The 70,047-nt window shown below is 41.6% G+C and overlaps 6 protein-coding genes and 2 long non-coding RNA genes across 29 annotated transcripts in view; 5 read left to right on the top strand and 3 right to left on the bottom strand.

The window, feature by feature from the left end:
- The window catches only part of LOC111263793 (protein Wnt-16), an 80,426-nt gene extending 66,146 nt beyond the window's left edge, over positions 1–14,280 (top strand). The window contains exons 5-7 of one of the 2 annotated variants that reach the window (XR_002682454.2): positions 2,687–2,899; positions 3,987–4,236; positions 13,467–14,280. Coding sequence is in view for 1 of the 2 variants with exons in the window: in XM_022839185.2 (XP_022694920.1) it covers positions 2,687–2,899; positions 3,987–4,088 (315 nt within the window). In the remaining variant the exon portion in view is untranslated. Of the gene's footprint in view, positions 1–2,686; positions 2,900–3,986; positions 6,404–13,466 lie in introns of those variants that run through there. The other variant, XM_022839185.2, reaches the window with a different exon arrangement.
- A 2,677-nt stretch (positions 14,281–16,957) lies between these two features.
- On the bottom strand, positions 16,958–19,102 carry LOC111263796 (uncharacterized). The gene is made up of 2 exons (XR_015312454.1): positions 18,375–19,102; positions 16,958–17,961 (listed from the first exon to the last, which is right to left on the bottom strand). It is a non-coding gene; the product is annotated as an uncharacterized LOC111263796 (long non-coding RNA).
- A 10,918-nt stretch (positions 19,103–30,020) lies between these two features.
- Positions 30,021–33,524, top strand: LOC111263791 (uncharacterized). Of its 5 annotated transcripts, none has more exons than XM_086969793.1 (3): positions 30,021–30,254; positions 31,227–32,864; positions 33,007–33,524. In XM_086969793.1, exons 2-3 carry the CDS (start codon positions 32,420–32,422, stop codon positions 33,429–33,431), a joined length of 870 nt encoding a protein of 289 aa, XP_086825919.1. In that variant the 5' UTR covers positions 30,021–30,254; positions 31,227–32,419; the 3' UTR covers positions 33,432–33,524. The 5 variants fall into 5 exon arrangements, with proteins under 5 accessions (XP_086825919.1, XP_022694915.1, XP_022694917.1 ...); XM_022839180.2 differs by having other exon boundaries at positions 30,021–30,652; XM_022839182.2 differs by having other exon boundaries at positions 30,021–30,652; positions 31,227–31,567; positions 32,973–33,150.
- A 1,655-nt stretch (positions 33,525–35,179) lies between these two features.
- On the top strand, positions 35,180–43,514 carry LOC111263785 (uncharacterized). 3 transcript variants are annotated; one of them, XM_022839171.2, is made up of 17 exons: positions 35,180–35,395; positions 35,691–35,821; positions 36,247–36,353; positions 36,633–36,794; positions 37,160–37,257; positions 37,500–37,629; positions 38,090–38,207; positions 38,905–38,980; positions 39,189–39,356; positions 40,383–40,531; positions 40,882–40,948; positions 41,193–41,433; positions 41,802–41,953; positions 42,132–42,351; positions 42,593–42,731; positions 42,910–42,985; positions 43,386–43,514. In XM_022839171.2, the coding sequence occupies exons 2-17, from the start codon at positions 35,715–35,717 to the stop codon at positions 43,512–43,514; spliced, it is 2,139 nt and encodes a 712-aa protein (XP_022694906.2). In that variant the 5' UTR covers positions 35,180–35,395; positions 35,691–35,714. The 3 variants fall into 3 exon arrangements, with proteins under 3 accessions (XP_022694906.2, XP_086825915.1, XP_086825914.1); XM_086969789.1 differs by having other exon boundaries at positions 35,180–35,821; positions 41,196–41,433; XM_086969788.1 differs by having other exon boundaries at positions 35,180–35,821.
- On the bottom strand, positions 37,639–46,855 carry LOC111263787 (uncharacterized). Of its 5 annotated transcripts, none has more exons than XR_002682437.2 (4): positions 46,393–46,855; positions 45,878–46,223; positions 41,719–41,863; positions 37,639–38,156 (listed from the first exon to the last, which is right to left on the bottom strand). XR_002682437.2 is itself a non-coding variant. In XM_022839175.2 (4 exons), exons 1-4 carry the CDS (start codon positions 46,853–46,855, stop codon positions 42,809–42,811), a joined length of 873 nt encoding a protein of 290 aa, XP_022694910.1. In that variant the 3' UTR covers positions 42,706–42,808. The 5 variants fall into 5 exon arrangements, 3 of the variants coding, with proteins under 3 accessions (XP_086825917.1, XP_022694910.1, XP_086825916.1); XM_022839175.2 differs by lacking the exons at positions 37,639–38,156; positions 41,719–41,863 and adding exons at positions 42,706–42,831; positions 43,508–43,548; XR_015312453.1 differs by lacking the exons at positions 37,639–38,156; positions 41,719–41,863 and adding exons at positions 42,753–42,831; positions 43,508–43,548 and having other exon boundaries at positions 45,575–46,223.
- Positions 46,594–50,402, top strand: LOC111263789 (uncharacterized). Of its 9 annotated transcripts, none has more exons than XR_002682445.2 (3): positions 46,594–46,669; positions 47,284–47,688; positions 49,523–50,402. It is a non-coding gene; the product is annotated as an uncharacterized LOC111263789 (long non-coding RNA). The 9 variants fall into 9 exon arrangements; XR_002682442.2 differs by having other exon boundaries at positions 46,609–46,698; XR_002682451.2 differs by having other exon boundaries at positions 46,656–46,698; positions 47,268–47,688.
- Positions 50,403–50,724: 322 nt separating this feature from the next.
- Positions 50,725–61,514, bottom strand: LOC111263788 (tumor protein D52). Of its 3 annotated transcripts, none has more exons than XM_022839179.2 (4): positions 61,395–61,514; positions 53,666–53,894; positions 52,869–53,018; positions 50,725–51,933 (listed from the first exon to the last, which is right to left on the bottom strand). In XM_022839179.2, the coding sequence occupies exons 1-4, from the start codon at positions 61,396–61,398 to the stop codon at positions 51,813–51,815; spliced, it is 504 nt and encodes a 167-aa protein (XP_022694914.1). In that variant the 5' UTR covers positions 61,399–61,514; the 3' UTR covers positions 50,725–51,812. The 3 variants fall into 3 exon arrangements, with proteins under 3 accessions (XP_022694914.1, XP_022694912.1, XP_022694913.1); XM_022839177.2 differs by lacking the exon at positions 61,395–61,514 and adding an exon at positions 61,114–61,336; XM_022839178.2 differs by lacking the exon at positions 61,395–61,514 and adding an exon at positions 54,793–55,387.
- Positions 61,515–61,808: 294 nt separating this feature from the next.
- Miro (mitochondrial Rho GTPase) lies at positions 61,809–67,298 on the top strand. Its single transcript, XM_022839173.2, has one exon. The coding sequence runs from the start codon at positions 62,573–62,575 to the stop codon at positions 64,616–64,618; it is 2,046 nt and encodes a 681-aa protein (XP_022694908.1). The 5' UTR covers positions 61,809–62,572; the 3' UTR covers positions 64,619–67,298.
- Positions 67,299–70,047: the final 2,749 nt, after the last annotated feature.

Below are 70,047 nucleotides of genomic sequence, written 5' to 3'. Positions count from 1 at the left end.
AATATATCGCAGTGAAAATAAAATTAAGTATTGTGTATAACAGCTTGAAAGAGTAACACTCAGGCCCCATAAAAGAACTTTAGTTGGAAAGTCAATTATAATATATAGGGCAGCGTGATATGCCATTGTTTAGAGCCACCTTTTTATCGAAACGCATAATGTCACAAAAAATCTGACAAACTACTGCTTTGAGAACAAGTGGGCACAGATAGCATTTAGCAGATAGTGTTAAGCACGAAGAGAGGAAACATTTGCTCGTGCTGGCAATTGAATACGACAAATTCAACCAATTGATGGAAACAGAATTTGTCTTGCTTCGCCACTGTTTTAAGCAGTACAGGCAACGTGACCAGATACGTAACAAAAGTAATAGTGTTTTCAAATCGTCTACGAGTTGTGACAGTTGGTCACTCCTTCCTCGGAAACAAAGTGGCAACACAGGCGCTTTTCCTCTTTCCCTATTCGCCTTTTGTCGATTTGAACTATTACACGACGACTTCTTTCAGTTTCCGACTGACCCCTCCGCAAGTTGAACTTCTAATTTTCTTTTTCATCCGATTCGTCACAAGCTCTTATGGTCGCCGACTTTCTTGGCCATCTTCTTTGCACATTGGGCTGGTTCGTTTCCATGCCTGTTCTAGTGAACGATGAAGCGTACGAGACGCGCGTCTAAGTAGCAGACGCCGTATGTCGCTTGTGCACCACTTTTCAATAAAATAGATCGAATTTCACAAAAATTCGCGACTGCTGACAGCCTGTCTAAAAAAGCTAGCTCTTCAGAGACGATGACGACGTTCAAAAGAAGAGGCAACGTAGATAGCTGGCGTGAACGACGACCGCTAGGAGGTTCATTCGATGAAAGGAGGCCAACGCGAGTTGCGCAGCCCGAATCCTAGACCCCTTATTTTTCCTTCATCTGTCGAACTCTCAAGTTACTCGTAACTCTGACCATTATGCGTGCTCGCTGCTTCTATTGCTTCCAACAAGAACACGAAGCGTTGGCATTCAGCATTGTAGAAACGCGACGTTTCGCTGACTGCTTTACAACATTACGGTACCGTGGCTCGCTAGACTCCGCCCTCGTGCTAAGCCCTTATTCATTTGTCTGACTCTTAAACAATGAGTACGTTATTGAGTTCGTCAAACCGTAAAAAAGCTTTTTGAAATACTTGAATATGCCAGAATAATCTGGGCTGCTTGTTTTGTTCTGCACTACGTTATGCAGTAAGACGAAGTCTGCAAGGCTACTGATCTAAGCTATTGTTTCCTCAAATTTAGAAACAATAGATGGGGTATTGAGGAGGCGAGATTGGCCGAAAGCAGGACGCGAGACAAAACAAAAACGCAGTGTCTTTCCTATGGTGATTTAAGTGACGCTTTACACGATCAAACGGTGTCCCATCCCGTCTTCATACTATCAAAACTGACACGCCGGTAGCTGTCAACGATGACTAGGGTGCAGGCGTGCACACGTCTTAGTAGAAGATATGTACGCAGCTATGTCACGCTATCGATGTAGAAGATAAAGTAACTGGTATTAGAGAAGCCGGCGAATGGCGCCAGTCAACGATAGAAAAGCTCTATTTAGCCATATATTGTCCTCAAGTGATCTGTGGGTATCGTGATAACAACACGTCGGTCCTATCGTTGCTTATTCCGTATAGTCCAGCATCTCCATCCTCGTTTTTAGCCTTGTGACGACCTTCATTATGCGGCTTCATTGATACATTGAATGCTTACTGTTACCATCTCAATAGCTATTTGGTTGAATCTGTCAGAAAGGCATTTGCTAGATAACATAGCTAGGGGCTTCTTTGCCTGTTGGATTTTTTATAGTGTTTATCTAGACGTTTCTGATTGAAGAATAGGTGTATTGCGTGACTAGCGTGAAGTAAATGACCATGTTAAAAAATTAGGAAAAATAAAATCATTCCTCTTTCATAAGATGGGTCCCTAAATCAGGCGCGGTACGGTGTCGCATCGTCATCTGGCGCAATAGGTGAAACTATGCATTTTCTTTAAAGCCCAGTACTATCAATAGTGTTGATAAAAATCTGTCAAAAGGGTCTCGTACCAACCAGACCCTATGTTTGGCTGGTGTGAGAGCTAGAAAAGGGGTTTTATGTGCATACAACAGTTGAATGATTTGCATTAGTAATTTAATTTTAGCAAATTGGACCAAAATACATTACTCCTATTAATTGCATTTGTTGAGCTTTTTACACTATGCCATATAAAGAGAGCATTTACTTTTTCAGGGTGTGTGCTAGCCTTTATAACTACAAATTTTTTCCTACTGTCAGTTGGGACCACTCAGGTCGGAGAAATCGTCCAACACGTCATCATTCCCCTATTAGAATTTCAACAATTCGAATCAACGTTAAAAAAACTACTTCAGCCAATCACGTACCGAACATTGATTTAATATACCAGGGTTAAGGCGGCCCTCTAGCAGGGGGCTACATAGTAGAGTTAGAAATATGTACTGAGAGGTGCTGACGGCCCGATGGCATGAAAGCCTTTGATGAACTTATTTAAAAATAGTAACCTTCATATTATATATAACAGTTAATAGCAATAAATGTTCCGAATGTGATATAAAGCCACTTATTAATTACCGCTTACAAATAAACACAGCCAAGTGGCAAATACTTCTACATTATCGTTATTATTAAATTTATTACAGATAACTGCTGAAGCTTTGAAGCGTCGTAAGCGTGGTAAGCGACGGGTTCCAGTCTCCCGCGACTCCCTCGTTCACATTCATGATTCGCCCGATTTTTGCGAACGAAACGCACGCAAGAAGATCCTGGGAACATCGGGTAGAGTCTGTAACAAATACTCAAATGGACCAGACAGCTGCGAGCATCTCTGCTGTGGGCGAGGCGCTAGAAAGATTGTAAGCTCCGCTCATAGTTCTTGTACCATATACGGAATCCTTGTTAGCGCTTTTTAAACATCGTCATAATTGCAAAATTAATGTTTTTCTTTTTTTTTTCTATCACAGCTTGTGAGGCAAATTAGGGAAAGCCTCATCACCTATGCGTATCAAATGTGATCTACACACCGTGTCTGTATTCTTTCTTTGACACTTGTTTAGACCTATATAATTTATTATATTCTTTTTAACCGAATCGAAGTATATGGTGGGCAGTGGAGCACCGACAGTTTATCCAAAAAAAAAAAAGGTTATATAAAGTTAAGAGTGAGTTGATTTAGCGAAAAAACTAAATTAACACTTTATTGGTTCCGATCACGACTCTAAGCGTGAAAATTCTGCCAGTCAAAGGGTTTCAAGGAGCTTCGTCAAATCTTCGCTCCCTCGATCGTCGACATTGTTACGGCTGACCAATCCGCTTATTAATATTATTCCATTCCCTATTCGACGTACAATTAGGACTGTAAACTACTAAGATATATAATAAATTAATTCTATAGAATAGTATGTAACTGTTCAAAAATATCTATTTGTATATAACCATAGCACTCCGTTTGGAAGCCTTAAAGAGCGCTGGTACTAGTTTTGCTCCGTGCGATCGAAACACGACAATGTGAAGCCGATATTTTTAAAATTTTCCTAATAGCGAGGTTTTTATAAGCTGTGCTACGGCCTAAACATATAAACCTATATGTAAAATCTGGGATAAATACATTTCCATGTTGAAAACTCTTTACTCAAGGACAAGATTAGCATTTGGCATTGGCGTCACATTAATTTCGAATCCTCGCATAACAATCTTACATTCTACGATGTTTCTGTACGCTTCTCCACAGTCTCCCGCTGAAAAGCATAATTTTATGTTATACATGGTCGACCAATTGCGCTATTCCACGCGAAATTAAGCGGTCTAGCTGTCGTATTCCTGTGTATATCCTGTGAAGCCTGTATTCCAACTATAACTGGTTCTTAAAAGCTTTGCCTCTTCTGACTCATTGTCTCCTATCGGATAGCTATCTCAGACGAACTTGTCGTGCGTTGATTTCAGGTAAAGCGAATAACGGAGCGGTGCGATTGTCAGTTTCACTGGTGTTGCTATGTAACCTGTAAACTCTGTGAGACCCGTACAGAAACGTACATTTGCAAATGAATCGTATGAACGAGTATCTGCTTTGATGCACGTCTTCCATCAGCAGCGGCGGCGGCGGCGGCGGCGGCGGCGGCGGCAGCACTGGCCAAAATGATTGTTTCAGAACAAGGAAAAACCATACGACGCTACTCAGAGGATCACCACGAAGGTGATGCATCTCTAGGTAGACTATCGTACTTTGGCTAGCTTATTGGCCAGTGTATTCTCTCAAAGGAAAACGATAAAACTTAACATCATATTCATTCATCAACAATATCTCTAATTTGCGGCAAAATCACAGAGGTTATCATAGACTGATTCCTGATAATTAGCTGGGCGCGAGGGCAGAACGCCCTTGAAACATGTTGATGCGGTGGCGAATACTTAGCCTTAAATACTTCGGGAACTATCCGTAAAAGCAAGTTTTGTATTTACGATTGACAAAATATAATCGACCGAATTTAACTGGAAGTCATCAGTTTATACGTATCAGCATAAATGCGCTCTGGAAACAGTTACACTAAATACGTACATTCACCTATAGTTGCTACCAGCTGTCAGAGACCCACTAACAAAACCCTATGTCCGAGAAAAGTCCCTACAGTAAAATGGAAGCGTGTTCTACGAAGAGACGATGGATAGAAGAATGCGAAAAGAAAACAAGCAGAACGTAAAATTGAATGATCATTATGGAAATTTATCGGGCACCATCAGGCACAGATAAAAGTAAACACATACACATAAAGCCTGTGATACGATGTTGGCCGGAGATTAACAACCAAGTTTCCGCTGTGTATAAAAGCCGGACCCATCATCTCGCATGCACTTGAGCACAACCATCATCTTCCAGAAAGCTTTTCGTCCTCTTCCTCTTAAGAAGTCTTCTAACGTAGTAGTGGCTTCAGCACCCAATAAGCCCCGTCCCGCATCTACCCGCCAAGGAAAGCCACAGTAGCACACGGAACAAATACTGGCACAAATGCTATTATTGTTATTATCTAGGTATACAAGTATATTTCAAACCTAGAAAATTTCTATCTACCTATACAAAGATGTATGTAGGTGTCTAATGGTAAAGTGGCGCTATACTCATCATGCCAAACCATGTGTGCTGTAATATACAATTGTCCCGGAAGCCGCTCGGTTGCATGTCCTTTTTTCCCGGTTCTCCTTTTGGCCACTGCCCTATTCCGTCCTTGCACCAAATGTGTCGCGCTATGAGCCATCTCCATAATTATATGCTCACCTATGGGTACGCATTATAGCTAAGAAGATTACATTATATCGCTGCTAATGGTATATACGTATTTCATGTCAGTCGTTTATGGGCCTTCATGATGGAGTGCGTCCGAATCAGACTGATTCGGATAGAGTACGTCTCAAACGATACAATGAACAGCAGCTTGTCAAGCAGATCAATATAAAACATACAAGACTTTTGACGACTGTTAATAGACGATTATTTGCCTGTTGACAATGGTAAAATTGCTTGTTTGTGTCGAAAGCCACGGCACCTTTGTGGGGTGTTCTCTGCTGTTTGACGTACTAGTATGTAGTTTCATCTATATGTAAGTGTGTCCATCTTTAGTCATCGGAGCGCCCTCATTTTGACAAAACAGGACAAATATATAATAATACTTATTTGGTGTTCTTTACTGTGTATAGGTACACAGGTAGACGGAAGATAAGAACATGATACGTCAGTACCACGAAATCACAATAGCATTATTCAAAGTGCATTCGTTCGTTTGGAAAAAACAGAACCTGCCACAAGCTATTTGAACACCTCCAGTCCAGTCTGTCAGGTAAACCTACCAAAAAACAGAATCCAGTTTACCTCTTGCAAGCTCACTTCTTGTAAATACACCACCAAAAATATAGGTTAAAAATGAAAAACATCATATGGGAGGCTTGATATGATATAACTGCATCGAAAAATAAGCCTGGCCTATAAGCAGCTGAGCAGCATCGAGCAGTATAAATTTCTAAAGAAAAAGGTAAATTATTTAGACGGCTATGTCGTATGGCTTAAAAACATCGAAAATAGAAGCCTTAGACAACGAAAACAGGCGAAGACGCCGTTAAAGCGCACGGGTCTCGGTGCGCGGTTGTGCCAAGCCAGCTGCAATTCAATGAGTAATCGTATCAACAAGTATCGAAAACGAATCTGTATCGTTCACAACTTCTTACATAGAAATACATTAACCTCATATGGCTAATCGAATGGGAGGACAAAAAAATACGGTAGTGGACTTCGGACAGTTCCTACGAGAGACAGAAGACACGGGATTAACTGCGGATATGTGCTAATTTAATAAAACATATAACGAAATCCATCTGTTTCATGAGTCTTTATTTGTGCTAACACAGTAGGCAGGTCGAGAGGACAACGATGCTCGCGAGGCTTAAAAATAGTCACCAGGCTCCCTGTAACAGTAAATGGACCGAACTTTTCGAAAACCAATTTTCCGAAGTCTTTTTATATACGATAATCGATTTTCAAAATGAAAAATAGAAACTCTCAAAGAGGTATTGCAAAATACGTATGTGTGTATATATATATATATGTATATATATGTATATATAACGAAACGTAAATGCTTGCAAACTTGCTGGAAAGTAAAAATAAAGCTCTTCTATAGTAAAAAAAACCCACCGCTAACTATTGCGCTTGACTCAAAAGGACCCACAACTAATTTACGACATGTTTGTTATAGTGCTGTTAATTTCGATATAAGAAGAAAATGGCAAGATGTTAAATGCGATTAAAAAGTTATTTAGCTGCGCGCAACGTTGCGGAACCTATTTCCGGAACTGGCCTGAGTCTTGGTCCCTTATTTAATAAGCTGTGCAACCTTTGTTTTTGGTTTCTCGCTGCTGTGAAAGAAGAAAGTCAAAGGAGGATTTTGATACGCTTAAAAGCCTTATTCGCCAATCAAGTGTCTTCTTGCAGCTCGTCAGCACAACAAAGGGACGTTGTCCCACCCGAGCAACGAGAACGCATTAGAATGACATGAAATTTCGGATCAGATTTTCTATCGGCGGCCGCCAACCCAATGAAGGGATACCCGGAGAAACGCGCGAATTCTCTGAGCGCCTTCCATTTCACTTGATCTGCTTCGAGACTTTGACCCCCTGTTTGCTGCTGACGATATTTTTGTAGCCCTCAAATCGCTAAACGACGGAGGATTACAGGAATCCGGGACATATTTACAGCGGATGTATAGTTACGTCTAATTGATTCTTTCAAAATAGCTGCTTCTAAGGAAAATTAATACAGGAAAACTTCTGTTAGTCGTTACATTTGCAATGCGACGTCCATTCTCATAAAATATATGACCCACTGAAGACTTTAAAAAAGGTACACGTTTTACTATACGTTTATGTTCTGCTACTGATCTTAAACAAATATCCAGCTTATACAAATCGTTAATAGTCAATCTCTGTGCTAAGGCCCGCATTATCTTTATTCAGCTCACTTTTACAGGCAAGAATTCACTGAACACAACTAATTGAAAAGCTGTTTTAACCTGCACGTTGGTCGATTAGCTAAACAAGTGTTTCAACAGTAACTTGTTGTACCTCCGGAGTTAGCGGGCAATCATTCAAGCATCGGTAAATCGACGGAACAAGCATTTCTTACTCTCAATGATTAAACGCCAAGTCCATTTTAGAAGAAGACCCCCAAAACCGTTGTTGTTATGCTTGTTTTCCGTCGCTTTCTATTCCTCATCTTAGAATAATGTTTTTCTTTACTGTTATGGTAGGAGAAGCTACTGCGGTCCCGCCTGCGTCACAAAAATATTCCACGCAATCTTCTTAACTAGAGAACGACATCAGCTTAAGACGGCTGCGATGCGCTTGTAAACGAAGCGATCCATACCCGCTTGCTTCTTGCTTGCTCGCACGCGTTCCAGCCAAAACGCTTTTCCACGTAGAAGCCGTTTCTCCCCGGGCAACAATCCATCCGTGCTAGTGCGTGGCGGTAGCGGAATTAAGGTCGCTTCGAATAAAAAACAGAAAGACTGTAAAACTTTTATTGGATCGGCAGTACGGTAGCTTGCTGGGTTGTAGCTGGGGGAACAGCGCCATCCACAGTGCCATGCTCGCGGTACGAAGTGCATGGACAAAAGCCTATGAGGCCACGGCCGTTACCAACCTGGCCCTCACACTCATGATACACTGTGGAGGGGTCACGCTAAAGAGAGCGGGTAAAAAAATGGTTACTACACACTGCATGTGTCCTGCACGTTTCTCCCACTTCCGAAGTCCCCTTTCTTTAATCCTCCTCCCCCCCCCCCCCACCAGTAGGCGTTACGTGGACCTCGCGCTAGGCCGGCGTGAAGTGTACTGGAGAACGTTCACCAGTCTGCCGCAGTAGGTGGAGGCCTGTTCGGGGTCAGCTTCCCGCCGGCTTCAACTGACAATAAGGCCTGCTGTCTCTTGATCGGACGTCCCTCTTTAGCCCTTTTCACCAGCAACTCAGTCAACTCGTGCCAGTCCTCACCAGGCCCGGTTTTACCGACCGTAGCGATCCGAAGATTCGCCTTCTTGGTAGGAAAAGCCTTCCCGAGCTGTAAATTTGCACCCCACCACCACTACCCACGTCTCCTCTTGCCCCTTACTGCTGTTCGTTCTTCCTCAGTAGGATGGCAGCTTGGGGTTCGTACCTCGCCCTTGTCCTCGCCTTCCGTCATCTTTCGGCTTTTATTGACCAAGCAATGGCTGGATGCTGCAACGAGCATTAGCTCCCTTCGATTCTGCCGATCCAGCGACAATTGATTTTATTGCGCAGTTCTGTTCCACCGATGCTCGACGTGCAGCACGATCGCACGCATAAATCATTATGTCGATTTTTACAACGAGTTTTCGCAACTAGGTCCTACTTAATCATGTTACCACCCGTGGTGCCTGTATCGAAAAAACATGCAGTAAGGCGGCCTGGAAACGTGAGTAAACGGTGACATTTAACAAGCAGGAAAAATGTACAGAGATGATTAATTGAAGACGGCTTTGAAAAATTCTTTTTATGGATAGTAGTAAACACGTGCAATCTACTTTAATCCTAATGTATTAATTCTGTGTAAGTTACATTGACCACCGCAGCGACATAAAATTGAACTTACTGTCCGTGGCAACCGTATTTTTTGAGCCTTTATTACGTTCGTTTCATTTGATGGCATTAGGGACCCGCAGAAATTTTGGTCGAAGTTAATATCCGCGGCATCAACCGTTACCAGTCTATATATGCCGCACAGCGGAAACGCAAAACTAAAAAATATGTATAAACGTATGTGAAATTTGTCAGTGAAACATTTTGTTTTTTAGCCCAGTTTGAATGCTATTAAATCTGGGCTTTTGATGTGCTATCTGAGTAACAAGTTCTTCGACTAATAGAGAAAATGCCCATCAAAGCTATCCATTGATGGAACTATTTTCTAATTTCTGCCTTTTACTTGGGACCAGTTCATTTCTGAATCACGCTAGATGGATCCATACGGTTATTGCATCGCACAGGGTCTAGACATTGGTTCGTATGTAAAAAAAAGAAAATTCCGGTAACATCATGAACACTGTTAGAATCGTTAAAGCTTTGTGCAGTTTAAGTTGTTATATAACAAGTTCTTTGCAGGAAATTTGTATCGTCAATTTCCACAAGGGACGATCTGAGTCGAAACGTAGTCTGTACTCTCCAGCTCACTGCGAGTTAGAGGCCTATAGATGGTCTATGTTGAGGTTTATCCGAGTTCAATTATCCTTTTTTGTGCTGAAAAATGTTTTGTCGAAGATTTGGGCCTTTGGTCAAAGATTACCAATGGCACTGCGAAGTTCGTGAGCTACCTTTTTCATTGCCTTAAATATATCCTCTGGCGCATGCTAACTATTTGTGACGGTGGTACAACTAGCTATTATTTACACAAAGATATTTTAAGGTGACTGGGCCGAACTTTGACGTACTAAAAAAAACTTCACTTTATTAGCATCTGTTGCTTGCGGCAACATGACTTGCAGTCGAAATAGGGATTCAGTTTAAAAAATTTGAATCAGGTTTCGGCGATGAGCGCTATCGGATATTGCTACTGTACAATAACTTCTAATTGATGGTATAATTCCCACTGTAACTGTTACACATTGCCTAGCAGCAGCGGTAAAACAATGCGTAGGAACAGTGTATAACAGCAGGAGCGCTTTCGTCACGCTGAGGGAACGGCTACGTCAAACTTCGAAGCAAATAAATGCACAAATTGCTAACTTTACATACTGACATATTGCCTTCGGGCAACATACTATATGTAAGTAGAAATGCAGATATTTCGCAAAAAAATGGCCGCCATTTTCCAGGATTTTTTCAACATCTCCTACTATGAGCGATAACTGAGCATGAGAACAATGCATTGATCAACGAAATCAGGATACTATGATTAGGATAGCGTAAACGTAGGACCTTACGCCTTTATACCTTAGCGGGTGAATGGTGGCAACACCGTTGTCAATATTTATGTTGCGTGCACAATTTTTATACACAAAAAAAAGTGCCCTTTGAATGAATTTATATTAATGATTAAATATATTTATATTATATTATCTATATATACATATATATATATATATATATATATATATATATATGAGAGTAACCGTAGTACAAGACAGAGATAACACAGCAAAGAGGCGACCGAGAGGAAATGAAGCGCAGCCCTTATTTATATGACCTGTAGAAATTATCCAGAGGCTGAAATTTCTCTTAAGAGCTTTCAACAGTGCTATGGACTGCAAAAAAGCACTAATTAGCTCGTGAACCTTTCGTCCAAATGTCTTATTTTACGTGTGGCTTCGCTGACAGTTGTGCGAGAAAGTTACACGAGGAATCAACAAGGTAACCAACTACCCTGGGGACCAGGTTTCATTGAATTGTGTCTTTTTACTGCAGTGCAGACTTTTTCGCACAGAACGCATTGCTCTAATTAGAGAGAAATATCCTGTAAGGGCTTAAGGTAATAATATCATAGAAATATTAGTGTTCATTTACATTCAATACTACCTGTGTATATACGGTATTAGTGAGTTAGAGAAGACTATGTTTCAAAACAAAGAACGATCGAAGATTGTCTACAATTATTAAATTTAAGGGTCAATTATTGACGAATATCGTTTGAGGAGTAAGGTTTTACCTTTTTAAGCCCCTTTGCTCGTTTCAACAGGTTACCATTGGAAGACACGTTTGTGGGAAAAAGAGTTGAAGAACTTATAATGTCCTGTAAGAGATAAAGATCATACGAACACTGCATCTGCTGAAATGATTTGAATAGATGCATGTTTTATAATCAAAATGTATTATTCAATAATCGATAAAGTTTCATTCATTACTGTTGATATATTTACGTATTAACGAATCAAATAGCACCGTAATACGCGTGTGTAATATAAGTTCTCGGATTGGTTGGAAAAACGTTCTTTTCTTTATATTAAGTTGTCATTTTCTTTTCTTCAGTTTTACCGGAAAATATATTTCTGCTAATTTTTGCGATGATACCTGAGCTGCCTGTACAACATCGGTTTTGACCTTATTTCGATACTGATTTGCGATTTATGTCGTTCTTCATTGAATACGTACAATAATTCTAGCTTCCCCTTCATCTTCACACCCGTTTCACCGATGCGTTGCTTTGTCAGTGTCTTCGGATATTCCACCTGCCTCGTCGATTCCTTTATCTACTTATACGCTCGCCCCGTTCTGTTTGTTTCCTCAGATTACCCAGTTCATTGTTTCTTCTTTGCCGCTTTCGCCTCCATCCCCGCAAGATCCGTTCATGTGCACCTTCGTCGATTCATTACTTGCACAAGTCGCCCCTCCTCTTGGCAGTCTACGATAAAGCTCGGCAAGGCCTAGCTCAGCGAAGCTGGCCTGCGGGCCTACCTTGTCCCTGCCTTCAAGAGATCCAGCAAAGGCAAACACGAAGGCCCAACAGTAATAATAATAACAAACAACAACACAACGATGACAACAGCAACAAGATGGATGATGGCAACGACGAGTTTCCCCTCCTGCTCCTACGCTTTTCTGTTGGAGCAGTTTGCTCGGCCTCGGCTGCTGCGCCGCAGAAAGAGAGGGGAATCTCTGACCGACGTTTCGGGCTATCATCAGCTCCTCTCCACGTTCTGTGCCAGGCTCTATCCCTTTTTTTCGTCCTGTCGATCTGCTCTTGCTTTTTGTTTGGAGATAGAAGAGTCTCCGCAGGCGTCACCGCTACCGTTCCAGCGCCATCGCCTTGCGGATGGTGAGATACGAGCGAGAAACAGGGCAAAGACTGCCGAAAGCGGGCCTTGTCGCAGCAAGCCGTTTTTAAGGAGAAATGCGCGAAAACGGTGAGAAAGAAGTGCTAGAGCGCGACGAACACAGTCTATTTTTGAATCAGATCGCCTTTTTATTACCTCCTTCGTCCGCTACAGGGTGACCGACACATGACCATGAGAGTGGGACTTGCCCGAAGGCAAAAAGACTCCGCCCGTATCGAGATTTCTTCTCACTCAGAAGGAACAAAGCGGAAAAGTGAAACAGTGATACTGTACGGACCGCTGATACCGCAACGATAACGAGAGTAACAACAACAACGACAACTGCAATAACAACAACATATCGAATCAACCGGCTAAACAACAATAAGGCCAAATTAACATATAAGTAGCTGAAAGAAGTTCAATAGCAGGAGAAACAGAGATGATGGCTGAATATCACACAGCTGTCCCTGGATCCTAGATTATCTTTCGTTCCTCCGACCAAGACATGCTATAATGCTGAATATGAGAAGATCACATAATGATTGTATTACTTTTCTTCATCTACACGTTTATAATAAGCGAAGTAGAAGTTCATTTGACGAAGTAGATTGTTTTGTTGTGTTTTTCGTTTGGGGCTAAAGAGATATGTGTCCAGTTAGGTTTCTGTAGTGCACGCAGATGATATATACAAGCATGCATGCCTGTATATAGCAAGTGAAATATTTTATTACTTAGTATATACTTACGAAGTATTTTATACGGATTTGACTTATGATTTGGGCGCAGATGACAAACGAAACTTCCAAAAGGTTAATGTTTTTAGTAGTTGTTCTCTTGTTTTTAGTAGATTTACGTAAGGCAACTGTAATCTTCAAAAAGGGTTGTGTTGTAACTAAGGGAGCGGCATTTAAATTATTCAGATACAAATATTTGGATTATTTAATTCTATATCAATGTATTTTATCGATGGATGAACTTAGCTGCGCTTAGGTTATAAGTAAGCATGTTTAAGATTGCCTGTGGATATCGGCGTACAAAGTCGGTTATTTGTCCGTTCGTCCTGGAAAGAGGCGTTTTCGTGTAACAGCTCTGCTAACAGCTGCATTTTTTCCCTTTCAGCCGCTCTGTAAGTACAGAGACGCAACGTTTTGACAAGCGGCAACTCGAGGACTCAGGGGGTGGAACTGTCTAGGCCCCGAACGATTTTGTTTGGCCTGAGCCCTCAGAAGCACAGACTTCGTCACCAGACCAAACCATCAGTGTCTGACGAAAACTCCTCCTTTCCTATTAGCCCCCTATTCTAGACCCCCTTTTCTACCCTTTCTCGGTCTGCTCGTACGCTCTTCCGTTGCTACCCGTTTTTTGCAGTCGCACCCGGTCAAATTCAGATCCGACTTTGAGACGCCACCAGATTGCTAGTGGTGTCGAGACTGGACGAAACAAGCCAGCCAGACTTCAAACGGATAATTTCGTTTCCTTTTTTCCCCTAGCTCAGCTAAAGCGGCTCTCCCTTATTACGACAAAAGGCAAACAATTCTTGCTCTGCCGGCCACCCAACGATGAGGTTTAGCAAATGCTACAGAATCTGAACACTTAACAGAAGACAACGATCCACCATTGTCCATCCATAGCTCTCATTTGAACCGCTGCTCAAATCTGCGATTTATAAGCAGCTAAAATATTAGCCCAGGAAGCCACTCGCATTTAGGTAAATGTCAGTATGCCACGATGAATATCTTACCGCTAGCTGGAGATGTGGCGTTACTGCGAAATTAACGCACGCTTTAACAATAATGGTTCCAGTTTCTAATGGATAAAAGGGCGTAAGATATACGTGCTCGAATGGAAAGATCCATCATTACCCACTCTGTTGCATGCCGCCAACAAAAATCAAATAAAACAAAATGAGCTAACTTTTGCTGCTGGTCCTTAACTTTTCTCGTCTTTATTAAAGTTTTGATTTATTTAAGATAAATTTGCTTTGCTTCACTTTTATTTGGTACTAGATAAAAGCTGAAATACAATAAATTGTATGAAACTTGGGCTAAACCTTCAGGATTTATGGTCCAGATCCCCTACGAGTCAAACGATGCACCCACTTCAGTATCTCTCATTCTCATGCTAGGTTCATGAATAACGAGGGTTAAGCGCCAAACTGTACATAGCAAAAAAAGGTTTAAATAGAACAAATTTCAGGCTGGTTAAATTAGGGGCGATATTGTAAGTGAAAGGCCCCTTATAGATCGTCGTATATATATCGTCGTAGTGCCCCTATATATCGTCTATATAAGTCTAGACGCAAGCGGTTTCATTGCTTCAGAGAGTGTCGTGGCCCCCCCCCCCCTGTTCCCACGTTATTTTGCGTGACTTCTCCAAGGTGACAATAGTTCTAAAAACTATAAGACAATAAGAAAAAGCTTCTACAGAGAGAATGATAATACAGTCATAATATAAGCCGTCCCCGATGCCTAGTTACCTAGTGACTTCCCATAAGCCAGAAACGTATTATCTGATTTCCTGAACCTTTCATCATAAATCATTTGAAGTTTTGGCCTTTACAAAGGTACATATAGTAATTTGAACTTCACTTGTGTTAGAGCATCTTATTGTTGCTTGAAGTTACTATTGTAATGACATTCACAAATTGCTAATGCGCAAGTTTTCCCCTGCGAACAGTGGGATGGCCCCTAGGAAGTAGGTAAACATGGTACGGGTGTGTGGTGTAATACGAAGTCTCCTTTAAGAAACAAAATCTTTGTCGGGTTTAACCGGCCGATTTTTTTTTACTGCTAGATCCTTAAGCTTACCCTGTAAGCGACAACTGGGAGTTGAAACGCTGCAAAGCAGTCAAACGGAAAAATCGATGAAGCCTAATTCAAAAGCGCGAAACTGTTAACGCGCCTTTACATCTTTTTGTAATATGTTGGAACTTCACCGGTTATATGAGGCAAGCAAGCTGAAGTAGGTGAATCGATTAACAATATCAGCGTTCAGCTTGAGGTATGCAGTGCGTTACGAGCTGCTCCTCTCTCTGTCTGAACTTTATTGCTTCGATTTTGGTTATGTTGATGGTCAGTGTCCATTTCGAGACGGTAAAATGTAGCCCGGCTAAAGCTTGCTGTACATGGAGGCAAACACTCCCACAACCAAATAAATCGCCTCCATAGAGGAAAACTGTCACCATATGTTTGACCCCTGTATTTTGTCTGGAAGACCTCAAGCAAACCTGCAAAAAGGAAGGGGTCAAATTATTATTCTGGGCCTTACCTGTAGTCTGGCAATTCCGAGACTCTATCGTCGATTTTAACCCTATTCCCTATGAGCAGCGCTGCTATTAAGTTAAGCACGTGAACGAGAACTCTCGTCGACGAAGATGCTTAAGACTAAATTCGTTGAAACTTCGTAGCATTGAAACTTATAAGCCCTACCGTACGTATATCGCCGAGGGCTACCTGAGAGTGTCGGAAAATAGAATTTTACCTACCGTTTTGGTTGAACACTCCTTCCTGAATCCGTGTTGCTTCCCGGATATTCTAATCACGCTGTGCTTTTCCCAAAATAAAACTTTCAAATGAATAATGAGCCCAGCTAGCTGCTAATTAATAATTTTCTTACTAAAGTTCAATGAAATTAACAAATAACTTACCTTAGATCTCAGCCAAATTACTAGTAGAAGTGCATATCTGCTTTGTCACGACCACCGTCAAATCAAACAAAAGCCGTTGTATAGACTTCAGAGGTGCCTGATTCTATAGACAAATGCCTTCTAAACACTGCCTCTGTCGGTTTTTTCGCTTGAAAAACATTGCTTACCATTCAGCATTCTCCTATCACTTTGCTTTTCTATAAACAAATAAACGAAACTTCGTTTATGAATTATCTTGGCCCGAGAAGGAAACCCATCGCTGTGTCTAAGGGGTTTTCGTGCGAAGGCGATAAACATTTGTTTGCAAAGCGTGCTAGCATCAGTGGGCCCTTACAAACAATATGGTCGATTGAATTCGCAGTGACATACGACGCTATATGTCCAGTGTACATGCCCGCAGTGTAATATGTCGTTACGAATCAATGGATTCCGTACGATTTTATCTGCTCGATTCCTTTTGTATAGCTCTATGACATGTTTGGGTTCTTTAGCTTCATGTTGCCTGTTGCAACGATGTAGCATCAGAAGCATGCAAGGGAAACGCCAAAAGCAGATAAATCCGCCTTCTCTTTTACATTATTCTTTTCAGAGAAAAACTGATTTTTTGTTCAATACAATTATGCTTTGGGAGTGAAAACGCTTTGTCATTGCAGGGAAACTCAATATTGATCTTAGACCTCGACAAAATGATGGTGCCTTCTCGAGATACCTTAGCTTTGAAGAACCGACTTTGAAGAAATGAGGACGGTCTACGCTATCTTGTTCCAAGCGGGAAAGGGTCCGATCTGATAATTATAAGAGTATTTTACGGTAGAGCAGGCGTAACATAACTCTAATTTTCTCTGTCCTAATAGGTAATGTTTACGATATATACATGTTTTTCTATCACTACCCTGTTTAAATCAATGGGTTAGATAGATTTGAGTATAGCAAACTTTCCGTCACGCGACCAAAAATCAAGTAATAAAATAAGTACCGTATTCAATAATTTTATTTTTATATTACTCAATAAGTTCATGCAAAAAACTCAGAAGTACTACATATGATCTAGGAAACATCGAACCTTCGATCTGTCTTTACAGCAGAACCATAGTTATCTTCTTAGTACAATGATTTTGTGTGTCAACGTTGTTAAAAGAGTCTTCTCAACAGCAAAGGAACTAACTGTCTTGTAACTTGTACCTTTTTTTTGTATGTATTACTAAACTTCTTTAGACAGAGATTGGAAATGATAGATTCGTTTTTCTGTTACGCTAGGCAGTTCTAATCAATTAATGTGGCTGCGTTATTATTATTACTGACTTCTCAGGATTTTTTCTTTTTGTCAAGCAGCACTAGGGATGCGAACCACGTTATACAGGGTAAAACCAGGAAGAGAGTATGGTTCGCCATCGTTCAGAAAGTCAAAACGGCGATTCTTGTCACTCGTATCTTTACAGCTTTTGCTCCAGGTTTCAAAATACGAGGATTTATTTAGATTTATCAAAAACCTGCTACCAGCTACCTATCATGACGATGTACTTTTCACTGTCACCCACGGCAAGGAGCCCAATTCGTCAAATAAACCCATTTTCAAGCTGCTACTGCATTGGCAAATTATCAGTTTAAATAGACAGCAGGTAGATCATGACGGTATCCTGAAAGCATAATGAGTATATATTCATTTGGAAAATCTCACCAAGCACTTATCCAAGAAAGTGTAAATATCATCGAACAGTTTAAAGAAGACCAACGAGTCATTGCTTAATTTATATGTATATGCCCGATTCGATGTTTACCTCTAATAATTGAATTATATTTCTTCTCTTTTATTGTACTAATTATTAACCGGTAATTTTTATCGAATAAATATGTCGGAATAAATATGGGCCGTTATGATTCTTCTTGGGCCTATTGAATGAAACGCAGGAGCCTATCATTCGCAAACATGTTCGCTGATAGGTTTGGCTGACTATGCAGCTCAGCTGCCTGAAAGGAGCATCGTAAACAACAAGTCAATCTTTGATACTCTAGAGGTTATAAAAGGTACAAACGTAATTTGTTGAAATCATGTTTCACAAAAAGTGAGACTAAAGGAGATTTTCCAGGTACAGAGTATTGGACATCTGCAGTCGATTATAAGCACATAAGTCATGTTCCACAAAGAACGTATCGTGCATCTTTAGATGATGATTTTGCACGACGATGTTTTTTACATGATCAACTATGAACTATTGCCTGAGAAACCTGTAACCGCACTGGACTTCTTGCCCGGCTATATGGTGAGTTTACCTAGCACGAATTCGAATGCTTTACACGAGATTCACTATTAGAATTAAGTTAAATTTCGCTCTGCTAATCTCATCTTTTTTTTTTTACATTGCTACAATATTATACCCTACTTTTTGTCGATGTCATCTGGCATTCTCATCGAAGGAATGTTTTGAAGGTTCTTTAGGGCTTTCCTTGCCGGCGCAGGAGAACAATGGGTGCCGATGTCTTGACTACACCATTGCAGATGATATACAGTTCCCCTCTGTTTGCAAGAATTGGGCCCACGTTAGGTTTCCTTGGGACGGAAAGAGTGGATGCGGGCTTGTCTCAGGGCAGACGGGTTTTGTTGGATGGATTTTAATAAGATTGACAGTTTCACGGACCGTCGCGCCCACCCGGTGGCGGCTTGGGCTCCGATCAGGTCTAGCTGGGTCCGATCGCTAGATACGATGGCAGCTGCAGCTCTAAAGTAGCTGTATCGTTCAAGGCGTATTGCCGCCATATCGAAAATGACTGCATTCCCTTCATAGGCCCAGCTTCCCGCAGTCTTGTAGCTAGGCACACCAATATTCAGTCCCGTGTTATCGAGCCGGCTGAGACAAGTCGAGCGTACGTTTTCTCCTCCATCGCCACCCGGTTTCAAGTTCTGGGCTGCGAGTGTAGCGTTCAGTGTCCGGAGCCATTCGAAGTTGCTGCTACAGCTGCGCGGTGCGCCTTGTGACTGCGTTACCACCTCTCCCGATAACTGGAAAGATCGCTCCCAACTGTCAAAGCCGCTAAGAGTAGAACGATGACAAGGGACCAATGCCTGCTGTCCACTGCAGGCACTAGGAAAAGATGAGAACAATCAACGTATGCGTGTATGTGTGTGCTCATTTCATAGTTATAATGTAGGAAACAGTGGCAGGGAAATAGTGAAGGCAGAAGCCGCAATAGCAAAGACTGGAATCAGTGCTTGGCTATCCTTCGATACATGAACAATGTGTTCATGTATGTCATGGTCCAGAGCACATTGCGTATGTGTACAGATATCAGCGCCGCTTGATTCTAGCTTTTTTTTTTTTCTATCTATAGGATATTCAGCTTCCTAGGCTAAAATAAGGTTACATCAATAGCATCATTAATGTTTGCCCCTTCGTATTTCAGTTTTCAGTGCTCAGTAGCAGTATCAGACACTTCGTTCGAATCCTGAAATAGACACGTTCATTTCATGTCGGCGCTCAGCCAAGTGAGATAAAGATGATGAAAGTTTTACTTGAAACATTTCATATGAATCAGCTTATAGAAATAACAGGCCAAAATGACAAGGTGCTAATAATGCTTCACTTGAATTGTTCAGACGGCACCCTTCTTAACAGACAGATCAAGTGTTCATGCTCGTTCTCCTGTCTGATCACCGCTATCCTTTTCTCTTCATGTCCTTTCCTCCGTCTGAGAAGAGGGCTAACATACATGTTCCATTCATTATTGTCAGATTCTTTATCATGCTGCCAGAAAACGGAGTATTCAATGCAATGCCTTGTGGCGGCGAGCAGTATGCATTATATAATAATCTATGTTGAATGCTGCCTTCTGTCGTGAGAACGGGTGGACGGATGAGGTCTGTTCATGTACGAGTATGCTCATGTACACTGTAAACAAGTGTACGAGCAAAATAGGATGAGTTCTATTGCATTATGGCGGCCTATTGCTATTTATACCTGTATGCAGCAGGAAAAGAGAAGATTTCTCGGGAAGCAATGAAGCTTTCTTCGTATTCCCGTCGTTCCTTCTCTGCACAGAGTTTCGTGGCTTCTAACGAACGTGCCACTTCAGTCGCCGAGTAGATATGCTTGAAGTGCGTCTATGACTAAGTGCGGTGGTGGCCCAAAGTAGGAAGAGCCTCCATGGCTTCCATCCCCTCGTAACAGCATTGTCAGTGCGTTCATCTCCTCCGCTACTTTCGCTTTGGCTATTCTCGATGCTGTTCAACGCGCCTTTTCCCAGTCTCAATCGGTGGGAAGAAACAAAACGTGCGGAAAGCCTGAAGAAACTGGCGGAACCACCGGTGTGCACAACATGGCCAAACCTCGAATAGAGGCCTTATAGCAGGCATAGAATGAAGCCAGACAGGTGGAGAATAGAAGTACAGGACGTATAAAAGAAAGAGAGAGAGAGAGAGAAGAGAGAGAGAGAGAGAGAGGGAAAACTTGATGATAACAGACCTTTTGTCTTACGACGCTCGCCTAGAGCCCCCTTCATCCTGGCGCGCTATGTAGAAGCAGCGCAACTGCTACGGCCACTTGGCGCAAGCCGAGACTACGTCACTCGGTGCTATTGGTCGCCGCCGGCGGTTCGGTCGAATACGAACGACGGGTAGCTCTGCCTTTAGAAACAGGACTAACACGCGACGAGAGAACAGAGAGAGTGACGACGCTTGAGAATACGGTAAAGAAAAAAACAATAGTGAAGAACGAGCCATCGAGCGAGGAAAACGGCCGACATGAGAGAAAGCGACCGACCGCTAGCGAGAATGGAACCGAACGACTGAACGTGGGCTACCGCTTGAAAAGTCGGAACGAGTGGAACCCGAGGCCTGCATGGCGCGGCGGCCCTGGAAAGGCGAGATGCCTAGCCCCCAGAGAAAACGACTGAACAATGGGCGTAAAGGCCCACTAAGGCAGAGAGGCCGACTCTTCACTAGATTTCCCTGTTTTTGCGTCAAATGAGGGAGACCTTTAGTCAAACGGCCCCTAATTCTGCCAATGGAATGGCATTGGCGAATATGCTTCTTCAGTATGGGCCACACACGAGGCAGATAGTGAAGAAAATCCGAAAAAGTAAGAGAGTTCAGCAGGCTAGGAAAGAGTGTGCAGGAAAGTGATAGCTAGGGGCTTTGGGAGATTCGGGTGAACAGGATGAAGGCAATGGTGAGGGCTCGACGAAAGCTCTGCCGTAAGCCTAGAAACGCGTGTAGTAAGTGCAAAATAATACCGTCTTCCTCGGGACTAGGGGAATAGTAATTCTCGGTGGAACAACGAGTAATAAAAGAGCAAGACTGCGGACCAGAGGGAGAGATTAAGCGTCAGTGATAACAAAAAACAATGAGGCAGATCACACACGAAGGGAGAAGTTCATGTGACGATAGCTAATGAGATCTTAGTAACTCATTTTCATTAAGCCAATCAGTATAAGGGAGCTCCAAACTAAACAGTATTGGAACAACTGCTATCTGATAATGCTAACACAACGATGAATGTAGGCATATATTGCCGTGACCACTATAAGGAAAGCCCCCAGGTTCTAATGCAGTGTTGCAGTACTGAGATATAGTGGAATGTTAAATCCACTAGATATGTATCTAATGAATAAACGATCGAGAAACAAAGTTTTCGTAACCCGACAGGGCCGAAAATAGATAAGCTTCAGCGTACAAAACAAACATCGGTTATCTACTGATAGCTTAAATCATCTTCGAAGACGAATTTAGTCTGTCCAAGAACAAAAAGCCGGGTAAGCGACGATATTATAACCGCTTTAATGCGTGCGTATACCATTTCGTGAATTTGCTTCTTACTAATTCCACAAATGGTCGATCTCCGTTCGCTTTTACCATTTTTTAACTTGCTTTGTGGGTTTTTTGCCCTATTCAATCCGACGGGAAAGCAATGACCAGGTGCGCCAAATCAGTCCTTTAAAACAATAACGATCCAAAAAAGGGCTAGAGAATATCCGTAACGTATTAACAGTTTTCGATCAGATTTCTATGATATGTACGCGTATAGCGGCCCTCCTAACCAGCGTCTGCACGTCTAGCACCGATAACGCTGGTATTGTATTATCCCTCCTGGTTAGGATTAATGCAATCGGTAATTAGAACAGGGTCTCTATGAAATAACGCGACCAGGATATTTTGGGAAATAGGTCAGTGTTTTATTTAAGCTAATGTCTTAAAATGTAGCATTATTCAATGAAAGCATAAAAAAATAATTCCGTTATGACGGCTCAGTTGTTTAGCAGTTGCTAATTGGAAACGCAGTGAACAGAAACACACTTTGAGTTTTTGTCCAGTTATAAGTATATTTATTATCCGGGGCAACCTGTGGCCAATACATTGTAAGGTGATAATTTCGAAATATATAGAGCTTACTTTGAAGGTTGTTATACACGCCTATGGCATATTTTCACATTAGTTCTACTATTATCTGCGTTGCTCCTAATCTGATAATTGAAAAATAAATTGTAACTGCGATTTTTAGTAAGTTGTACGTTCTACAATCGCTTCAGATGTCTGCTTTCATACTGGTAGATTCTAGATCCAGGTTCGAACCCGGACACAGACACACGTCGTTTTGTGATAGTAGGGAACCAGCCTTCTGTCTGACAGGATGTCTCACGGCGATATCAAACGTAAAACTCGAAACACAGAGACTGTGGAGAAATCCACTTTAAATTGAGTTAGTCGCCAAATCCTTTAGTAATCAGGTAGCATTGTCAAACAAATACACTAGCGAGAGCTGAGTAGATAAAAAAAAAAATGCACAATGCTAAGTAGATAATCAATTATGGTTGATTTTAGTGAATCTCTTCGTTTTTTTTTTGCCCGCTTCCCGCCTCTTTTCCTACCCTGCCTTATTCTCAATGGTACCTGACATGCTTCAACACTGGACAAATGAATTGTTTTATACCGATATCGCAATTAGATATTTCAGATACAAGGCCATTGCCATCTCGTATCCTGCAAATGAAGCTGCGTCGACCAACGTTTGATGTTCTTTTCTATGAAAAGGAAAATCAAGTAGGCCCAATAAAAGCCGTCTCAGTCCTGACCACAAGATACATCCGACCTATTTTTTTTTCGCTAATATTATTACAGATTGATAATACTTTATGAAAAATTTACAGTTTAACGTAGCTAGAAATTCTTGGTTTCTCTAAAAGAATAATACCCTAATTGAATAGAATGAAGCAACTGTTCTTGAGACGACGATCTTGTTGTTTCTCAAAAAAGACTACCTACGCCATATAATCGCTAGTTAAAGAATGGCAGCTGCGAGCTAGCTTGTCTTATATCAATGTAAAATTTGGAAATCTAATTTGTCAGATTATATATATATCAGCTAGCATAGATGGGCTACGCAACGAACGTGCTATACATAACGTATGTCTATAGCCAGGGCAACAAGGCATGCCAGTGGGTAATCATTAAGCCCATCCGGTTAAGACGCGGTTGTATTGGCAAACCTTGCTTTTCTCCGAAAGTCTTGTGCAACTAGCATCCTCCTATCGAGCGCACGCCTCTTGGGAAAGTTATCATTGGCTTACTAGTTTTATTTTGCTTCCACCAAAACTCCCATATTCTTTGCTATTCTATGGCAACGAAATACAGTGTACGTTCTCAGGTATAGCAGAAGTAGTCTCTTGCTAAATGCCCTCTCCTCTCTGTTTTGTCATAGGAGTAGAATGAGCTCTTCGTTACAACCAAGTAACGTTAACGAATTAGCATCAGTAGCAACCGTAGTACTAGCAAGCTCCAAGCTCACAACCAGCCTTACTGACCTTGGCTCCCAGAGGCTCATGTGTGAGGATAAATCGCTTTGCACCTCACTTTGACCGATGCATTTCGCTGCCTGGTGCGCCCACGAGTTGGTGCTCATCGCTACTTCTGTGGCCATGCCGATAGCTAGCTTTTGGCCTTCTTACTAGCCTTCCAAAAGTTTGGCCTGACTTCGTATAAAAGACTGCCGCCTTTGATATTCAAATCGCCGCGGCCGTCGGGAACTCTTCTATCTAGCTGTATTCTTTTTACATCTGCATCATTCCTTTTCGCTCTCTCTCTGTTTCGAGGATCGTCCTCAACCAAAGTCGGAACTAAACACAGTCAGGCCAAGCCGTAGCTCGGTAGGTCGAAGCAACCTGCCGTGCTACCACCCGGAAGCCATACTTCCCTTTTAACTTCCCAACTATAGTATACAACGATACCATATGGACCATGGCGTTTTCTTTTGCTATCTCCTTATAGCGTCTTGATATCCTTGTCTCAGTTAAACTGACTCGGATACACCACAATATCTCAGACTAGACCAGCGACCGGCTACAAAAGAATGCAACAGCCGGTTGTGTGGAGCCGAATGTCAGCAGCTGGAGTTCCGGCAGAAAAGAGAATTGCGGCCTCCCACGCACGGCGAACAGGGTGAAAGACAGGAGGAGGCGAAGAAAAAGAATGGGAGAAAGAAGAAATGCATGGGAGCAAACAAGCAAGCGACCTATGCGATGAGCGTTTATGTGCGGTTCTGCAACAGAAGTTTCCAGATGAATGTATCTCCTATTTGCTTCTTTCCGTTTCATCCGTATAGCTTTAACTGAAGCAAGCAATGATTCTAAACGTGCCGCCAACTTTTGGCCGCCTTAAAATCCAGCTTCGCTCACAGGACTTGGAATACCAGGCAACTGGTCAGGCCGGCATAGGCAACGACGTACCTTCTAGTCTTTATAGTTTATTCTACATCGCGCAGATTTCGTTTCGTCTTTGTCTAACTGACCGGATATCAGGCGGACTTTTGCCAGTGCTCAACAGGAAGACGAGCATGCAAGCATCTACCTGCGAAGTTAGCTGCGAGCAATATAAAAGCTAGATATCAATCCACACTGATGAGAACCTTTGCTCACTTCTTCCTGCCGTCGTACATCTTTCTTATAGGCACCACTAACCGACCTACATATATATATATGTATTCAACGTACGTTTACGGTTGTGGTCATATACAGACACTATTATGATTAATTTGCATCTTTCACACTATATTGACAGACAATATTTTCCATTCATATTAATGTTGTATCCCAGAATAGAGCTTTGTATTACTGGGGTTAATTATTTGTTCTGCTGTTATCACTTCACCACGCCTTCAGCGTACCCTTTGACGTTCTGTTCTTTATCTGTTCCTTTTCTCCTCATATTGTGTCGGCTTGTCCAGCCCTTAACTAGAGTCAATCGGTCAAAGGACTGATAAGCTTCAGAATTTTACATACCGTACTGATGTTAGGCATCGTCTCAGCAGCTATCCTCTTCGAGCACGAAACGAAGTGTGTCTACGTCCGCTTTCGAACCTAAATTTCCTTACGTATTTCTAAATTGATTAGATAAACACATTGGTGCCGCTACATCGTTATGGGGATGTGGCGAGAGGTGTACCGCGTCCTTTACAGTCCAAAAAGTAGGACAATGGGCATAAATCAAAATTCCGCTTCTTTTCGTCACTCGTGTTCGCCTAAGCATTACTCTCAACCTGCAAAGATGGCCTGTTCCAAATGCGCCTTCTGTAGCCTGCATGTTTTATCGTCGTCACCGCCCAATACTTGCTTGAGTTTTTCGCTTAGCTCCTCAAAATTCCACTATTTCTCGATTTACTTCCACTTTTCTTTTTTTGTGAGCGCAATATAACCGCGAGTTCATTTTTCCCACCTCAGCTTCGCAGCCGCTACCCCCCAGCCGGCTCTCACATGCGCAAGCAAAGCAGTCGGCGACCACGCACACTACGAGGATAGGTACCATCTTACACTAGTCTCGGGCATTTTTCGGTACGCGCATGCCAACTCTTTGAGCTCGATTCGCTCGTAGAAGTCTATGGCAAGACAGCTCAAAAAACGATGGTGCAACGCTAATCAGCCGATGCAGTATGCCGCAGATTGCTGCCGTCGCCGTTCTTGCAAAAGAGACGGAAAGGAAAAGTATGAGATGAGGCGTCGTTGCGTAAATCACGGTCGCACAACCGCGACTCGTAGTCTGCCGTCAGATAGCAACGGCCGAGGCAATGGGCATCTGCGTCACGGGCAGCGAGTACGGGGTCGATTCACGGTAGACGATAATGTTATATGCAGACCGTATCACTGGCCGAGGCTGAGCAGCGCTGCATTTTGACCCGATGCAGAGGGGCTGAGAAGGGGGAGGTATTAGAAATCTGCTTGCCTGGGTGTATATAAGGAGAAAGCAGGAAAAAAGAAAAAGAGGAGAGAAGACTCTTCTCTAAGCGCTGTTATCAGTGCTAGTTCCCTTTATTCGATAGAATCGGGCCACCGAATTGCTGTGCAGAAGTTGCTGACGGCAAAAATGGGTCGGTTTAGAGATCCATCTCGCTTCCATTGTCGCAGTGGCAGCTAGGGCGTTTGCGAATCTGGCGATAACGCAACCCTGAACAAATCTCCTACTAAGAGGCTAACTCTTTCGTCCAAAACAACTCCAGTAAAACCACGACGGATAATAAGAACAACCGAGTTTAGCATAACGAGGCATGCAGCATAAGGAAAAACAGACGGAAGTTGTGTGTAGCGACAAACACGGCGAAACTCTGGAGTATCGGCCGTATTGGTTACACTGGTAATCCGGGCTCTAGAGACAAACTCGGTCTTCCGTGATATATGGTACTCGCACGAAGGTAAATCATGAACGAGGCTTTCTTCCGCTACTGCACCAGGAAAGAAAAAAGTGCAAATGAAATAAGAAGAAGTGATGCTATGGCGTCGGTCTAACGCCGTTAGTAAGAGCTGAGAAGGTAGCTAATGGAGGTAATGCCCAGTTACGTTCACCTGTGGCCCCTGCATCAGCCTTGTGCCCACGATGGGCCACAGGCAGGGCACACTCTTGTCTGTCCTGGCAATTTGAGTGCCCGGCAATGTTCAATGCTACGCTAGTGCGACTGAATATAGAACGGATCATTTAGAAGTGTCGGCCGACTGCGTCTACCTACTCTGCGTTGGATACTAAAACGCCGTCCATCTGAGGACAAATTTTAGACTTCGCAGAAGTACCTACGATTGACGCGCATCCACTGTTGTTTTGAACAAAAGCCTATTAGTAGACCATTCGTAAGAAAGCAAATTTACTGAGTATTACTGCTCAATACAGGAGACTAGAAAAATGCTTGCGTTATATGCATATTACCAAAGGGTACAGAGAGAAGAATACTTGGGGGTCATTTGTTAATTGCCCAGATTTGAAAAGCAGTCTTGTAAAAATTACTCGACAAAAATACTAGCTTTTTGATGTGATCAGCGTAACACTCTTCTGATGTTGAGTTGTGGTATGCTAATCCATATTGTGTTATTGGTGAATTTGAATACAGTTTGGTCAAATCTCTTTTTTTGTGGCCTCTTAACTATAGTACTATAATGAGCTGGGTCAGCGGCCATTCTGTGAAAATGACGCGAAGCTTACGATCTAATTGAACTCATATCGTCGTATCTTTTCCGCGAACTCTGACCCCTGGTCATCTCCTAACGTGAAATTTCGGATAAGAGAACCACTAGTCAGATTTATGAACTGAAGAAAAATCCTCCTAAATCGTGACAAATGGGCGTCATGTTTTTTTTTAGCATTAATAACATAGTTTTTCTCGTTTGATTTTGTACAACAAATCGTTTTCTTCAGACTGCAAAATCATTACAGATCGTATCCTAACTGTTGAATTATAGAAGCAGGGTAGATAATGAGAGATATATTTCTTTTGTGTGATCAAACAAGTATTCAGCTATAAAAATATAAGGCGGTTTTTTTTCACAGGATAAAGCTGTGTAATCACGAAGTTCCACATTTCCTGTCTGTATACAAGCCATGCATGGAAATTTTCCAATATATTCTGTATTAATTCGTTGCAATGGCTCAACAATCTGTCTGACGTGTACCTAATAGGTAGGACTCTATAAGGGCTCATGTGAGATCTTCGCGTGCGTTACTATGTGCTCCTATAGTCTTACTTCACTTGTGCCAGCTTACGTTCACAAAAAGCTAGCCGGTAGCTATCAATGCAATAATATAAAACTTCGTTGCTTCTCTACTGTACCCCGTTTAAGCGAGCTTTGCCTAAGCTTTGTTTTTCAGGCAGCGTACAAACTATGATCTAATATTGTACCACTATGATTGTCCCTTAGTGCTAACACACTTATTCACGTCGTATTATCGGTTACTTCGGACTTCAAGGAGTTCGGTTACAGAGATACTAATGGGGCAATGAGAACAATTGCCATACTTAAAAACCTCATAGCGATTGTAAAAATCGTTATATCTTACTTTTGTTGTTAATTAATTTTACTCATATAAAAACTATAGTCATAGGCATGATTGCGTGTCAATTTAGCTCGCCTGTTGTTCGTACTTGACACCTATTCTGTTGCCACATATGGACACTCGAGCGTTGATATTACCATTAGTGTTTTTTGGATTAGAAATTCTCTTTATGTCGGTATAGAGATCGCGCTGGAGATGATCATGTATTAGGACTTTATAGCTATAGCGGTGGTAAAGCTGCGTGCGCACGTTTCGTTGAATTGGAACGTGTTGCAGTATTGGCTTGCCTGCCGATGCAGCATTGCCTGAAAGGCGAGCCTAACGTACTTGATTTACCTATCATTAATTTAGTGCAATTAGGCTACGCATTGAAGCTATGTAATAGGCCACTGATTAATTTTCATCGACCTACGAAACGGAAGATGGCTCTTGCTGATTCGTTCTGTTCGTTAAGCGAACAAGGGCGTTGTTAATTAAGACAAAAGCGATGTTGTTCAATGATACGCGACTATTATGTATATACATCGTCCTATTTCCCGACGCGCTGCCGGCTCCGTTCCTCTCTGACGGCGGCTTTACAACAAGACGTTAAAGGCAAAAGATGTAGTGGAAGCTATATAAAATATAATGCCCCATTAACGACGGTACTTTAATGCCCGTCATGGATACTTTCCTCTTCACAGCTTTCTTCAACCACTCGCTTGCACTGCTGCCATCGGATGCTGCGGGTTGGCCCCTCGAATCCTAAACCAAAGCCTTCGTTCATCGGGACAACCGGCCAGGTTGTAGCGGCGTGTTGTTTGAAGAGGGCACTTAAACAGCACCACGAGAGAAAGCTGAAGTGCACTTGGTAGCAACGAGCAGCAGTGGCGGTAGTACTTCACGTTACTCCTTTAAGATATCATTAGTAGCAAATTGCAGCGATATGACGGAGTTATGGGGGTTGTGAGGCGAATATGAGGGTTAACAGTAGGTTTGCTACTGGCTTCCAGTGCTCGAGTCAGTGGGCGCAACGGGAGCTAGTAATAATGGCGAAACGAGTGACTCGGTAGGTATGCGTCTACTGGAAAGGTTAACAGTAGACTCGGCAAGCATGTTATATTTTGATGGGGCTTCACATGAGACATCATTGAGAACAGTTACCACGCCGAAAAGTTACGCAGCACGACATGTCAGTTGCATCGAGGTAGCACAAAAAAAAGCCCACACTTGTTGGGTTAATCATTTCATCAAGTTTCATATGGATTTGAACATCATAGCATTGTGTGAATTGCGGAGAGCTGCAAGTGTGTATGTTATTTGGGCTATCGTAGTAATACCGTAGCCATATTACAAAAAAGTTATACAATCGAACGGCCGTTTTTGTTCAGATTAACAAAAACAATAGTCGTCGTAATAAACTGTGATAATGAGACCCGCCTTGTTACGCTACCTGCATATGAGTGCAGTGTACAATGCGGTGTAAACGCATTTGAATAGCTGTCGTTGTCCGAGACGAACCCGATGAGAGTAAGCTTCGTTCGGTACGTCGCAGGTCCCGCTCGTCATCAATAAATGACGCTACGATGGGCCGACGTTGGTCTGCGTTTTGAATAGCAGGTGAACCTTCCAGTTGTGACTCGCTTGAGGGTGGCTTGTTCCGGTTCCCGACCGACCTTAGCGCCTCCGTCTGATGATGATGATGATGATGGGATCTGAAGGCGAAAAGTCCAAAAGAAAGAGAAATGAGCCCGTGAATGGGAGACAATAACGACGCGCATTGGATCGACGCTCTGCACAGAGTAGCTTTGTTCACGTGCACGATTAATTAGGTTGACAAAATGGCTCCGTATAATGTTCCTAACACTGTACTGACTTCACAAAATTGGCAAAGAAATTTGGTGTTGGATGCCCTTGACGCGATGTTGGCGCCAAAATTTGCCCGAGTTGAGGGGTTCGCTAAACAGCTTAAGCCACGAGACAAAGAGTACGCGCTTCTTAGATTGGAAATGATCTTATCTAAAATGAACAAACAATTATTGCAACAACGTAAACAACTAAGACTCCACTGGAGTGAAGATAATGAAACTCTTTACAGGTCGCTACTGACAACAGTCGACGATATGAGTAAAACACTAGTGAAATTCAGGAAATGGTTAATTGCCAATTTTCGGCCGGAAAACCAAGATTGGAACATTACGAAATACCTTGACCTGGCAGTGTCATCCCATAACACTGACATCCCACATGAATTGAAACAATTTCTCGATGAAACGATGCAAATATTACCAAATCAATTAACCATCGAGTTTCGACACTGCTGCAGAGTTCAGTCGTGTAATCATCACCAGGCTGCAAAGAGCTTCAAAGTTATAGTAGCTCATGGTAGGGACGCTGCGCACCACACAGATAGTGTCCATGTTCCAGCATTGCACGATCGCCATTTCACTGACGACCTTAGAAATTTTACATTTTGAGCTTCAAAGACTTCCTGGATGCGATGTTATATATATATATATGGACCTAGTGTACTATTACTATGTCACCTTATTATCACTATTTATACAGCATGATAATTCGAGGCCGGTATTCTATAGCCGCAGTTTGACAAGCCCAGTAAATACAATCATTATCCGATAGTAGATCAGAAGTTTACGTCAACCATAACAAACTGGATAACGATGCGATAGAAAGTAACTGTGTTCTTCCAGCCAACAGAAGTCCCAAGTTGGCGTAAGTGCCTTCGGAGATGCTCGGTCGCAAATTTAAATTAATTACTATTTTCAACGCATAGTTCTTGTTTAACGTGCGCAGCTAAAAGTTCTAGTGGACACCGTGACTAGCTTTACCTGTTCGTTGCTGGGCGAGTGGTTTGTAAAAAGTAACTGGCTTAAGTTTAGATTCGGCAGGTGCGTAAAGGTGAATGAAACTCGATGTGTTTTTTTCAATCTGTGTCCAGGTAAACTCTGCTCGACAAAAGGGGGATCTCCTGAGGCATTTTTGCCTTACAACATCGTCCAATTTCAACTCAGGCCGCATCTTCCTTTGGGTCTGTACATTTGGGCGTATAATACTCCAGGCCATCCCTATATAGTAGCTTCAAGGGACAGACTCGACCCGATTAATTTGCTTGGTCATGTGGGTGGATTAATGTGCTACGAAAGCTTGGAAGTCGCTGTAAATGTCCGACTTTGGCCAGAACCTTCAATGGAAGATCAGTTTCACCAAATGTTGTTCGCAAAAGCGACCCCATCAACGGCTAACTGACAGAGGATAAACGGAAACACTCGTAGTTTTTAGGTAAAGCATATTGCAGCACCTTCGATGCACATAAAATATATAAACGACAGTTTTACTAGCGTAATTCATAATAGTAAAATGTATGAATCGCAATAAAATTGTACGGATAAGAGTTCATATTTGGAAGAGTGGTGGTTTCGTACAACGGCTCGTGTTTTTTATTGCGTAAATTAATTTCGTTTACGATACGCATGAGCAGGTAAATCATAGCCGAAAAAAACACTAGATGATAATTTTCCATACGCGGTCATAATAGGGACCGCGAACCCACAATGTCTACGTCTGAACGAGCCGGCAGCTTCTCCAATGAACTGTGAAGACTAGCGCGATATGATGACGATCATGAAACTATCGTAGTACACAAACATTCGACGTTGATAACCACAAATGAAGATCAAATCACGAACAGTGACCATTTGAAAATAAAAAAGCTTCGTCCGAAGACTGTGTATATTTAATAAAAGTACAGTTGATTAGTGATGACTCATCGACTGGCTGGATTAATTCGGCCTATTGCCGTGGCCACGATAGCGACCACAATTGCTCGCGGACGCAAGCAACTCTGATATCGATAACTGTGGCATATTCAACGAAAAAATGATGGCCGTCCGTGAACTGTGCTTGAAGAAATCGATTTCAATCGTTGGCCATAACGTTAGCATCCGGTAGGTCTGCCTTGTTTTATCTCTCCATTATGGGCCATATGACGGCAACTGCCAACACGTGTAAACGACGAACTTCTCAAATCGTCTATCGATTTGCCGCGTGTTAGGAGGAAAAATCTACAAACCTTCAATTGAGCGACTCCTTTATTCAGATATTGGGTGCAGTAACGATCCTCGTGAAGTAAAAATGGTTCGAAGTTCAGCAATGCTTAACAGATTGGGAAAGACTGTTTCGCGGTTGAACTTCCAAGACAGTATATACCTTTCTCTAAGAGTGGAGTATCTTTTAATACAGATAGATTCTGTGCTTTCTGCTCAGTACAAGCATCTAATGACCTTCACAAATGGAACTGATCTATTAAATCGATTGGACGAGGCCATGTCTGCAGCGGTAAGGTTCAAGAATTGGTTTCGTGAAATTATGCGCACGCAGGACAAATTTACTCTCGAACGTTACCTTAGCCACGGCGTGGGCGTTGAACAGAAGGAAAGTAAGACTGTGCGAAAGATACTGTCTAGAATTATGATTTTTCTACCCCGATGGGTGAACTTTGATGTCGGGGGTTGTTTTTGCGCTAAACCACAGGTCCTGCAGGAACTCTATGACGGCTACCGCGTATCTATTCTGCAAGGTACGTACAGCGTATTCGATTTTAACAGTTAACAGTTAATGTTAGTCCATAAGTACGGCCCTTTTTATACTTGGAAGGCGAATATTTTTGCATTTACTACTTCGACAGGTAACAACCTACCATCAACTGTCATCAACTGCAGGGACCAAGAAGGTGTTCATGGAGTTTGATGCTGAGGACGTACGAGAATGCAACAAGACAGTGCTTCAGGTGCCGCTCGACCCGTCAAGTCCGATGCAGGCAACGGTCTATATTCGACTCGATCAGCGCGGCGGTTTTCGAAGGTTGTTTATGCCGAAGGATCGTAAGGTGTTTTTCGATGAATCGTTTGATCCTGTAGCCTTGCTAGGCTTTGAAGGGAGCCTTCTCGGCAAAGGCGATATCGAGATGCCAATCGCGGTCCGACTATGGCCGACACCTGATTGTGAAACGCTTTACCAGGAATTACTCGCTGAATCCGCATTTATTTCCTCCTCAGTGTCAACGGAGCTGTATGGAAAATCTAAGGAAAAATTAGTAAACTGTGGATTGTCTACCGGCGGGGTACCAGGCCGTAGTGATTCGTAAACCGTTTGAAAGACATCGGCCCATGTCTATAAGAAGTAGTACCTGATAAATTTAAACGATGGAATAAAATTTTAGATAATTTTTTGCCTTTGCTTTCAGATTAATTATCAGACAGTTTGCTCATACAGCACCAGCCGATCCTACCCTATTTGCATACATAACACGTACGCATGACTGTGTAATGGAGTCATTCTGAAACGAGCTCGCAAGCTCTATTTTTAAGGGTATACCTACATACATATTTATTTTATAGGCGTATATATATAAGATGGAAAAAGTTTATTAGGAAACTGTACGCGTTTAGAAAAAGGGGCTTTTTAAACATTGCATTAGTAATCAAGATAAGATTTGTTGAGAATGTCGTAACCGTAACGCTCTATTGAAACATGAAATACTTTCGTCTAATGCGGTCTCTTTGACCATCTACGTTCTTGCAATGCTGGAATTAGACGTAACATCGCTGCTCGTATCACCTCGTATTAAATCACTCGAAGGTTGGTTTTGCATAACGTCAAGCGGGAAAACGAGCACACGTCAAGATAATGGAGTAAGGTACACATATACATTTGCGTACACGCAATTTATGGATGGGCTGCTACGCTTGTTAATAGCGCTTGACGCAGAGAAATCGAAGGCGTTATAATGGTTCGGCGGTAGTAGTGACAGACGCCTAATGGACTGTTGGAATTGTAAATTGGCCCGAAAAAAGAGGCAAAACAATGTATGGAATACTGCTGGTAATATGCGTGCAAACATCATCCATCTGTAGATGTTTTTGTATATATATATATATATCTCCATCGTGCAATACATCGATACGTACATTTCGGTACATACAGACCACCAACGGTAGGTTATGGCGTACCCGCATGTCGTAGCAATGCATGGAGGACATTCCTTCATTAGATAGAACAAATTGTGGAGCAACACGATTGTCGTTCCTGCCTTTCTTTCACAAACACCGATGGGTATTCTACGGGGAGTTGTTAATGCGTAAGTTTTTCAATGTGACATTATGTTGGTTTTCGCTATTTACGTGTGACGCACACCTGCGACTATTATTCGACAGTGATGGTGACCGTAAAAAAAAACCGTAACATAGTTATTTTTCAATTTTATTTCACAGTATAAAATTTTATTATAACATTTAGGCATTTGTAGCACACGTATTCCGTAGTACACTAAAAAGAAGTTAGTTGCTTTATAAAATATCCTGTGGATGCTTATTTCTACAAATAGTAAAATTATATGAAGAATATATTGCCGACCTAGTGCCTTTTATGAACATATCGTAACTGGAGCATGCCTATTATCTTTCATGCCAGACTGGATGAGTTCAGCGTCTTGCGGGTCGCCATATTTTTTCTCTCCGTAGCTGCTTTCGTCTATCAAGGTATCCAGGTAAGTTAAGTCCGGTTTTCACATTGCGCTTTGACGTTTAAAACTGATGATTTCAAACTTCCGGAAATGCTGATTCTAACGCTGTATTGTTCTTACTGAAGATCAAAATATTTCCATCAACAGCCAGACAGCGTCTTTGATAGAATCTCGTCATCTTTGATAGAAATGTACGCGAATGAAAAGATAGTCGCTGTTCATCTGTGTGGATGGGTATATGTATGACGATTATAAATTTTGTCAGGTGATGATGGACTATTGGAAGTACCCGAGCACAGTGGATGCGCGCACCGAGGGCGAAGGAACGCTGATCTACCCAGGGCTTTCATTCTGTATAACCAATTGGTAACTAGTCACCGCCGCTAGTCGCGAGCACCTACTGACGCGTAAGGCACGCGTAATTTATTGCATTTTAAGAACTATATCTAAATCACCCAATGAGTTAAGAAATCGCGGTTTTTATACTCATTTTGGTTGTGTACACTCTTTCTCTTTTTTATAGGATTAACAGGACGAAATTCTGTGAACGTTTTAAAGAAGCGTGCGATAACAGCAATGGCATTGACGTGAGTGAACTTGAAGATAAAAAAAAAACCGAGATATTATACATTTTGAGACAAACGTATCTTCACACTTAACTTTTATACTAGTAGTATATAGTGTTGTTGTTTGCGAATTCTACCACCGTGAAGTTAACGATGGCAACTAACGATACCATGAACTTCCCATTTATCACTCATTGCGCATTCGGTTCAGCCTCGAAACTAATTCGCGGATAATTAATAAACATTAGATTTTGTGTTTTTACAGCTTTAACTGGTGCAACCAAGCAAATAAAGAGAAATTTTTCATGTTTTTCAGCTCGCTGCGGTCAGTCGGATAGTGATGACCCAGGCCAATCTTACTGAATTTGCACTTGATCCTATGAACATCCTTCAAATTGGCTTTGTTAACCCGGCCCAATACTACTTCGAGTTCTATCTAAACACGAAGTAAGTTGTTAATCTTTCTGCAGTGTTCTACAAGGACCGCCTGAGGGAGACTACCTTGGAGTACAACTGTTCGGCAGTAATGAGAAAACAAAGAATACGAATTTTTGAATCAAAGGCTATTGCACATCTTTGCTTTGATCCAAACACGGATCGCCTATCTGCTGTGCCCAACCCCACAACTAATTTTACACAGGGTTGCTATGTAAATAACATCTCAGGGTTTCGCTTTTTAGACACCATTTTTGCTCGCCCATATTTGGTCAAAATTACCACAACTGATACGGCTTGTTTTTAGCATGCGAATAAACTGGTTGTGCGTTAAACACCGCGCGCATTTACAGAGGAAAGATATAGGACAACTCAGCAGGTCCTTTCTAATATGTATTATTTATTGGCTTGGCCATGCTTTGTTGCCCTGTTACCAGTATTACGAGAGTATCATACTCAATTCTTCCGATCCACATGTGCTATACAATGAACTGGAGGACAGATGATAAAATGGAAGCTGTATATCAGAATATTATTGCTTTCGGTAAGTGTCAACCTAGTACATTCGCGACAAAAACAAATACTTCATCTTGTAGTAGTTCGTCTGCGCACCTTCGTTTACTGTGAAGGTGAATTTGACGGCTTTTCAGACATTCATCGCTTTGCATCGTTAGGAATACAATTGAACTTCGTAGAATGTATAGTCAATAGCGTAGTACCTCACCTTTTCAGTCACCTTCATTTTCGAGTCAGGCCGAAGTGAAAGATCAGAAAACAGGTAAGAGCTAACCTATCTGAGCGCGTTTGAATCGAACTGTTCCAGAAATGAATATGATGGTTTCATGGCCAGATGACGAGCATATTCAGACCTCACCGTACGAGCTTACATTGGGGTTTCATCACGTTGATACCAATACGGCTGGTCAAAGGCACGCAATAGTTCTACGACCTTCAGGAGATTACGTGTTCGGGGTTATACAGGAAGGTACCGAAACCTGTGTGACAACGAAAAACCTTTCGAACTGAAGCGGTGAATTTAGTATTTTTTTTATAGCGATTTCACGCATGGCCATTGTCAGTCGAGGATTCAACCGTTCCTTGGAAAAAAAACGCTACATACTCACTTGTGTAATTCCACTGCTATTCAAGCCCACCAAGTTTCTTGTTTCCTCTATGAAATAGTAGCTCACCTTGTAGTGACAGTAACCGGCTGAGCATTTCGATTATCAGTGGCTCAGTATTTATTTCGTAATCGTTGTACAATGGCTGTAAATGGGATAAATGCGGGATTGAGCAACGTGGCCCATTTTCGTTTATAACGATGATTTTCATTGCAACAATGGCCCAAAGGAACCCAGACGTTACCACCGCCGTACGACACAAACTGCCGAAACTACAGCGATATAAAGGTGTTTGATGATGGTTACTTCGTTAAGTGGAGCCGAGATGTAAGTGGTTTTATTTTGGTTGTTGGTTTTTTTTTGTTCTTTTATTATGGTTTTATTAACAAAAAGTATTGCAGTCCCAAGCAACTCAGAAGTATCGATTTCTAGGGTTCATTTTAAGGCCACACTATCTAGCTGTAGTTTTGAAACGGAATAGAAAAACAACAGTCTGAACTTTTGATTGAAAGTGTTCATGCGCTACAAATACACGTTAATCGTTATTTGACGCTGTCTCTGTTAAGCAGATGTGTAATGAAGACTGCAAGTTGCGTGTGGTCCGGCGCGTTTGTAACTGTATTATGTCCAATTACGTCTATCGTAACAAAATCGGCGGACGTGTCTGCGACCGCAATCAGACTATTACATGTGTTCAGGGTAACTCAGACTGATTTTATAATGAATGATAATAGTCATTATAACCCACTTTCTAATTATATGAATGTTAACTGTCTCCTTTCTGCTAAATTTATTCAAATGCATGACCATATATATATATAGAAAATCCGATCGACTAGCCGATTGGTTCGATTCCTTTTTACTATTGTTTGGCATTATTGTCCTGCTTCGCCCAATGCGGGACAGCCGATCAGTTTTTTGTGCGCAAATTTCGTCATGTAGTGACAATCGATATATCCTGACAAGGTTGCTGTCCTTTCGTTTTTGCGCCTAAAGCGGCCACGTTAACGATCCTCTGTCGTAAAAAAAACAGGTCACACACACAGCAGCCTCGTATCCGTATCTAGTCTCGTTTTTTACGTCAATTTCTGTTTATTATTAATTTGAGCCTTTTATATTATATGGCTTACTTAATACGGTAACAAAACGGACGCTGTAGCCCACGCACGAGAAACGTATTCGCGAATCTGCCCTCGAGAATGCACCGCAGCTTGCCGCGAAGATACCTACAAAGCCACTCAATCCATTTGGAGACAAGTTAGTTCCGAAGACAATGAGTAAGTTGTATGATACACATCGAATCTTTTCAAGAACTGTTTTTTCTTTTTAGTTACAAGTTCCCTAGTATTGCACTATTGATGAGTAAGTCCTTTAAGTAGAAAAGTTTCATTGATGCAAAATGCAAAATTTGATGGGATGATACTGAATGTTAGACAGATAAGTAGCGCTATTGAGTAATTGAATTCTAGTCAAAGCAGAAGCGATGGCTTTGGTTAAAAAAAAAAAGTCTAAAATGACGTCGATTGCTACTGTTTTTATGTGCCGAATTAATGTTCATGTCTGCTCACAGCCTGTACAGATGCTAAAAGTTGTTGCTAAAACGACAAAATTTCTAAAAATTTCGTCTGCGTCTGTAGAGCTACGCCCCCTCACAAAATGGATTAATTAATTAATTCCCCCATGAATACATTCCCCTCAAAGTTTGGGTCAGTCCGCTATGCGAGCGGCGATATCATCCGAGTTTGGCTTAGTGGAATTAGAGCATTTGCAGAGGATTAAAGGCAGCACCCCCAAGCCGTTGGAGCTTAGGCAGAAAAGTCCGATCCCTACTTTCGAAGTCGTTTCCTATTAAATTGTAGCCCAACCTGCAGAAAGGCATATTTTCGGTGACCCGTCTCATAGAACAGGTAATATTGTCAATACCAATTGATAATCTAAATTGAATCCATAACTTTGCCTGCTGCCAATTTTTAGCCTAAAATACGTCAACATCAAGGTTATCGTCACGTCCCGTCAGGTAGATGTTCTTCATTTCGTACCGCTACTCTCGGTTAGTATCTGAGCTTACCTTAGGTGAATGCATAATTTACGAGGAGAAGGAATGCTTCTAGCGTACTTTTCATATCATACCGAGCCTCATATCTAAACAAAACACTTAAATATGGATTTAAACGCTCATTACTATTATGCTAAATGAGTTCCTGTTTACGTTCTCGTATAAAAATAGGCTACTTAATAAAATTTTGATGCAATTTCAGTCAACCCAGATTCTTGGCATTATCGGCGGTTACGTTGGCTTCTGGATGGGGCTTTCATTCTACAAAGTGGGAGCAGAGTGTGCCAATTATATACTTGTTATAGTCTATCGAATATTTCGCGTTCAGGCCGTTATGCGGTACCTTGTCGTGCACAGATCATTCATGGCGGTCAGTTACAATAGCCCTTAGCGGTTGGAATATTCTTTAACGTGTTCACGATTACGGTTTTTCACATATACGTAAAAATCACTATTACTTATACAATTAATAATAGACGTTACCCAGTTGGTATTATACATTCAAACGAAGTAGCAATGTTGACATTTATTTAGGTTACTACTACATTAAAATGAAGTGATAAAATGAAACACATGTGTTTACCAAATGTTTTTCTCTCAATTTTACGTCCGCTATCGCTGTTAGACGCTCCATTGAAGCGTTGCTAGAGTTTCAGGGCGACACGCAATATTTTACGTTTGCTACTTAATGCATAGAGGCCTACCGTGTTAGCAGATACTGGTTAATATTGCAAGATAGTAACAGCACGTTATGCGAAATAAGATGTTACTTCTGGGAACCAGCCGTCTGACAGCAATGTCTAATGGCAGTAGCGGACATAAAACTTGAAACATTCGGTTCAGGGACGGCACCCTGAACCTTCTATAGCTCGTCGATCGACAAATAGGATAAGTAAGTCATTTGAAATGGCTAAAAAAGGGGCAAGCTTCCGTACGTAGCATCCGAACAGAAAAAAACTCGTTTGTATAGCTCGTAGCGGCGCCTTCACCCTTCTTGAACAGATGGTGTACGAGCGGGAGCGCTTAAGACGGAAGCTTCGTCCTGCGTAACTCACTGTTCGTAACCCCTGGATTGAGCAGGGGTAGCAACTCAACGGATTGGGTAGATCCGAGTGCTATTTTTATTGCCACCATCCACCCCCTAAATAACTCATCCGCTCCCTGCGATTTACTAAATGCTTGGCCGTTTGTTTTAGAGAAATCATTAGTAACAGTAATAACACATGTATGTGGCAGTTAGGAAGTGCCTTCATTACGAAAATGAAAATTGTAAGGATATGGAGAAATTGTTCGTGAATCAATACGCTGTGCGGTTACAATATGGTAGCTCAACTTACTTCGTTATACGTGCCTTAAAGGACCTTTTGTTTCATCATCTATTTCTGGATTCCTGCAGTGCCTGCTAATTTCAACTATAATCGCGTGTTCAATGTCGTGTATTAAGGAACTGTATGAGTATCGGCGATTTCCTACAACCGTGTACTACTCGCAGGCGAACATCAAGGGATCAGCTTATCCGGCAACCACCGTTTGTCTACTTGACGGGTAACCTCTGCTTTTAGTATATGCATTTAAATCACAATATTGAAGTTTTTAGAAAAAAGAATTTATTACATCATAGCCCCTTGATTGACTGTAACTAAAGTGGGTCATTTGGGTTGCAAAATTTAACAGCAAATCAAATTTTACTAAATGGGTCGCGTTGCTTGTTCAATACAACAAGCTGCTGGGAAAGGCCTAATCGACTTTTACTTGTGTAGTGAAACAGATCTGCCTATAGATCTATACGCGCACTGACGAACGCTCGGCTGATACCAGATAGCCAGACAGACAGGGAGTTAGAACTGATATCTGATTACTCATTGCTTGTAACCTTTAATTCTGATCCGGAAAAGCATCAACTACAGTGACATTTGCTCGACGTACCTTCGGCAGAACTGTACGAACAGGGAACCGAATTTTGTAAGTAGTGAATGAGTAATAAGCTTCTCATCAAGCGCCTGTCTCTGCCAATCTCGTTATCGTACCATTATAATGAATTTTGCAACTATTATTAGATTATCACAACACGTATGATTGTTTGCATGGCATAAGTGATAGTAAAAGCTGCCATAGTGCATTGGTCTTTCTTTGCTTTATAGATAAACTCTAGGTAAGGTACAGCTAATCAAACGTGAAGGCCTTATTTAAATTTTTATGTCCGGAGGAGTCGATGGTAGGCAACGACATCCTGCTCATGAAGTTTATTATCAATTTTACCTACACCGCGGACGAAATTGTCACCGAATGCACAATGGAATCGCGTTCGGATCTGTGCGAATCATTCGACTGCGTAACGCTGTGGAATCGCACGTTCACATATGTCAAAACAGGCTCATGTTATACGTTTGACATGACCTCTTTGCCGGACCACCCGTTCTGGAGGTGCAAGGAACAATTCAAGTATAGTAAGTGCCAGAAGAGGTCCGAATTCGTCTGATACAACAGCGTATTCTCGCTTCATCGATCATAGGCTTTATTATAGTAAACTCATAAAGGGTGGCGATCTACAGCAGGAGGATTTATTTACTCAAGCCAAACACGTTTTCACTGCACAGACGAGAGAAGGTTTACGGTCTTAGGCAAACATTACAGGATCGCTCAAAGACTCCCACCAAGTGCAACCCTTCATTACAGGCCAGCTGTAATATGAAACGCATTCCTATCTCTAAGTTTATTACACTACCACTTACCGAGTCTCCTAGTTTTTTCGACAGTTGGAAAGCTCTAGTCGATTACAAGTATATTAGCCTTAGTCGGTGTGTGCCCTTCGCAGATCTTCGCTTCAGGGTCCACAGCTATGGAGCAAAAGATGGCGGCGGTGCCACGATGACCGCTCTGGTTCATGAACAGAATCGATACACGTCAGGCGTTATTCACTCGTTCCGATTCGAGCCTGGAAGAAAATACTACCTCACCGTTTTTCAGGTATCACTACTAATAGTTAGTATATAGTACTGTTAGTTAAACCTCGTTTGATTCACATCTTAAGAGTCTGTTTTCTGAGGACGGCTATTTTAGCGTATTTTAAAAGCATACTTTGCTTCTGGACACCTGAGTAGAGATTTTGGATGACTGTACTGTTGGGGTGGTGGGGGTCTTGCAGCACGACATCGTCTCGTTGGCAAAACCTTACGAGTCGGGCTGCGTCGACTATGAAAAAGAGGGCCTCAATTCGTCGCTCTACGAAGGACATATCATTCAAGAAGAAGAATGTTGTGAGGCATGTGTGGCCGCCACCTGGATGAAGCATTGTGGGTGCTTTTCGAAAATGTACGCAGTCAAACATCGGAGGCTCGGAATCGTCTGCGACTACGTCACTCACTGTTAGTGATCGCCATTCGATTTTCTTCTGTGTCTGCTTAGTTAACGTCGCTAATGTAGTATAGCGTTAGCATCTACTAGTGCACTATTAAACGACACAGAGTCGTTTGTAAAGCCATCAGTTGTTTTTAACCATTTGGGCTTTTTTAACAGTCACACTCGCATTTTGACAGCTTTACATAATATAATACACACATTATGTTACAAACACACAAGGCCGTATTTCTTGTCGCTTGCTTCTAGTGAAGTGCATAGATCGTATGATACAGAATAAGTGGTTCGTTCGCTGCCAAGAACGCTGTACCCAAGGATGCAATGACAAGCGATACCGGGGCCTGATGCACCAGATCGGCTATCTCGAAACCGAAAACGGTGTCCCTAGGTAAGTAAAGTTAATTGCAAGCGTCACTGTAACTTGGATAAGTTACACCCTCACCAGTACCCGAACCCTGGTCAAAATTATCCATAATATTTATTGCCACCTGAAAACAAAGACAGAGACACAGGTAGCTCTTGTCATTAAGCTCTGATTATTCAATAGATTTTCCTTACGTTTTTAGTACGGACCACGCCGAGATCAATGTGTATCTTGCTTCAACGAACGTAAAGCAGATCACGAATTTGGCGAAAATCAAGGTATGCCAATTAAAGCAACAAACTTCCTCTATTAATACGGTAATTCTAGCCTATTATATACATATCCGATTTGTCTAAGTCAGCCTGTTTGCCTATACAGAATTAGTATTATATACAGCTCACGGCTATAACAAAACAGTTAGCTGCAAGACTTTCCGTATTTAGTTTCCACACATCGGAGGTGACAGTTAAGTTAATGTTTCCTTTACTGAACAACAGACACAGATCCTTAACTTTAAAGTTAATAATGCAGGTAACGACTACTCTATCGCAAACGTAAGCAAAACGGCCCGAAGTTAAACTTGAAAGAGACTATTACGATTTAGTCGGATAGCTGCGGTCATTACGCTCCGCTGCTTCTACTATGTGTACAGATTCATTATTACTACGTCTGTTTCAGTTTTCGGACTTTGTATTCTACTTGAGTGGACACATGACCATGTGGCTTAATCTGTCCTTGTTGGGATCTGCTCCGGATGCCATCTTCTTTCTACTGCGTGTAATAAATCAGTACGTGCTTACCTTCTAAAGTGAACGATGGCGACAAAACAGCGCCGCGCCTTCTGCAAACAGATCACAATATTAGTGGTACGCAATACCTGGTTTCTTTAAGCAGCAAAATGAAAGGGGCTTTAAAAGTTGACCCCTTCTTGTTGCAATGCACGAGAAAGCCAAGGTAACGGTCGGCAGTCTCGTTGCTGTAGGAGCATATGTTGCATGCTTCCCACACAATGGGCAGGTAGTAGGCTCTGTTTTGAGGAAAATGTCTATTGGCGTAGAAATCAATTAGGCGGCGTAATTAGTATTGATTAACAGAGAGTAGTAATCTCTACGGGCAAACAAATAAAGATAAGATTTCCTTACCGAATCGCTTCGTCACATTCTTTCATTCAGTATAAGGCTTCATTAGATTACGTATTTTATATAACAGATAATAGTTATAAGGTTTTATCGTTGGCTAAGCTTGTATCGTCTATTGTTTTGTGAGACAGTCTCCATTGACGAAATAGGTCCTTGTCGCGTTTATTCTACTCTCTTACAATCGTGCCTCTCACAAATTCATTTGTCACTTCTCCCCAACGAAGCTATACATTGGTCACAATTCTAAAAATGTATTTTTTCTTGTTCATACGAAATGACGAAACTTACTACAATCGCTGTACACAAATATCACATCCCAACAACAAGTTATCTTTACCATTTTACCATAGCACATAGCACATGATCTTTCACATATTCGAGAATCATACCTCAGATTTTGCGTACGGCCAGACGAATTTGTTACGGGAATTGCATTAGCTATTCATCAACAAACAACTCATCGGCCATAACCATATCTGATCCATTTTTCTCCCGTCGGTTTCCAAGGCAATCTAATCTTCCCAGTCGCCAAACACGTTTCATTGTTTTATACAAACAATTTTATTTAGAAATGAGACACACACACATATAGTCACATATATCCCAATAAGTTCATGTAGCTGTAACATGGTATATCCGTTAAATTTGGTTCCGTTAAATTTCTGCTTATGACAATATATATATAGATGTACCATATCATAAGTCTGTTTTATGAAACCTGAAAGAGTTTATAACTATGGAAGCCTCCTGTGAAGGTTATCAACAGCCAATAGGACACCAACGTGTCAGCCCAAAATACCATTTCATAACCAAAAATAGAGCGATTTTCAAAAATCAATAAAAATACGCACATGATGAACCTATATAGACTCACAATGAGAAAACCTGAGGGTGAATAGTAACTTTGTGCCAAAAATGCCACGGAAGGAATCCTTTTTCCTTTTTTTAGTTAGATTCCTGTTAAAGAGAAGACCATGCTTCACTAGTTATTTCATGTTAAGCTAGCTAAGTAGACGATCGCGAGGACAAACGACAGACGAACCACCATTTCGAAATACCGCCCTATTTTTTATAGTAGAAACAACTTCATACGAAATCATTATAGGTCTATATGGAACAATAATGATCCTTAGTTGATATCTACTATTACGTTGTCCTTTTTTTTTGTCTACCATAGCTCCTAATGAAGTTTTGCTGAGCAGTGCAAAGCCAAGTATAGCTGGATATTATAGTATCGTACGTATTCGAAATTAACTTCATCATGCGCGCCTGTCATGTTTGTCCATAATTCCCAACGGCTAATCACTTATCACCGTTACTACCAGTACCGTTTAGGCTCAGTAAGTGGTGCGTCCTAATAGCATGCTAATCGAAATCAGAAATGTGGCAGAAAAGTTTATACGTTAATTCATAATATAGTCATGAGTAACGTTCACTAACTTCCAAAACGGTCTATACTTATTGATAAACTAGAGTCTGGATCGTTAGCTTGACTATCTGAATTGATTATGCCAGTGATGGTATGGTGATGCGCCTGTACAAGCATCGAAACTGCGACAAAAACTGCAGAACGGTAAAAAAGAACGTACTAGTCTCCTCAGTCCTCTCCTAATATTCGACCAAACAAGAAATACGATTAAGTGTGTGTGTGTGTGTGTGTATTATACATAATAAAAATACAGAGACAAACCGTTTTTGAAAATTGTCTGTATTTACGAAGAGACTTGCCTCTGGGTTTACTAACTGCGTCGGTTGCCGTGCGAGGCATGCCATGTCTCATCAGATCACGCTGGGCTGTTTTTTTCTTTAAAACTATGGGCTTAATCAAGCTTTTATGTACGACAAACACCTCATTAGAAGTCCTCCCAGCCAGTTGTTTTAACTAGTCAATAAAATCCATCAAACAAACAACTTCACTAGCACTGAAAAGTCTTTCCAAGAAGGGAACCTCTGGCAAACGACAGCTTTAATATCAACGTACAATGCAGTTATGACTCTCGTTTTTTATGTCAACCTGTTCTTACAACTCACAACAACATCGAAGATGTGACACGTCGTGATGCGCTGCCTACGCACAGTTGTTGATAAAGCGTTTCGCAATCGGACGTCGGCCACAATCGCACCGTAACTGGCAATTCAATGTCACCTTTACCATACAGAGTCCCCTCGAAACCAAGTAATGTTATCGGATCGAAGGATTCATCATAAAACACTTTTCGATATTTCCGCCGGAACAAAGCTCGCAAGCCAGTGGCACGTTCGCGAATATAAACCGTCACATGCATTGGACAAGACGGGTCTATCGGGACCTGCAGGATTACCTGACTACTTTCGCGCACGTCCTCGGGCTCAAGGTCGGCGTACACCTTTGTCGAACCTGTCACCGAGGTGATCGTTATTGCAGTCGTTACCTGTAAGCGTAAAGCAACAGTACATTTTCTCTCCAGGTATACGAAAGGCAAACGAGCCAGGGAATGGAGATCACTACTTTAGAAAGGTGATACTTGCGTACTATTTATCAGCAGCCACAAAGAAACATCACGTACCTTGTATCATGGCCATTCGATAGCCTTTATCGAGATCAAGCAATAGATGTGGCTGGGCACAATAGCACCCGCTGATGTCGACGTTTAGCCACTTAGGTAATAGGTCCATCATCTTTGATAAAATCTTGCGAACTGCTTTGCTCTCTCGTTGAGCCACCCCAATTCCCTTATAGATATACTTTTCGAGATGCAGTCTTCCATCTGAGCGCGTATACTCGCGAAACCATCGTTTGAAATATTTCGTCGCCGACATTGCATCGTCCAACGCGCTCAGCAGGTCATCTCCGTCTTTCATTGGCTTCACATGTTTGTATTGGTTACCAAGAGCTACATCGATTTGCGCCAAAAGCAACTCCACCCGTAGTCGTAGGCATTCGCGTTCATCCCTGTCCAGTTCAAGAATACAAGTCTCGAGTACCGCAATTCGCTTTTCGGTATTTGTCCACGTGTATGTGGTGGGCATTGCGTCTGCGTGTTTTAGTTAGAAAAGAAACTGTCCACAAAACATCCAAATAACTATAAATGAACCGCAATCCCGTGCTTCGTTATCGCTCGGCAAATCTACCCATTTCGTTAGTCGGTTGGGTTGAGTGTTATCGCATAATGTATGTGCTAGTCAAATGCTGGTGTGTGTGTGTATGTGTGTGTGATTTTGCCGGTTTCTCTCCGCCTGACTGATCTGAGATGTAGCGTTAGATGAAACCATGAGGATGCAATTGTGTGCGTATACAACTTCCCTGTATAACGATTTTCAGCTCTAATTTACAGCAAAGCATGATATGAACTTTTGTTTCCATACTAAATGGATAAAATTTCTCATTTTATGGTATGGGTCGCACAAAAAACTAGGATTTAATAACATATATTTACGATAGTTTTTTTCATGAGCAGGTCTGAGATGAGGTAATGGGCGAAACCTCAGAGAGAACTTCGGGCACAGTGTCGCATAGCATTAGCTAAAACGGAGTCTCGGCAAAAAGGAAGACGTATCTGTCTATCTGAATCTTGTTTATAAGTAAATTCGGGCACTGCTTAAGGAACACACGGGTGACGTGTCATTTTAGTTCTAACTCCACGAAATGATCTATATACAGGCTCCTAGTTCACAGTCTGTTGCCTAGCAGAACATTCAACCAGAGCCTCAATCGATGTTTACCCCTCATTAGAATATTGATATTATATTACATTTTAACATTAGGCCCGTTCAGTGGTTATTCTGCGTTGCCTATATGTGCTGAGAACACGACGCATTGGAAGTTACCTCGCTGATGAAAGGACCATACAGAGACCGCTGCGGTGCGTATAGGTTCTCTTTAACAATGATTTTGCTTAACAATAAGATCGATGTTGAACAGACTACTTGACATAGGGAAGCTAATATAATAGTTCAAATTAAATTAAAAAAAAAAAGTAAGCATATACCTGAATCTGAAACATATAAAATACGAAACACCTTCTTGTCAGTAACTTTTTGCGACTTTTTTTAATTTTTTGTAATTTATCTATTTGGCTGCTATAAAAACTGACTTTTGCCAGTTTTCCACGTCATTTTTTGTACCGATTTTAACATGTGTCAAAATGTATGATAGGATATGTTATAAACTATGCGCTGCTTAGTCAAGGCGTTACTCTTCATTTTCACTTGGTTACGTCATAGACGACGTGGTGAATACTATTAGACGAAAAAGATTAGTGTACAATGACGTTACGGGCTAGTCCTTGTGTTGTCATTGTACATTTGACTCGACAAAACTCCGCCGTCACACTCCGACCGAATATCGAAGTGTCTTCCCGTTACCTACAAAACATGCATTTTTCGGTTGGTCACCGTTGGTACCCTACCGTGCTTAACAGATAAAACCTGGTTTCTCTCGCTCTAGGCAAGTGTCCCGTCGAAATCGCATTCATCTCAAGAATTAGCTTACTTAACAGCTATGCCATTAGCATACTAAGGATCTGGCGCACTGTCAAATTGAAGAGTTCTGAATTGGCTAACACTTTACCACTAAGTACTTCAAGGTCAATCCTCGGAGATGAAAATTTCTATGGAACTACTTTTTAACTTAGTAACCTAAGCCTCCATTCCATGCTGAGTGAGCAACTAGCAAAGCCGTTGCAAGCCTGCAAGAAAAAACGCCGAACTAAGAGCTGCCGATCGATTCTGACCTAGACGGGGCTCATACAAAAAGCAATCTATTCCATGTACTGGTGAAAATTTTATGGTATTGCGTTTTTAATTTCGATGAAATCGGGCGTCTCAGGCCATTGACCGGCGCATCCGGGTTTTTTGATTTGATTTTTCTTTTATTTGTTCGCCACAAATGCACAAAGACACTATAAGCAGTTTGGGCTTGGACATGTGACTACCTACGGTGAACGCTACACACGAGAAGCACATGGTTATTGGTCGGAGTTCATTGTCCACGCACATGTCTACTTTTTGTTTATTTTCCTTTAGAAAATTTCGACACGTGTTTTACTTGATTGCAGTGAAAATGTATCTGTAGCACGGTCGGCTTAGATAAAAAGTAGCGGATGCGCAAACCTGTTTATGTTACAGAACAGAAATTTGTGCGACGTAAAACAGCTACGGAGCGATTTTAACGCGTACTTGAGTCAATAACTTGTGCATAGTTCAGTATATGGTATCGACTAAAATGATCTTCAGAAGGGCTTTTGCACTAAATAGCGCCTTTGAATAAAGACCTTTTTATTCGACGTTTCGACTTGGATCGCAAATGGCAAAGTTTTTCACCGCGGTAAAAAAAATAAAAACGTAAAATATCTCTCCAATATTCGCGCAACCTGTTACAGTATATTGTTCACGATTATAGCAGCTCTCCTTTATTATTCCTTACGACCCTTGCCAAAGCTAGGATTCTAATACTTAGCATAACCGCAACCACTATTAATCGAGTTTCTTCCAATTATTTAACCTCGCGAACTGCTCTAGCCTACGTTCGCGTTCGACATAATTTATCGGCATTTATAGGAATGACACAACTTTTGTCAAAAGCAATTTACATAATTCATTGTATATTCTTCCATTCCATCTCCCATTTTCTGCATGTTTTTGTAGATAATAGGTCACACATTATTTCTAAACGGTTTTTTTTTGTTGTGTTTGCAGTTTTCTCGTCTATTTTTTCACGTTTTACGTTCTTGCCGTCAATACTATCGCGTCGCCGTCTCATCGGAAGAATATAGTACAATAAATATCGTCAAAAAAGACTCGTAGACGGTCGCGTTCGTATGACGCGAAGTAGCAATACGTTCTAGCAATAATCTAATATAATCGATAAAAATCAACCTAGCGATGGTTTTTCTCTATCAGACTGTCCTCTTGTCGTTACATAAGTATACTTGCCTGAATATAGCGTTTCTGTTTTTAACTTGAATTATAAATGTTTTTATTCCTGCCTTATACTTATCATTTGCGACCTCCTATAGGTAGGTAAAAATGTTATTCTTGTCACGACGGTTAAACAAGCGTCTCCATATTTTCAGCTGACACTGCGCCTGTTATGGTCGTGTCTGGCTGGTATGTGTGCTCGAAGTGTTTCTGTGCGAAGCGATCAGTGCTTCAAAGGCGTCAGTACGTTGTTTTTCTTTCTAGAAGCAATTAATACAAAGAAGTTGAACCTCTCCCGCTCGATATGAAACGCGTATATGATAATGTTAATGATTGCTTGAAATATGTTTCTTGCCGTCGATATTCTGTCGTCACTTTCCTCATTAGTTTATATCCTTGCTTTACAGAATTTTACGTTTGTGATTTTTCTGCTAGCATACGAGTTACTCACAGCTCTGTCCATACGTTTCGTACTGCTAGAGCCCCTGAGATTATTTTCGTATTTCGTTATTACTGTTTATGTCGACATGCAAATGTTTCAAATCTATCGCTGTCGTCGTATTCATTATTACACGCATAATTTAACACTTAAAAACAATGTGTGTTTCTGTTATAATCAGAACGTTCCTGGTAATAAAAACACGTAATAAAAAAAAAACATTTTTTGATTACGTGTTTTTATTCGTGTACACATGCATATACTACATAGTTCCCTTAAGATCTGTCGGTCGACATAAGTGTCTGCTGTTTAGTCTGGGGCGCTATGCAATATGTTATCTTCCACTATCTGCCATTAGATGACACTCTAAATTATGTGAAAGTTATTCGATTAATCTTACGATTGTGGAAAATAGAAGAACAGCGTTGGATTACTGCCTAGCCGAATCCTGCTTTTAATATTGTTCCGGATTCAGTCCGGTGTATTCAGAAAGGCTAAATATATTATCGACTGACAGCAAACCCGAAAGACAACAATGTAGTTTATAACACCTTCTTTCACGTACAACATCGCATTTGTGAATATTCACTAAAGACGAAGGCTTCGCTCTTTATTTAATTATTCCCATGTCACATATATATATAAAAAGGTCCAAGTGACAGACTTTACATGAGTATGATAATCCTTGTTTCAATGCTACGTTTGAAGAATTCTCCAATTTTCACAAACCGGAACCTTGTTTCCATAATTTAGATCTACTAATAATGCTTCATACCGCGTGATCGGACGAGTGCTCTCACATGCGTACACGTAATGCGTGAATCGCCTCGCACTGGAACTTTGTTTTCCTTTTGTCGGCTCCGTGCACGACATTACACTTTGTTTCTATATTTGTTCCCAAAAATGATTCACGAACCCGACAGCACAGCAGCTTTTTGTCCATTGAGAGTTAAGAGGAGTTTAGACTAATAACACAATGATAATAAATGTACAACAGAGATAGAACGTCTCACATTTGCGCTCTTTTTTGTCGACTAATGAGAGATTCAAAATAACATACTTGGTGTCAACTTACTCAGCGAAAAAATTCTATTTTCTTGCCATTTCTTAATCCGTTCATGTATAGCTAGATATTCCTCTTAAATGAAAACAAATAGATATATCTTTTACATAAATACGTGCGATATGCCCAAATGTAATCGTTTTCGCTTTTATATTAAATTTATTTCCGTTGTCAATAGGTACTTGACCCTGAGCTCTTCTTGACTCTAAAAAACCTGTGTCGTAAAAACACTTCTTTCACAATATAATTCTATCTTGATTCCTCCACCTGCAGTAACTACATCTTACGTTACGCCCTGTCTATTGTTATCGTTCGCTCCGAGACGTCTTCTACAGTACTTGCTACTTTTCTCTCTTACTTAGCGAAATGAAAGGCCAACGAAACGTAGGTTAGTAAGTCGTTCTGTAACGGTAATCATCCACCTTTCAACTATTCGGCAACACTGTCTCCTTTCCTAACACATTATATCTAATGGTAGACTATTTTATATAGATTTATGTATTTGTATGTAAATATATTTGTATATATGTTTGGAAGTGCCAATCGTAGGAAACCTGCTTGACGATCTACTTATGCCCGTTGGCGTCTTCAGCTACCGCGATAGGCTTTTCCTCCGTGGCTGGCGTCTGAGGTACTGAGGCATCGCCAAACGAGTAGAGACTGCCGCTTCGCGACGAGATGCTTGTTCTGCACAATGAAGCGAAAATTGAAAAATCATAATCAATAGAAAAGTTTCTGTTGTCCAGTAGCGTTCTTAGTACTAAATCTGTTAACTGATTACTGGTTAATTAGCTGATAGCTCCTTGGAATATCTAAGAACTTACTAAAACTCAATCTATGTCAAAGCGGAAGCAATAGTTCGGTTTGGATCAGCTTGTAAATAATATCCTTACAAATCTGTTACTATCGCGTAGGACGTCTTGTCAGCTGGCGTTAGCAATTACTCAAATTAATGAAACGACGTATTAATACAAGCATTGTTCCTTCCTTTATCGTTTATTTAATGTTCCCAAACGCCAATTCGGCTCTTCTCACTCGATTTTTCTCCCTGACATCCACCTAAAGATGCTACCGAGGAAACTCTCGGTATTGGAGTTCTTAAATTTGCTAAGTCTCTTCGTAGGCTTTTCCATTTGCGCCACAAACCATTTACCGATCCAAGGTAGTGCTTGAGTAAATCGGCAATTATGATCATGCCTGTGCTGCCCGTGAATGTACTAGGAGAAATAATGCATAGTATGATTGACTCATTAATAATTCATAAACGAACGCAGTGAGAATTGTACAATCCAGTACTATAGATGCTTGACCAATAAAGGCATACGCGCAGTAACGGGACAAACTGAATTTCGCATACTGCTATATATAATATACGCGTTCCAGTGAGTAACGCTTTAGCGACGAAAACCATTGAAAACGTTTCAAACCAGTGAATAAGTACACTGATATAGTAACAATATTACTACCATTATAAGAACTCTAGTATAATAATGCTCAATGACTATTTTACTACTTTTCAAGTTCGACTTCACTGAAGTCCCTCAGATTTCACCACAAAGATTCACAAAAAATGATAATCGACAAAACGCTTTCGTATACGTCCGTTTACTTGTTTTACTTACCTGACATTGGTATACGCCGATCCCATACGCTCCTCAATGGAGCGATACGTTGGTGAATTCTTCATTTCTCCTAGCTTTCGGCCGATGCTGCCAAATAGTTGACTCGTTTTTTCGCCAGCCACTTTAACAACGTCAGACGTCTTTTGGTAACTGAAATGGGTACGGAACACAAATTCGAAATTTTGCAATAGGTCACAGGTTTTCACGCACTGTAAATGCCCGGTGAAAAGTATTCGAATAGGTGGACATATTGCATATGGACATAAGCAGTGGCACAATGTACTGCGAAAAATAAACAGGCCTCGGCAGGCTTGTGGCATAAGGTTAACAAAGAGCAATAGGGTCTATTACTTAGTGCATATTTTTGGCTAAATAATTTATATGCGATAACGATTAAAGTGTCTCTATATTAGCAATTTGCTTTTTCTTCCTTACAAGCTGCCACTTAAAGCCAGTAGTCGAGCTTTATGGATTTCAGGTTGAATTTCATGTATCCAATTTATTGTTTAACAGAAACTGGCAATATAAAAGCCACAAGTTCAATGAAGTTTATTCCTAAGCTCGGATGTTTAGACTGAATAAGCACAAATTAGCCTGAGAACTTAGGGATTACAAAAATATCTCATCATCTAATTAACAAAGAGAATGACGGGCAGGCTAGGAGCCAAACGTAAATAAACAGTTTTGAAGCAAACTCAGTAATAGCCTGAAGATTTAGAAGCAGATGATAAGAAGGTCGACTATCGGGAACTCTGGATAAATAGAAATATTTTTTGCCACTTGAAAGCAATACTTACGCCTGTGTATCCTGAATATTCTTGAACGACTGCTCAAGGTCGCTTTTGAGCTCGCTAAGAGGGCTGATGCCGAGCTTTCTGCGAAGTTCTTGCGCTTTCTCTTGCTTCGACTGAAGCACTGCGCGAAGAGTCTCCATCTCTCTATCGAGCTCTGCCAACTGCGCACGAAGCTCTTCCTGTTCCGCATCGCTCAGAACCCCAGCTCCAGCGCTCACAGGCTCAGTCGCCGCTGCAAATGAAAACAACTTAATGAATTATATACAATCAATCACAACGTGGTGCTATACACTCCAGTGACATCACATTAGGCCGCATACCGTAAATGAGTACACACCATTTATTTTTATTGTCATTCTTAACTTTGTTATGATTTCAATATACAATTGAAATTTCTGTACTGAAATAATGTAGTTTTTTTGTAGAGAGCTGTAACTGACCGTCTATCTGTGTGTGCGCTACTAAAAGCAAATTGCTTAATGTGCTTATTACGCTGCTACTGAATAACGCTTTCTATCTTATAAGCAACACTGGCAGGTCCAAGAAGCTTACTTATTAGTATCATAATATTTAGAGATCCTAAAATATTTAATTATAGACCTGCCCCACAGGAGTAATAGTGCGATTATAGATCGCCGTATGGTGCAGCGGAAACTAAAGGACCCATTGACAACCATTGATCGAATAGTATTGCAGTGTCTCTAACTATTTCCTACTCAGAGGCCGACTCAAATCAGGTAGCATTAATTTTTAACCGGCAACGTTGTATAGATATTTTTCTGTGATTGTACAAATTGTATATCACACGACATAAACAGTCTTCTACTGTTTTCAATTATTTTTTTCCTTAACTTGATCTGTGAACGGTATTAGGAAAGCTAGCATCTTCTAATGATAAGAAGCTCATAAAAGTTGAGAACACGTTGAACAACACCGATTTTACAAATGTGTATAGGAAGCACAATACAAAATACTCAAGCGACCAGCATTTCAAGTTCTTTCAGCTACCTGCCCGAAAAAATATAAAATTATAAAACTTATAAAAAATATTATTTTCTTAATAATCAGCTTTATAACCTATATAATACACATTACATTAATTAGAAATCTCAAAGAATCTTTCAACTCACTCATCATGGTGTATAATAGAACTTCGTATGGCTCGTTGGTCACACAAAGCAGACAAAAGACTACTCCTTGCTTAACACACAAACACTAATGTACCGGGCTTCAATTAACACAAAACTATAAACGACGGGTATTCAGATGCAACGATAGTTATTCCAAATCTCGTATCTAGCTTTTGAAACATTATGCAGTGAACATCGTATGTATACGATGACCCCCCAATAATGTACTTGATCTGCTCAGCCACAGCCTCTAGCACTCTGCAATATGTGCAGACGTCACCAAATGCCACCACAAGCAGCCCGTTGGCCGATAGCCGCAGCCACGCGTACACTGTACTACTGCACACTTCTTTGCTTCCTAATAGCACTCTTGGTTTTTCCTCCGTTTAGAATATAAATGCGATGTCGACTCGTAGAACTAACCAGACGCACAACAATTACAGCTTAATCAAGGTCTATCAAATGGCAGGCACAGAGTATAGTCTGTTTTTTAATGACAGATACGCTCACTCATAAACAAGTAGAGCGGATGACAACTGCCGCAGCTGACTTAGGGCAAGTATCACACGGCCTGTTTTATCCGCTGATTCTTCCGCCATTGTGCCCATGAGACAATACTGAAACGGAATTCAAAACGTTTAATAGGCCGATACATATGTAGCACTATTGGCCACAATGACGAAGTTTGACTAAGACGAGTGAGATAGAACTGCTCGAGACCAAACAACCTATTATTCTATTTTAAAGTTTATATGTACTTGATAATATATACAAAGAATAAGCAAAGTAAAGTCGCTGCACGAATTGTAACATGCTTACTAAGATCGATTATAACACCTCATGGAAGAAATGAAATCATTTACAGGAACTCACGGAACTATTAACTCCATCCTCCAACGGGAGACTACAAACCACATTCTCTGTTCAGCTCTCGTTTATGTATCTTCTTTTCTTCTTCAAGAAGCATTAGACGTCCCTCTGCTTCCCCTGACAGAACTATAAGCACAACTTTTTTGAACACTACTTTGCCAACGGTACAAGCTGCCGTATAATTTATATCCGCCTAAATTTTAAGCCGCGAATCGCTACTTCCTTCCCTAAACAATACAAGAACCGTTCAGCCAAACAACTCGGACATGTTATTTCCACTTGTTGGAAACATCGTGGAAAAAAAGCGCGGCGCAGCTGTAGTGTCATACGACCCATTTTTCCTGGGCTGGGTAATCCTCAATAAACGTATACATAATAATACTGCCCACGTAAACTCCATCACTAACCCATTATGATACTTTTATGATATACACAAAATCTTATAATCCATCGAAAAACGAATTATTTTTAAAGCACTACTTTCGGACAGAAAAAAACTCATTAACTGTCGAAAGAGAAGAATTGCACAAGATACCGAAGAGCCTCTCCGAGCACCTTAATGTATACGTACGTTGAATATTGAGTTTATTGGTTGCGGCAACCTATTAAGCGGTGCTCAGAAAGAAAGTGAACTCCAAGTTCGTTATGCCTGTGCAATAGACCATCACTATGTGACACGAATAACACGTTCAGCTAATCACAAAATTGATTAATCTTGCTTTGAGTTAAAGCAAAGCCGATTTTCTCCGGTGCACGCATTATGATGAGACTAAGAGGCCAACATATAAGGCATTGATTTTTATAATTAGGAAGTGAAGGCAGAAAATTGGCTAGCAGACTGTGTTCAGCCACGCTAGATAAGAAAGAGGTCATCTCTCTATAGGGAAAGTAGGTTTTGTATGTTTATATTTGCCAAAACTCTCAAAGTTTCGATTATTCTTTTGATGTGTACAGGTATTAATCAAGTTATGTCCTACAATTCAGTGAACTTCAAGTACTTATAGCTTTGTAGGCTTTACGGGCTTTTCATCCATACGAGGCACTCAGTCCTACTCGCTGCCCGTCAATTAGAGATACTTCAGTATTTTTTAACGACCGCCCCATATTTTGGGACATTGTCAACGCACATTGTCAAAGATCTACCGTAAATTCAAAATTTTAGGCAAAATGGCTTTCTTTCTAAGGAGCTAAGCGCCGGTGTTCTGGCGAATTAAAGCGAGACTTCAATCCATTCATAGACCCATTTCAAATAAAGAGGTTTGGCTACCAATGCAGTACTCAAATTTTTGCACCAAGTATTATTAAAATAAGTGTACCGACTTCATCCTCGAAGTGTCATAACTTGATATTAGAGTTTTTTTTTTTAATCTGTCTTTTAAGTCTGACCCTTAAATCTATCTGGTGCCCTTAACTTTTAAGTCTAAGTAATCTAAGAAAGCAAGCTATTTGAAGGGTTAGGCCTTGTCCCGATGCGTCAGGTCAGGGTCGCCTATGCGTGCATTGGATACGCTGTCAAAGGGACCCCAATAGCTATATGCATAAGGTAGTATTAACTGACTCTAGCGGACTTTTGCCGTACTCTCATGATCTCCGAAAGCAAAATACTAAAACGTGGGCACCGCTGTACAAGGATTGTTATAGAGTTCTTTATTGATTGCAGTTTTTCGGTTAATTATTATCAATTATATTTACCTTCAGGCAGAAAAGACAGCGTTTACATTGCATAGTCTTCCTGCGTGGGAGAGTATAAAACAGCATAACAACGTCAGCGATAGAAGGTTGTTGGCGTTGCGATTTATCACGCGGCAAACGTCAAAACTAGCTAATTTCCACTAGTTCTATTGTAGTGAGCATTTTGTTTTCAGCCAGCGAAACCAGTTGACTACTTTCAGGAATTATTAAGGCAATAATTACTCGTCAACTTGGACCACATTTGGGATTAACACCATTGATAGCCTTTATTTCTCTCCAAGCATAGGCTAATTTTAGCACAATCTGTAATGGATTCGGAAGGCGACGTACTATAGCACGATTTTCTATTGTCGAACGTGCTGCAGCGGGGCTGTACTGCATAGGCGCGATGAGCCTACATAATAGTCAAATCCAATAGGGCCCTTAAATACTATCATGGATTTTCGCAATGACACCGAAGCAGTTTTCACTCATTGTGATTAAATTTCGAAGCTAGGCGTTCGTGCTTCACGACTAATGCCGAACGATTTTCAATTAATAATAAGCATAAAATTATGTACTGTGTTATTGTTCAATTCAAATACGGTTCAGTGAGCCAAGTAAGCAAATAGAAAACCAAGGCTACAATCATAGAAATTTTCAGTCCGACAGTATCTTCGTTACCGACCTTGCACCGATTATTACAATTTACGTATTTGGGTCATTTCCAGTTTCCAGCGATCAATGTATATACCGAAGAACTAATTTATGTAAAATCCCACCGGCCGCCGCACAGCGCCGAAGCTTTTCCAGGCCATTTAATACTAGAATTGTTAAATTAGTCGTAACGTTGTTCTGGTGATCGCTGCCGAAAATTCTATTCCTAAGCTAATTAGACGTCCAAATTGTTGTTGACATCAAACTGTTAAACGATGAAATTCGCATGAACAACAAGTCGCCTACACGCATATGGCTCTCAGCCATCGACTATTCATTTGCTATCGTCCCATAACTTTTTAATTATTTAAATTTGTTCGTCTCAGTAGAACGAAAACGATCAAATTCCTCAACGCATTACTAGTCCCCTTAACTGTAGCAAGTACACTACTGCATGGTAGTTTCATATTGAAAGATGGAAGCCGGTTCCATATGGGAATACGCATACAATAAAACTACAAACGGCCGCATTCAGTAACTCGGCGCTCGGCCAAATCATGTTTCTTGATTTGCAATTTTGTGCCGCCTAACGACGCACGGCAGTCCCGATATGATTCTTTCGAAATAGTTCCGTATGTCCGGCTTCGCACAGAGCGATACCGGGCTACTGCCTATCTTCGACACTAGGCCGCGTAGTTACGCTAAGGTGGTTCTGTAGAACTATTAGTTCGGGCGAATAAGATGTCTTCTGCATCATATGATGAAGTCAGCTAAATATCAAGAAAGCGGTATTTGCATATAAAAATACCGTCACGCAGTACTTCCGAGAAAATACGTTTTTTTTTTTTGTATTTACTTATTTAACCTATAACTCTTACACTATCTTTGATTCTGGTTCGCATAGCTGGGTTTCTGAACGTTAACTTTCAACCGTGAATGGAACCGATATGTCCAGCTTGTTCTATACGAGATAATTAGAAAAACAAGATCAACCTGTTCACTACACTGGGTTTAAAAAACTACACGTTCAAATAAGTTCTTACGTCAAAATAGAATTCGCATCTGTCTATATTGGGTTGGGGTCTGTTGTGGATTATATCAACTTCCTATGACAGATCAACATTATCTACCATATGGACACATGGGATCTTCAATACGCTATAAATGCAGAGGTTTTGGATTACGCAGATGATTCGACATATTCTTTCTTTTCGAGCTAACATGATCAAGTTTATGAAGTATAATCGTTGCACATACTAAATTCGATCCGCGTCATCGAATCACAGTGGCACCGGAATTAAATGCAATCAAATGCTTATATTACTCGATCGCCCCCCATAAAACCATCTCAACAGCTATAAACGACAACAGAAAGTTAAATAACAATAGTAATTGGCGATTGTCAACTAAATATATGCCAGTCACCAATATAACCAGCACCGTTAAATTATGAAAAATGAACGTAGTTTAGGATCGAAGCTTTTTGCTCAGATCTTTTTTCTATTCGAAGAAGCAGAAGGATAGCCGGAAGTGTCAAGACACGCCCCCTTTTTATAGACCTATTCAAATACGCAAATAGTCTATGACACTGGCCGACCTGGCGTTTCATCCAGGTTATTTTATTTAAACCAGATCCACCTTAGTCCGAATCTGACACCCGCCCCTGGCTAAGTAGGTCCAGATAAACAATTTACTCAACTCTGCTGCACATCTGTCCTACACTCCATATCATAATAGGACTAACTATGACAGTTTATTCGTACAGCTTATGTATCATTATACACGACCTACATATAGCGCTTACACACGTACTTCGTACGTAGTTTTGTCTAGCAAACAGGTATATAACTTCTCATAACTGATATTTGAAATCTTTTTATTTGGTAAGCCCAAAAAGATCCCGTTAAGTCGTCAGATTAAATTTGTATGGCTCTTTAAGATACACCCTGAAAGGATCTCCGCGTAAGATTAATCTAATTGGCCAAATACTTTTTAATCTACATAGAGAAGTTCGCCTTTTGCTAATACAGTACAATTCTAGTTTTGTTGATCGTTAGCTGACAGTAGTCAATTCTTTCTGATATTTCGTATTTGAAAACCATGCGCGTTTATGCACATTCAGCTTGCTACCCAGTGTCATCCACGGTGACACGTTATCAGTGTGAAAACTGGGTTGCGTGAACAAGTACACTCAACGTTTGTTCCATGAGAAATTATGCTTAAACTATATTTCGAGAAAAGCTAGTAGGTTATAGCCTGAACGCTGGCCAATAATCGACGTTACGTCTATTGTAAGTGGTTTTGCACTTCTATATAGGGGCGGTGCAAGGTTTGTGAGTGGCACTCTAGTTGCAACTAGAACTCCTGAATAATAATAATAATAGCGCTACTACTGTTGACATCATAGTTAACGCAAGCGCGCCGGCGGTGACCGCTAGCGGCAGTCAGTTACTCATATGCAGCTACCCATAGTTGGTGAATAGGCCCGACCCTTCGATTCTGATCCGTATGCTAATGCAAATGTTCATGCTCATACAAAGCTATTGATCTAACCAAAAACCACCAACCATTGGGACGCTAACAATAATTTGGTCCGTGTTCATAACCACATTTTTTAGTCTGTCGTGATAGTCGCGCCACGTAGCCCGCTTCCCCTCTTTACCACACTTTAACAAAATCGAGAGACAGAAATATGAGACCAGATAAAAACGCCTATTGGAAGCTCATTTTGGTGACAGTTGTTAAAAAAATCTGCATAATGAAAATTGCGGTTCGCCAATCATATACAACCGATTTGAATAATACCCAATACACATTTCTAGTTGACTGTCAAACGCTCCCATATAGAATCCTCTACCGAATATTTCAAGTTTTTGCAACAGGCCTACAATAATAACTTTTGCTTCCCGGCTCTCACAATATGCGGATCAGCCACGCAGTCGCCAGGATAATACCGCCACAGTTAGACCTATCCGTCCATCTGTGCGAACAATACGACCCACAGTTTCAGTGAACCTCCACCATTGCCGTCTGAATTGCGACGTCACTTAAGCATACAGATTCTCACAGCAAAGGCGACTTTACTAATTGAGAGAACTTACCACCCACGTCGTTCTTACTTACTTGGCGAGCTCATCTCAGCGACCTTGTTCTCGTTCGGTCCCGACATAATGATTCGCTTATGATGTCAGGTGGCAAACGCTATGGTTTTCTACTGCAACTGCTGCAATAACTTCTCTGTTAACTAAGACAGCCAGCTAGCGCTACTTGTGCTGACACTGTCGTGTAGCTGCTGTCGAAATTGCAACAGTAACTCTCGTCTCTGCTCTTCTTTTAGCATATTACAAAGCAGACGACAAAAACAACAACACAAATTACAGCCGCGGTCGCCTTACCGCACTTACCCATACGATTCTTTCACAAAAAGAGTGCACGCACTGATGGCCAGTAACACCGCCAACGACAAGTCCCTAAACCATTCGTCCCCGACTTTTACTCTCCGTGTTTCGCAAGCGGGGCTCGTTCTTCTGTGCACAGAAGCCGCATCACCGGCTTCCTGTTGGCGACACCATTCGTTAGACAATGTGAAGGATATCCAACGTCGTCTGCTACGGTCAACTAGATCCAATGTCTGCGCTGGGGAGTATGCGAGTATGACCATCGCGGGTGGCGGATTGTTGTTAGAAAGTCGCTCAAAGAAAAGGAGCGAGCGAATGTGAGGGAGAGAGAGAGGAATTTGAAGGCAAATAGGCAAATGCGCTTAGCCTGAGCCACGTTCTGTGGTTGTAGGTGGGTGAAGCTTATCCCGTAGCAGACTCGAAAAGATATCCCGGATATGTAAACATGAGAGAACGTCCGTAGGTAGTAGTCAAGGTGGGGTTCAACTATTGTGTGTTTGTGCTATAGCGATTGTGCAGAGGCACAGTGCCTGCTACGGGCTCCTGTACGGGACCACTGAATCGCGTTAAAGAGTCTTTTGCCATGCTGTATCCGGTTGGTGATCAATGTCACGCCAGAGATAACTAGTCCTAATTGAACAGGATTTCCTTTTTGGTGAATATGTGACAGAAATTGCCCAACTAAGTGGTCCACTCAGAGCGATCTTAGCTATTGGGGTTCTCCCATTGTCCACCGTTCATTTTCGTGTGCGTTGCGCCGCGTTTTGTGAGGCGTGCTTAAAGCTGAACTAGAGAATTTCGCCGAGAGTCGCAAAATTCTCGTGTTGTTGGATAGTAATAGTCGCAGTCAGCAAAACGGGAGTGAGATAGGGTGAAAGTAGTGCAGTGTACCAGCTCTGATCGAGTGTACTCGTTGAATTTCGTTGTGGGTGCAATCGAATTTAATTGCCATGAACGGGGCGGCGTGACACGAGCCAAGTGCCGCACGAGCCGCTGCCGCCGCTGCTGCTGCCGCACGAGCTATTGCAGACGTCGGTTCGGCAGCTGCAGCAGCTGTTGCTGGCGCGGTAGAGAGGCCGCGGGAGCTCTGCATTCGAAAGTCCGTGAACGTTGTGGATCAACAGCCGTGGACTATCGAGTGCAGTAAGCCCTGTACGTCGTCTGTCAGTGGCGCTGTAGGAATAATGTGCCAGAAGAACTGCCGCGGTGAGTGCGACTGCGAGCCAACTGGACAGTCGATGGGTGGAGGTCAACGCAGCTCGAAGAGTGACGTCCGAATCCTGCTCGTGGGCGATCCGGGCGTTGGCAAGACATCACTGATTCTCAGCCTTGTCAGCGAGGAGTTCCCTGAGGATGTTCCTCCGCGCGCAGAAGAGATTACCATACCCGCTGATGTTACCCCGGAGAAGGTACCCACCCATATCGTTGACTATAGCGTCCAGGAGCAGACGGATGAAGAGCTTAACGATGAGATTCTCAAGTCGAACGTCATCTGCGTCGTGTATTCGGTCGTGGACGATTCCACTATCGAACGCATCACCGAGTACTGGTTGCCGCTGATTCGCCATGTACTTGGTGAGGAGCACAGGACACCTGTCGTTCTTGTCGGCAACAAGGACGACCTGGTTGAGTATTCTTCCTTGGAACTTACGCTGCCGATAATGAATCAGAACCAAGAGGTAGAAACCTGCGTAGAATGTAGTGCCAAGACGCTGAAGAATATTTCCGAATTGTTCTACTATGCACAAAAGGCCGTTCTCCATCCAACCGGCCCGCTATACATACCTCATGAACGAGAATTAACCGAAAAATGTCGACAAGCCCTAACACGAGTGTTCAGAATCTGTGACTTCAATAATGACGGCGCGCTCAATGACCACGAACTGGACCAGTTCCAAAGACGATGCTTCAATACCCCACTTGAACCGCAGGCGATGCAGGATCTTAAGTTGCTTGTGTCCCGCCAACTACCTGAGGGCGTCAAGGAAAAAGACGGCGACCCCAAGTATGGCGGACTTACATTAGCAGGGTTCCTGTTTCTCCACAAATTGTTTATTCAGCGCGGGCGCCATGAGACAACATGGACAATCTTACGCAAGTTTGGCTACGACGACTCGCTCTATCTAAGCCGGGATTACCTTTTCCCGAAGATTCGGGTGCCAGCCGGCAGTACGACGGAACTGACCCCAGAGGGATGCAATTTTTTGAGGACACTATTTGATAAATACGACACAGACCTGGATGGCGCTCTATGTCCGAACGAACTGGAACAGCTGTTTCAGGTCTGTCCGGTTATTCCGTGGGGTCCTGATATGATTTACACTGTAGCTACCAATGAGCGTCGCTATATTACCAAAGCTGGCTATATGGCCATGTGGACCCTAACTACAGCGCTCGACGTTACTAAGACCATGGAGTATCTTGCCTATCTGGGATTCATGACAGTTACCGGCGAAGAGAGTCAACTAGCAGGCGTTCAAGTCACCCGGGATAAACAGTTAGACCTACAGCTAAAGCAGACGATGCGAATCGTGTTTCATTGTCACGTTATTGGGCCACAGGGCGCCGGCAAGACTTCATTTCTTCAAGGATTTCTCGGCCGAAACGCTAGCCAGACGGAAGCCATACCTCGAGCCCACCTGCCACGGTACACCGTCTCTTCCGTGCCGGTCTACTCTCAGGAAAAATATCTTGTGCTACACGAAATTGACATCTTTGGCATGCAAGATCACCTTACACCACCGGAACTTCATTGTGACGTTGTCTGTCTTTTATACGATGCGTCCAATCCGAAAAGTTTTGAATACGTTGCCTGTATCTATCGCAAGTACTTTGAGAAAAGCCGAGTTCCTGTGCTTGTCGTAGCTTCCAAGTGTGATCGGAGCCAGGTGACGCAGGAGTTCGCGCAGCAGCCTGAGGAGTTTTGCTCGCTGCATAAGCTTCCCCCACCACAGATGTTCACTACAACCCCCGGTGCGGCTGGTGAGTCCGCGAAAGTGTCACGGGATATTTACGTCCGTTTGGCGACAATGGCGGCATACCCCAATCTCAAGAGACTGGTCCATGTGCTACAAAGCCGCCCCAGTTGGATTGGGGAGTACACGAACCAGATGTTGGAACTGCCGCCGGAGGTGACAGCGTGGATGAAAGTCGGCCTGGGGGCTGCTGCGGTCACCGTTATGGGACTCTTGCTCATGAGAACACTGAAGAACGCCAACACTGCGAACTGATCGATGATGGACGGATGTACACATATAGAGAAGCGTTGCATGTATTGACGCAAAACAGTTCACGCACCGCCGCACGCCCATTATGCAACCGATGCTGACGATAAACATTGTTCAACATTACCAGTATCACAAAAAAAAAATCGCTACCCGTGGAGGTCAGGGCAAACCGATTCATCGCTGTTGATCTCTCCTGCACCGTCGTCCTACGCAAAATACACCAAACTGCGCCGTTTAAGCTGTCGATCACCACCGATGATAACATGGACATTACATTACAGGCACACACACATACTACACGTTGATACTTGGTCGATTGTTGAAAAACTGATCACCGATCACGATAGCTTGTCCATACAGCCAGCCAACCAAGTCGGTATTTGACACCATTAACAATAATAACCGAACCGTCTACCAAAAAGCGAAAATTTTCTGTAAAAAAGCCGTCGCGTGTAGTTTAAGAACTCTCACAGAGATTATACGAACTCATGTGACTTTCCAGGCGTTATCTTAGTTTAGTGCTCGCGGGATACTGCCGAAAATGCTAACACGTGAGTTCTGAAGGGGGGGGTCTAGGGACAAGTGGATTTTATTTGTACAGTTGTTGGTAGACGACCTTACCGCTTGCTTTTTCTTCTATTTAATTTACGGAGTCTGCCGTTGACAGGGAATTGTTTCAAGATATGCAAGCAAAAAGAAGCAAAAGACAATAGAGTTGGTGTAGTGACCTGTAGCTGCAGATCCGTAGCTTCTTACCTAACTGATTCTGTAGGAATGTAGCGCACAAGCAGCAACAGCGACAGGTTCCGTATCTTTTTTTGAGTGTTTTAATAACAACAGAAACCGCATGTTTTCTGAAAATGTTAATTCATCACCTGGCTTTTTCTCTTGCAATTATTGCCGCTATTATTATTACTGTTTCTCTTAAATCTACTGATGATGGTGGCAACAAACTGCTTGCGTAGTCCCGTGAGTCGTTAGCCCGGGTCTTTCACAACTACGTGGTGTAAATCGGATTTGTATTCAACTAAAGGGCGGAGAGTGATGTGAAAAGGTTGTCTGCTTTAGTAGTGAGAACTGAATGCTTGCAGGCCGGTGAGTTTACATTAGAACCCTGCATTCTCTGCGTATCCCCGTAGTAGTCCTTTCTGAGTCATATTTGAATTCTACAAACGTGCAGGGATCCTGCACAGATGTTCAGTTTTAGACGATTATACAAAAAAAAAATCAAGGTGAGTAACAGAGAGTAAAAATAGCGGTTCCGAATGTCGTAAACTGCCGAATCCTGTAATACTTCAGCTTAGTTGATTTTTTTTTCCAATTTAACCGCGTCTGTTATTGTATAGTTTTTTTTTTTCTTGAAACTATACTTGTCTTAGTTAATTATTGAGTAGAGTGTCAAGCAGTTTAATAGCTAGAGTCAGCGACGGTAGTAGTACAATGGAAACGAAGTCGACGCGCCACTGTAATTAGTAAAGTTTTCTCTTGATTATTGTATGTTTTTTTTAGAAACACAGTTTTTGTTGCTAGCATTCTAAAGAAGATATGGGATGTGCAAGACAGGTACTATCTAAGCGTAAAGGACTGATACAGGCTAATCATTTTCTATGCAATTTCTATGATGAGTAACAAAGAAGATAGAGCTTATTGTAACAGTTCGACTGTTCTGGTTTTAGCCTGTCGCAAGATGAGCGCACCCAGAGATCTAGCCTGGTGCTTTGCCGAGCTATAACATAGCTAATCCAATGGAAGAAAATTCTATCTCTTGGTTTGGTCAACGTAGGTACTTATATGACTGGGAAGGAACGACCTTTTCTTTGCAAATAAAATCTTTTTCGAAAACACTACACCGTTAATGAATAACTTTGATATTCAAAAAGTGGTGCCCAGTCTTTCTGTGTCGCAAGTCAGAGCAGAGCGCAGAGATAACCGATGCTCTGTGTAACGGCGATTTTTGTATCGCATCCAGGGAAAATCGTCAGGATCCGAAAGAAGCGGAAAACAACAGGACGTACGATTGGAAAACAGTACATAAACGAGACTATGTACAGTAGAAATACACAACACTTAGGCGTATCAGATGACTTGGCACGATGTCACTAACGAAAACACGCACGCCCACACGGGTGAACGGGACAGAAGTTTAAAAAAAAAAATCATACGAATAGTTCGCAGTACTGAAAAGTGGTTACGAGCGGTTGCACCATGAATGATGGAGCGGATTTAAACTGCAGGTGTAGTTATTACCATTATATTTGATACGTGGGGTCAGCCGTCAACAACGATGCCATCAATGGGTTTAGAAGGTGTGTTTAGGAGATTCATAGGAAGAGACAAAGATCGGTGATGCAGGAGACAAATAGGCATTGCGAATGATGACAATTATAATCGTCGAACAGCTACAGAATAGTCAAACGATGGAAGTCTAGCAAAGAACCTCTGTCCTATATAGCGAGCAAGCTTGGAAGAAACAAGGGAATGCTGGAGCGAAATAAAAATAAATTGATTAGCTGGCGAAACAAAAAAAAAAACACTTAGTCGATGTAACTTCAATGGGCTGTAGCGATATAGGAAAAAAAAATGGGATCCGCGTAGCAAATGCTGGCCCTTATTGCACTGTTGTACATAATGCGGATAAGGATTATAGTGATTAAATAAAACGTATGGGGTGATCGGAAATATACTACAATGTGTGTTTATTATATAGATACTTGCGGAATATTGACGTACACAGGAACAACGAATACTGAATGAGACCTCTGGAAACCAAAAGGACAACACAAAGTCTATTGCACGGCTTTCCATTTCAACATTGAAGATTATGTCATGGAACAAATATGCGGGGCTAAAAACTGCCTTACTCTGGCAAAAGAAGTAAACAAGTCTACAGCAGAAAGATCTAAAGCAAGAAAATAGCATTTATGTAGCCATTGTCGTCGTTTACATCTGCTGCCTATCTAGCCACGGATCTTTATACTCAGAAGTTTACAAGCTAATCAACAACTTGTAGAGAGAACTAAATCTTTTTATCACTAAAACAAAACGTTCACTACCGTTCAGATTCAATATGATTATGTGTCAACTAAATCCAATCGCAAAACTATGGGCTCTACATCACCTCGAACATACTGAACGAATGTGCTCTACTGCGCCGATATGCGCATACAGTGGTTCACCATGTGTGATAATAATATTCTCATTATGATGATTATTATTGAGGTGGTACAGTTGTCACGTGCCCCGTCTCCCCAAGAAGCCCTATTAAGATGGGTGTGAGGTGCTAAAGGCGGACGACGAGTAGTCACATACATGTAACACCGTCGTTCGGCGAAGTTCGATAGTTACCAGTTCAAAAAGGACAAACAATGACATAAATGCAGTATGACAAGCTTATTTTGTACATTAAAAGCGTAACGGCCGTTACAAGTTCCTTTTCTGATTCACGATGTAGAGTTGATTTTCAACGTTTTTGGCTTCCTTTGGATTTCTCTATCGATAAGAGTTAAACATGGTTGAACGTCAAGTTCGAACCTTAGCGCAATAGGAAAAATGGAACATTACATACCGTTACCAGTTTCCTAGAAAAAATCGACATTCTAACATGTCATCGTCATTATTCTTGTATATTACCGTTCTCCCGTCGACTGTACTATCAATAACCGTCTTTGTGCTGCTCAGTTTTTATGATGCTATGGGCAGGTAGAAAACAACAAGGAAAAATAAGCACTGAAGTTCGGTTGTATTCTCGATCATCATCTGCCACCTCAATTCAAGTCGAAGCCATCATATTTTCCACAAATAATGCTTTTATTGATTCTAGAGCGGCACGTGTACAAGCAGAAAAAAATATGACGACAGGACACGCCTGCCGAAACAGCAGGCACCGGCCGCACAGGCTAAAATGCGCCGTTTTCCATTGTTTTGTCCAGCTAGTGGTGCTTGTCATTGATGACGTTTTACTATAGTTATCATATTGGCAGCAGCGTCTTTACCCTGTGCAAGATGACACGCTGATCTTGCTGCCGAAGCGATGGCGGTTGGATTTCGTCAATCCGTCTGACGCATCTGATTCACTACAACGGCAAACGGTTAATACTCGTTCCTTTCCACGGCCGTGGGCCGGATAAACATCTATAATCATAAATGAAAAAATAGCCGACATAATCTCCAACGTGTCATTAGAAACGTAGTCGACGTTCCGACCGCTTGGGCTGGTACTGAGCGTTAACTTCATTACGACGGCTAGCGTCAATTTGAAGCTCCTTACGCGTCTAAGAATTATGGGTTCTCAAATATCCTTTATTTATAGCATAATATAAACACACTTCGAATTCCCAGTGCCAAGAAATCTAATACCGAATGATTCGCAAGTAATTTAAGGAGCCGTCAATAGAGTTGTGTTTCACAAACAATTGACTTATCGGTTGGCGGATGCTATGCGAAACCTTGATGATGTTTGCCGTACACGTGAAACCAACATCGTCATCGTATTGCGTGTCTCTCAGCTTTCGTCTTCTACGCTATGGCATTCGATATTCAGTGTAATGCTAGGCTGGAATAGTTCTTCTATGAACGGAATTCAAAATGAATGAACATTATTACCATTACACTTGGCGGCCTGCGGCCTAGCCAGATTTTTTTCTAGTGCGATTACTGGTAATCTCAAAGTATGAATATCATTTAAGTAAATCGTGAACCGCAATTCCAACCTACAGGCCACTCGATAGTAACTCAAGCGTCCTGGCTGGATCGGAGAATCCGTGATTAGCACCTAAGGACCAGATGTTTGGACGGAATGTAGTAGGTATTCATATTCAGAAGAGACACTGACACTTTTGAATGCTGATTGTATTACAACACTATATGTTTTCGCATGATAACTAGTTGTTCTTTACTTGAAGGTATCTTAGAAAAATAGTTCTATTTAGTCGTAAAAAAACGGTGAGATTAACAGCCATTTAATAATACCTATTTTCAACACATTGAATACATAAAATAATAATATTCGTTAATTTAATGACTCATTAAGTAACATCAAACGGGACGTCATGACCTTTGTGTCCTTCAATCGTACTCCCCATTATGGGTGACGCCAGAGGCCCGGCGCGCTCTCTGTTTATCTAGTTTCCAATGAATTTGTTGATCTGAGTTCAATACGCGTAAACAGACTTTCGCTATAAATAACCTTAAACTGGCAGATCATTATGTTCTATCGCTAACCACTACAAGATTTATGTATTAGAACCCTAAAGTGACTGTAAAATTGTGATCAACCGGGACGTTGACGGTAACCCAACCTGACGGATCCTTATTTAAATACCACTGTGAATTTTTGTGGGACTACCACCAATTGTCTCAACTATTTTTTAATTAGATTCTATACAGGTTCATTTGAGCCTAATTACTGTAGATAGAAATTCGATTGATCTACG

Source organism: Varroa jacobsoni, unplaced genomic scaffold (genome assembly GCF_002532875.2).
Source record: "Varroa jacobsoni isolate VJ856 unplaced genomic scaffold, vjacob_1.0 scaffold_791, whole genome shotgun sequence".
Lineage (NCBI taxonomy): Eukaryota > Metazoa > Arthropoda > Arachnida > Mesostigmata > Varroidae > Varroa > Varroa jacobsoni.
This window is presented reverse-complemented; position numbering and strand designations above follow the sequence as displayed.

Excerpts from the sequence above, each read along its gene's own strand:
- LOC111263791 (XM_086969793.1), top strand. The coding sequence starts at position 32,420 with ATGGTTCGAAGTTCAGCAATGCTTAACAGATTGGGAAAGACTGTTTCG. Across the intron at positions 32,865-33,006 it reads CCGCGTATCTATTCTGCAAG|GGACCAAGAAGGTGTTCATG; the intron begins GTACGTACAGCG and ends CATCAACTGCAG.
- LOC111263785 (XM_022839171.2), top strand. The coding sequence starts at position 35,715 with ATGACCCAGGCCAATCTTACTGAATTTGCACTTGATCCTATGAACATC. Across the intron at positions 36,795-37,159 it reads GTTCGGGGTTATACAGGAAG|GAACCCAGACGTTACCACCG; the intron begins GTACCGAAACCT and ends AATGGCCCAAAG. Across the intron at positions 40,532-40,881 it reads ACCGTTTGTCTACTTGACGG|CATCAACTACAGTGACATTT; the intron begins GTAACCTCTGCT and ends GATCCGGAAAAG.
- LOC111263787 (XM_086969790.1), bottom strand. The coding sequence starts at position 46,855 with ATGCCCACCACATACACGTGGACAAATACCGAAAAGCGAATTGCGGTA. Across the intron at positions 46,224-46,392 it reads TCGAATGGCCATGATACAAG|GTTCGACAAAGGTGTACGCC; the intron begins GTACGTGATGTT and ends CCTCGGTGACAG. Across the intron at positions 43,549-45,877 it reads GTCACATCTTCGATGTTGTT|AAGGCGCGGCGCTGTTTTGT; the intron begins GTGAGTTGTAAG and ends ATCTGTTTGCAG.
- LOC111263788 (XM_022839177.2), bottom strand. The coding sequence starts at position 61,159 with ATGTCGGGACCGAACGAGAACAAGGTCGCTGAGATGAGCTCGCCAA. Across the intron at positions 53,895-61,113 it reads CGCTGAGATGAGCTCGCCAA|CGGCGACTGAGCCTGTGAGC; the intron begins GTAAGTAAGAAC and ends TTTCATTTGCAG. Across the intron at positions 51,934-52,868 it reads TCGGCGTATACCAATGTCAG|AACAAGCATCTCGTCGCGAA; the intron begins GTAAGTAAAACA and ends TTCATTGTGCAG.
- Miro (XM_022839173.2), top strand. The coding sequence starts at position 62,573 with ATGTGCCAGAAGAACTGCCGCGGTGAGTGCGACTGCGAGCCAACTGGA.